General features: G+C 47.3%; 2 protein-coding genes across 2 annotated transcripts; both read right to left on the bottom strand.

Moving 5' to 3' along the window:
- Positions 1 to 14,500: 14,500 nt before the first annotated feature.
- Positions 14,501 to 31,913, bottom strand: LOC125941323 (uncharacterized). Its single transcript, XM_049658345.1, has 3 exons — positions 31,849 to 31,913; positions 18,353 to 18,626; positions 14,501 to 14,950 (listed from the first exon to the last, which is right to left on the bottom strand). Exons 1-3 carry the CDS (start codon positions 31,911 to 31,913, stop codon positions 14,501 to 14,503), a joined length of 789 nt encoding a protein of 262 aa, XP_049514302.1.
- Positions 31,914 to 33,650: 1,737 nt separating this feature from the next.
- LOC125941367 (uncharacterized) lies at positions 33,651 to 38,487 on the bottom strand. The gene is made up of 3 exons (XM_049658463.1): positions 38,379 to 38,487; positions 37,868 to 38,191; positions 33,651 to 33,784 (listed from the first exon to the last, which is right to left on the bottom strand). The coding sequence occupies exons 1-3, from the start codon at positions 38,428 to 38,430 to the stop codon at positions 33,681 to 33,683; spliced, it is 480 nt and encodes a 159-aa protein (XP_049514420.1). The 5' UTR covers positions 38,431 to 38,487; the 3' UTR covers positions 33,651 to 33,680.
- Positions 38,488 to 72,089: the final 33,602 nt, after the last annotated feature.

Raw genomic sequence — 72,089 nt, 5'->3', positions numbered from 1 at the left:
CGCAACTTCGCGTGTTATCTGCGACCTTCGGTAAATTCCTCGTTGGCGTTCCGTAATTCTCCGCACACGGGCGCGGTAGCGCTGAGTCACAGGTTGGTGCCTATGCGTGATAATATTTCTTTAATAGCTTTTATTTACAAGTTGCAATAACATTTCATCATTTCGTATTGTTGGCGCCTCCAGGACACCAAAGGGGCAACGGGAACACCAGAGCTAAAACCCGGGCTGGCCCTTGTGTTGGGGTGGGGCTCGCCAAAGCCTGCGCGTCCTACGTGAGACCTACGCTCCCGATCTATCGTCGCGACGAGAAAAGCACCCCGCGACTTCTGCAACATACCGTACACGTGCGAGGAGAATTATGGAGCGCCAACGAGGAATCTGCCTAACTATTGTCTGCCATGGAAGTGGAAGAAGAAATGGCTTTTATACTTCTACCTACTTGTTTTCTAGAAATGGACAATGAATAACGGAAGACGCGGACACCTCGGAAACGACGGTGGTGGGTACGCCTGGCTTTGCAAAAGCGCGAGAAGTCACGCCAAGGCTTCGTTGCCGCACCTCTGGTCGCGCGACGTTGAATACTATCGCGAGTATTGCAGACAGTACGTTTTAGTGCCACTCTTGTCGTAGAGCAAGGGCTGGTTCTTGATCACGTCGATCAGCATTACAGCCTACACTTTTGGTGTCATGTTCAATTTTACGACCGGTTGTTTACATGCTAGTGTAGCTTCCAGTGAAGCAGAACGACTTTCCGCCGCGTTTCCGCTTCGCCATGACGAAAAAATCGTCCCGAGACCGATTTGGCTCGCAGCCTGTTTTTCTGCCTGTTTTGCCGCCTAGGCGGGCGGATTTTTGCAAGATTTTGCCGCTTCCGACAGCTTCGAGACCAAGTGTGAACGTAGCCTAAGATCCTGCGCGAGCGCGGCCTAACCGGCACCTGAAGGGAAGCGGCGGAAATGTATACCGGAGATTTCGACCACCTGGGGTCTTTAACGTGCACCTAAATCTAAGTAAACGGGCCTCGAGCGTTTTCGCCATCATCTAAAATGCGGCGGCCGCATTTGTTGCGCATTTGTTGCTTCAGAATGCGGCCGCCACATTCTCGCCCAAAACTTCACACAGTGTCAAAGCCTTGACAAACACCGTGACAAGTTTTGCCATATGCAGACATAATTGGATGTAAACTACCAACCCAAACGGAAGCGCCCAGGAATGAAATTGTGATAGTAGCACCGGTTTTATGAATTATGTCAGCGCGAAGTGACGAAAAAAAAGGGTGGGTAAGTGGGGGGGGGGGGGGGGGGTGGGGAAAAAAATTCGGGGGTGGGGGGGGGACGGTCGCAATCCCGCGGACGGTCGCTTTTGCGCCTCAAAAGGGGAGGTCGGTTACCCCAAACATAAGGCGTGAGAAGCCAGCTTTGAACGCTGGTTGCATCCAAAGGTGCATTGCAGTGCAGAGCTCCCCGTTCTGGGCATCCTCGAGCAAGATGAGAAGGTGCACGTGAGCACTGCTTCGTAAGCTTCGCTGTGTACAGGCTGTTTCCTTTTAGCTGCACCAAATTTTTAAAAGCTGCCTGGGGCAGATAGCACAATTGTAATTCCTTGATCTAAACTACTGGATGAGGCGGCCATTACTTCCATGAAAAAGGAAAGCGACTAATTGAATAATTACCGTAATTACGCTAATAAATTTTAATTATCTAACAGCACATCATTGAATCTACGAATTATAGCCGCTGAGTTCGCAAGGCGCATCCACTTGGAACGAATTCCCAGGACTGAACCAGTCTCGAGATAATAATTGTCAAAGTGTCCGACGAAACGCATTGGTGTTCCACTTTCGTGCTTCGATGCATAAAACAGCGTTTTCTGAAGAAAGTTAACTGGAACGCCCATGCACTTCGTCGGACTTGCCTAGTAGCTCGCAGGTACTGGTAACGTAGACGTGCCCTGTGTTTTGTACGCCATGTGTTAGTTGTAAAAATCTCTACCTACCTGATAGCATGATTTGCAGCGAAACATCCCCCCCCCCCCAGGATACGGTGACATTACCTCTACTTGTATATTTGGGGAGTAGCATCCAATAGCAATGTACACTGTGCCAACAGACATGCAGAGCTTTACCAACCTCCTTAGTCTTTATGTCGAAGAAGCAGAATTGCAAATTGTCCAGGGCATCTGTCCTGTGGCCTTGGAATCGAAGCCCCATATAGGACTCGATCGTTGCCTTGGCCACTTCGACGGCGAAGGTGCCGAGGCGCACCGGCTGAGGCGCGGTCAGGTGGTACATAGGCGGCACCAAAATGGACGGCTTGAGGGCGTAGTCAAACCGGTCATGCCTAGTGTACGAGTGGTAGAGGTCGTTCGCACGCAACCACGGCGGGGGCATCCCGCCGATGTCTTCGGTGTCCGTCTGACGCTTGGCCTTAATCGCGTCGCGCAGGTTCTTCACGAAGCTGGTCTCCATGTCCAGGTATTTGGAGAACCTGCGCCGAGTAAGAGAGCGCTCAAATTTCAACAAGACGGAATTTTGAAACTAGAGCACCCAGTTTCTTTTAGCACCCAAGACCCCGCGCCCTGCAGTGCTTGCGTACTTTATACTACTTTAAGAACGCAAAAGGAGTACGAATGCGTTCAAAGAAAACAAAGAGAAAAAAAAAAGAGTACATCTCTCGGTGGTTGCGCCTTAAGGGTGCGCAAAAAACAAAAACTACCAACTGTCTTTGCAGATGCACTTTTTATTACTTATGTCATCATTATGGCGTAGCGCTCTACGAGCTGCCAAGATTACTTAGTAGCTGAAGCGTTCTGCCGCTGAGCGCGAGGTCGAGGGTTGGACTATAGAGTGGCTGCGGCTAGGCCGTTGGTTACAAATTGGCGAAAAATATAACGGTTCAGCCCCGGTTTTGGTTTACCGGCCATTGGGTTCGACACCCTGGTACCGACTACTCATACGTGCTGGCTTGCGTCTTTTGCAGACACATACCGCCATTATTTGTGAGGAGCGGCAATTAGGCGATTATAGGATTAGCGAGCGTGCGTTTAGTCCGGGGTCAACCTATTACCGTATCAGAGGTGGTCATAGGGCTAGAAGACACGGACAAGAACGAGAGAACAGGACGAGCGCTAACTTTCAACTCAGTGTTTATTTCGAGAAACAACCGTATTTGTAGGCCCTCATACAGAAAAGGCCCAATCATCGCACATGAAAAGCGGCCGCATCCAGGAACGCAAATTCATTTGTAGTCCGATCAACTGAAGGGGAGCTGATGCAGCTATCACCGGCCCTCGCGATCAGAGTGGCTTCAGCAACCTCTAGCGTGAACTTTATCTACATTTCTATACAAAACAGAACACTTCTTGAACAAGGGCTTGCACCCACAATCACTGCAATGCACACAAACATGACCATCTCGGTATCGGTTCAATTTTTGTTTGTGTTCTCTGAACCTGTCATTCAGGCACCTCCCAGGCTGCCCAATGTAAACTTTCGCGCACGATAACGGAAGGCGATACACAACATTCTTTACGCTCGACAGAGGAGGAGGCTAACGATTCTTTTTACAACCTGCGCGTTTCTTGGCAAACGGATCTGTGGCACTGCATAGGCTAAGCAATTTCTGCGGAGCGGAAAAATCTACTTTAACCTTTCGTCCAAGCTTCTTTAGAGCGTGCGACACGTTATGCAAATACGGCACTACAACCTTTTTTATGTTGTCACTACTGCTCATGTGCGTGCCATTCTGTTTCTTTAACTTCTTTAACGCACTTTCTGCTACTGATACAAGTACATGGTCAGGGTATCCTGCGTCCGATGGACGTTCTTTTTGTATGACAAAGCTTCTAGACATTTTATGGGGGCATGATTTGCGGAACGCGTTGTCAAAACACAGATTAGCGATTGCTCGTTTCATCAGCTTAGAATGTGATGAATCATGCATGCGGAAGCAGCATCTTATTGTCACGAGGATGATATTTCCAACAAATATGATTATCGAACAGAAAAATCTTCAGTCTAAAAACTGGAAGAAATTATTGACCGGTAGTTTATATGAGGTTGTTGAAGCCACTCTGATAGCGAGGGCCGGTAATAGCTGCATCAGCTCCGCTTCAGTTGCTCTGACTGCAAATGAATTTGCGATCCTGGATGCGGCCGCTTTTCATGTGCGATGATTGGGCCTTTTCTGTATGAGGGCCTACAAATACTGTTGTTTCTTGAAATAAACACTCAGTTGAAAGTTAGCGCTCGTCCTGTTCTCTCGTTCTTGTCCATGTCTTCTAGCGCTATGACCAATTCTGATGCATCTAACCAACTAGCCCAAAAAGCCATCCTTGTAAACCTATTACCGTAACTTAATATGCAAAGTATAAAAGCTTTTATTTAACATTCATTTTACTATACGGCGTGCATGCACACGGTTCCGAACCTCGCCTCGATGTCATCCACTCGGGCTATTTCCATGTACTTGAAGACCACGTCGAGTTCGTCCCACGGGTAAGTGCCGTGCTCGAGCTTCTGGTACACGGTACGGCGCACTTCGCTCGCGATGCGCCGCACGTCGGTGCGCACCGGTTCGGTGTAGACCCGCTCCAGGAACGGCAGGAACAGGGCGGTTCCCATGAGAAACCCGGTGGAGGAGAAGCACATCCTCCGATGGAAGTCCTCAGCTCCCGCTAGAGTGTTGTGGTAGTTGGCTATGAGCTGCCGGTTGGCGAACCGTGAGGTGTACTGGACGGCCATCCAGCCTAAGACGAGCTCGACGATGGGCTCTTTCGTCGTGATTAGCTCGACCAACACTTTGAAGTACTCCTCGTGGGTGGTGGAGATCTCGATCTGGGCGCGCGCGTGCAGGGCGCGTAAGCGTGAGCTGCAATCTTGCCTCGCTAGTATAACCGACGTTGAAAGACAACAAATATATTGGGTAGACACAACCGGTAACCTTGTAGTTTTTACCCCTAGGTATACACAATTGAAGTCGTTCAAATAACGTCTGAAGAAGGTACTGTTGTGTTTGTTGTACTTGTTGGAATAATGCACTTTTTTACAAGTTTTGGATTGCCTGTGGAATATACATGGTCTCAAGGGTGCACACAGCTTACGACCTCTACATTACGGCTCTAGAGCCACGGCTTGCAGGCAGTACATCAGGAGGCGTAGATGATCTCGTAAACATTGAGCCGGCGCTAATGAAGTGTTCTTGGAACGTGGTGGAAAATCGAGATGTATGGAGTGCTGTGTGCAAAAGTATGAGCCTTTGCTCTAGTAGAGAGCTCGAGGAATATTAGCAATGGTGGTTCTTGTTACATATCTCTCCGAGTAGGCAGTAAGAATGGGCGATAGCCTCTGTACCGAATGAATTTTTGTGATTCCTGTGGCAGAAACAAACGATATATAAACTTCAGAATGACAGAAGAGGAAAAAAATATGACAAGATTTTTTTCCACCTACTCTGTAACAAAGTGGCAATCTGCCTCTAGGTATTTAAGTCCACAAGTAACGTGACCAACTCGCCACACTCATCATATTTCTTTGACCTCCTATTTTACTCGTACTAACATACTGACACGTGTACTTATTTGTCCTCTTCTCGGGCACCGTACTTCACCCACTAAAAATTAATGTTATCGCTCAGCACAAGACGCGCCTGCATGATTGGAATCCACGGCAATGTTGTCGATGGTTCTATCCATTGTTTGTGTCACCAAAGCTTGTGTAATCTGATTGTATACACGACGCGAATTGTGGAGTACTTTCTAGAAGACACGCAGGCACCAGCTAATACTCTGAAAACTTCGATGACTTATGTTTAAAAGCCGACGCGTTTGACCGGCAGATAAGATTTGGGACGATCGTCGGCTGCGTTCGCCGCTATCGTTGTGATTTGTGCGTAGCCTGTTTTTCTGGGCACAAGTTCGCCCAACAAAAAGTTAGTTTCGTCATTCACAGTTTAGCTACTTTGTTCTACAGTATTAAGGAAGATTCGTGAACAAATGAAGAACCACAATGGCCGCCCCAGTTTCACCCCATCATACTTCAACAACCCAGGGAGCCCCCTACCTTCCGAGGAACTTCGTCGGCGGATCGGGAAAGCTGGCTTGAGACTTTCGAAAGGATCTGAGCCTTCCAGAACTGAAACGCTGAGGATAAGCTACGCCATGTGTACTTCTCTTTAGAGGATGCCGCGAGGACGTGGTTCGAGAACCAGGCATTCACCCTGACAACGTGGAACCTGTTCCGCAGTAACTTCCTCAGGACCTTCACGAGCGTTGTCCGAAAAGAAAGGACCCAAGTTATATTGTAAGCCGGAGTGCAGCTGCCAAACGAAAGCGTAGCAATGTAAACGTATATGGAAGGAATGGTCCGTTTGTTCTGCCGACAACCCGTATATGTCCGAGGAGAAGAACGTTCGTTTCCTCAAGTGAGGAAGGAAAACCCGTTGGCCGGACTAATTCGGAACCCCCCACATATTGTGGCAGAATTTCATCGGAAGCCACTTCCGCCCAAGAGACCCTAGAAATGCGCGACCGACAAGAGAACCGTCAAGCGCTTTCGCCGAAAATAGAAATCCAACACTAGGCTCCGACGAGCTCCGAGAGACGATCAGTGCCATTGTATGGGAAGAACTGCACCGGATGTTCTCTTCCATGCAAACTCAATTAACTTCTATTGCTTACATTGTCCGAGAGGAGATCTAGCACTAACTCGGAGTTCCTGAGGTGCAGCCGGAATCAGCCGAAGCCCCAGCCGGAAGCAATGACCTATGCTGCCGTCGCCCGCCGTCAAAGTACTCCTCCGAACCTGCGCCAGGACCCAGTAACACCGCAATTCCGTCGTCCGTCGTCCGCTTCCGCCTTCGCCAGCTTGCCCATCCGTCGCTCAGCGCAACTAGCCAAGGAACACAGACGTATGGTGCGCTCCAGACCACCACCCGCTCTGCTATCACTGCACGAGAAGCCGGTTACGTCTAACGGCGGTGCCCATACCACGACTTGGGACAACGAGGGCCGTGAACGCGTCGCACCCACAGCTAGGGGAATGCTCTCGTGAAATCACCGACCAGCTTGCCGCCACTCAGTGGAGCCCTCGATGGCCGTTCCGTTGGCTGTCACCTGGGCACTACGTGTCACCGCAGCGCCGACTATACACTGGCTCAGCCCGGAGCCGGTCCGTCAGCCTATATACGGAAAACTAAAAGCAGTAACCGATGGAGGTGCGGATGCTGTTCGTCGAAATAACTAAGATCCTCCGCCTTTGCCGAAAAGGCCACAGAGACTTCTTCGACGATATAACGACACGAAGCCATCCCAACGAACCTGGAAGCAATAAATGTACCCACCAAAAACCAGACAACGCGACTCACCAGCCACACGTCAACGCGATGCAGCTGTGATCTCACGCCAAGACATAAGTGCAACGCAAGACAATGAGCCAGTGACCTCGACGTGTTGCTCGACGGCCACTCAGTCGCCGTGTTAATAAACAGGAGCCGACTACTGCATCATGAGGGGAACAATCGCCACGCCATTGAGAAACGTTAAGACTGAGTGGGAAGGCCCCCTGATTCGGACCGCTGGAGGACACCTAATAATGCCGACTGGAATCAGCACGAGAAGAATTACTGTTCATCACCGGACCTACCCTGATACCTTCGTTATCCTCCAACAGGATCCACGAGACGTCATTCTCGGTATGGATTTCCAGAACCCACAGCGCGATATCATCAACTTGAAGTCGAAGTCGATAAAGCTATCCGAAGATCAAGCGATACCGCCGGCGAGCGCTCGTAGTCTCGATTCCTTGAGATCAGGTCAGCATCCCGCCTCGCTCCAGCATTGCATTTCCGTCGGCACTGAAACACCCGCAGAAATAGAAGATATCACCGAGGGCGACCAACGTCTAATGTTCGACCGTGAAATTTGCGTCGAACAATAGATTACTTGACTACACGGAGGACAAACGAAAGTGATGCTGATAACTTCGGCTAGGAGTTCAACACATGAACAAGGCTACGACGATCGCATAGATCGAGGAAATTGTGGAAACCAGCAATGCGCTTGTCTTCGCGTAATCTGCCGTATCTTCCTCAACGACAATAGTTACCGATCCAGATTTCGACATAAATCCGAGTCTTCCATGACTAAGCAGCAACAGCTCAAAAGTATTCTCCGACAATACAAAGGCTGCTTTTCGGCGTCATCGACGATTCGACAAACACCAGTTGCATATCGCATAATAACCGAAGAGTGCAAAGAGGGCCTTTACCGAGGTTCGACGCGAGAACGTGAAGCTTTAGGGCAATGAATCGACGATATGCTGCGCGACGGAATACAGCCGTCGAAAAGCCCGTGGGCATCTCCTGCAGCATTTGTGAAGAAAAAAGGACGGAACGCTACGTTTCTGCATCTATTATCGCCGACTGAACAAGATCACAAAAAGGACGTATAGCCCTCCCACGAATAGACGACGCACGCATCGGCTCTGCAACGTTAAATACTTATTGTCGATAGATCTCAAGACTGGCTACTGGCGAATCGAAGTCGACGAGAAAGATCGCGACAAGGCCGCCTTCATTAAGCCAGACGGCCTCTATGAGTTCAAAGTCATGCTATTCGGACTGTGCTCGGCGCCTGGAACGTTCCAACACGTGATGGGCACGGTGTTACCATGGTAGAAGACGCATACCTGCCTGGTCTACTTAGATGACGTCATCGTCTTTGCTGGTAATTTCCACCATCACCTCAGGCGACGTGGGGCCGTACAAGAGGCCATCAAGTCACCAGAGCTCACTCTAAAGCCACAAAAGTGCCCCTTCGCTTACGACGAGCTTCGGTTCTTAGGTGACGTCATCAGGAAATCTGGAGTCCGTCCTGATCTGCAGAAGACATCTGCCATTGCTAACTTCCCAGAGCCCACCGACAAGAAGGTAGTGCGCAGATTCCTTGGCATGTGTGCCTATTGCAGGTGCTTCGTCAAGCACTTTTCCCGCATCGCCGAGCCATTAACCTCTCTTACTAAATCAGATGCCAATTTAGTTGGCATGCGCCGCAAGCCGGAGCCTTCCGAGAACTTTAAACGCTACTTTCAGTCACCACTAGTGATCGCCCACTTCGACGAAGACGCCGACACCGATATCCACACCGACGCAAGTAACCTATAGGCCTCGGCGCCGTCCTACCCCAAAGGAAAGACGGAATTGAAAGGGTCATTGCTTACGCTAGTCGGTCGCAGTTTAAAGCGGAAGGCAATTATTCTACGGCGTAAAAGGAATGCCTCGGCATTATTTGGGCTACCACGAAATTCCGCCCTTACCTTTATGGTTGGCGCTTTAAAGTCGTAAGGGACCACCATGCCTTGTGTTGGTGGCTAATTTAAAGGACCCTTCAGGACGCAATCCACGATGGAGTCTCAGACTTCAAGCAGTCGACATAACCGTCGTTTGCAAATCCGGACAGAAGCACTCTGATGCCGACTGCCTGTCATGCGCCCCAACTCACCCGCCACCGCAGGATGACGAGGCTGACGCCTTCCTAGGAACAATAAGCGCGGAAGACTTCGCTTTGCAGCAACGAGAATATCAGGAGGTAGAAGCCTTGCGAGGAGACGCCATAACATGTACCGAAGAGGCCTAAGCACAGCCAAACGGTGTGCTGTGGATGAATGTGGCACTGATGCATAATTCCCGCTTAAAAGGGAAGCTGATTCGGCTACTGATTGATTGATACGACTGATTCCTTCTAAATGAAAAAGAAAAACGCGTCGAACGAATCGATACCAGCAAGATGAAATGTGGAACAGTACGAGTGGTGCAAGAAAGGTTTTTTCTCAGATGTCCTCAGAAATGCGGTTCAATGTGAAAAAAATGATAATTTGCCAAATGTATAGGTTTCATCATCGTTTTAGTCGTTGCTGATGTTTTGTCACGAGCGTGATCACACAGTGTCACAAAAGAGCGCCTAATCTAAGCGTGCCCTGCGCATCACTCAAGCCCGCAAGGAAAAAAGACGGCCCCGCGGCAACTTCGACAGAGGGGGAGAGCGCATACGCCACTGGAAGAGGTATCCAGAATACGTGGCGCACATCTCACATCGGAAGCGCGTTGATTATATATGGTGATTATGAAGGAGGAAAGAGACGCTTAGATTCTGCAGCCCATCAGGGAACACGGCGCAGTGTCATAGGGGGGAGAGAGAGTAGGAGGTAAAGAGGAAAGAGGCGCCTCGTCTGAATCGCATCTCGTCGTCTGCGCCTGCGCACGCTGCGTTGGCGCCACCATACCAACTAGATGGCGCCACCATACTGGCGGAGGCTCGGGTCGTCCAACGGCGGCGGCGGCCACGGCGGACAACGACGCGAACCGAAACGGCTATTGGAATGAGCCCATAACAGCTTACGCTGTAAAAAGGCTTGACGGGGTCTGTACCCGATAATTGCACTTTGACAGGGGCAACAGGAAACCTTTGTATGCGACAAGCTTACAGTGACAAAACTATACATGTGAAATATAAAACTAAAAGCTTTGAAATTAACATTCAAAAGGAAATACTTTACTTTTGTGCACGACATCAAAATTTATGAAAATTTGGAGAAACTTTCCAGTACAAGATCTAACAGCAGCAGCACTAGTACAAACAATGCTGGTTGTTTAAAAGAGTAGGCAAGATATATGCGATCATTTATCGGCCATAGTTAGTACGGGTCCGTGGCGAAAATCAAAATGATTCCGCGCGTCTCATAAAGATGCTCTCTTTCAGTCAATCTTGCAAGTACTTTCAAGTGCAGATTGTTTTAATGTCTTGTTTGTAGCGGGTCATTAGTATAGAATCGTACAAGTCGACAACAGGTATTACGTTTAGGTTTTTACGGCTGGGCGTCTGTTTGCGTTATACGAAGCATTGACAATCAAGCGGACAGCCCTTTTCTGTAATCTAGAAAGCCTCAGAATATTGGAAATTGTGGTGGTTCCGCAGACAACGTAGCAATAGCACAGTTTTGAAAGGAACAGTGAATTATACAACATGCAGTTTTACTTTTTCAGGCAAAAGAAAACGTGTGCGTGATAATATACCAACCGTGCGAGAAAGGCTCGAACAAACAGAATCAGATAGCAAATCCCAGGACGTGTTTTCTTTAAAGAGTATACCAAGACATTTCACAGCAGGAACCACCTCAACTTTTGATGACTTTCTTGTTTTTAGCTCTAAATAAAACCGCGTTTGTTTTTGTCGTATTTATAGTTGGCAAGTTCCTCAAACCCTAGGTATGCAGTTTCGCAAGTATGTTATTTGCTCTGGCTTGAATTTCCAATAAATCTGATACTAAAAAAACTACTATCGTCAGCATAACCAATAAATTGGGTATTTTATCTATTCTTACAACGTCATTATTACATATATTAAAACGTAGAGGCCCCAGGATGCTTCCCTGTGGTACTCCGCTGTTTAGGGATCAAAAGCTTCATTTATAGTTATTCAGTTGTACCTGCTGCTGGAGATGACTCAAGTAGCTTTCCGTAAGTCTGAAAAATACTCTACTTAATCGCATAATGCTCTAGCTTTTTAAAAAAAATTGTATGATTATCCAATGAAGGGCGTTCGAATAGTCGATAAATATTCCAACTGTGTAAATTTGACGCTCAGCACCGTCTGCTATGATTTCTTTTTGAAGAAGAAACGCGGATTCCGTGGAACGGTTTTTACTAAAACCAAATTGAAACGGCGTTATAATGTTATGGCGGCTCAAAAAACTGTTCATTCTTATGTGTGTAAACTTTTCAATAGCTTTAGGAAAATTGGGCAGGATGGAAATAGGCCTGTAGTTTGATACACTATTTTTGTCAAGGCCTTTGAAAATAACGGTAACGTTAGCAAGTTGTGGCTCTCTCGGGAAATCGCCAGGAGAAAATATTAGATTGATCACATGCGTTAGGGCTCGGGCAATAATATCAAGCACGTACTTGACGGGTCGAACTTGTAGATCATCAGGGTCGGCGCCGTAGCTATTTTTGAGAGATAAGAACACGGCTACAACTTCTGACTGGAGACGGGAAAGAAATTCGTAGATTCACGTGTTCTCGAAGGCATAAATTTCATGCAGGGAGTATTATGCACACTGCTTGCGACAGAGGCAAAAAAATATTTTTTTTTCTAAAAAGGTCAGCTAGCTTACGGCCAGTGAAAGTAACATTGTCTAATTTGATCTCAGTGGGACCAGTGTTTTCTTTAAAATAACCTAAGAAAGAATTCGGCCTTTTGCAGACAAGTTCCGGTTTTCAGGATAGTTCGTGATTAAATAAGTTATAAAGGTATCGTTCTTTTTGCCTGCGCTAAAAAGGCTATTTGTTTTATTACGACGTTTCTTAAACGCTTGTAAATCGGAGGCGATTTTTGTCCGAAGCAACCTTTGAATTGTGCATTTTTATATATGATAGCTTTCAAGCATTCCGAAGTAAGGCACGGCTTTATTGCCAAACAGGGGCGGGTCTTCTTGATGTAAAGAAAAAATACGGTGAAGGCTGTTTTAATTTTGTCCATTAGTAGTTTATACGTGGGAGTAGCGTTAAGACTGCCATAGATGGAGCGCCAGTCTGTAGCTAATAAAATTGAACGAAAACGCTGCAATGTCTCCTGGTTTACGTTACTGTATGTGACAGAAGTTTCATGTTTGTATTTGAGTTTGGCTTGTGAAAGCTTTGTATTATGTATATCGGCAAATGGTCACTAATATGTGATCCGAGAACTCCTGAGTCAATTGTCTGATTTTGACAGTTTTCTATAAAAGCATCAATACATGTTGATGTGCTTAACTGTATACGAGTCGGTTGTTTTATCACATTTCCGTAAGTTGAGCCTGGGGCACAGAGTTGCTCAAAAATCAATGTTAAGATCACCTCCCAAAATTTGTAATTATTGTCATTATTCCGAGCAAGTAATGCCCCTAAGAAAGATGAAAATGAAGGTATTGTCCCGCCAGGTGGGTGATACATAACCGTTAAGATACCATGGCCGGTATTTTGTAGCGATGCCTTTAAAGTAATAATGCCTTTTCGCGCTTATCGCGCTTTGTCAGTGGTCGGAGCGACGGTCCGCTCGCGTTATCAACGGGATCATAAGACTAGAGTAGAATAAGTCATAACGCCTCGCTTCAAAATCGCGGCCCATATGCGCACTTTACCGTCACAATTTCATAATCATCTGTAATTCGAGAATAATTCGAGAGCAGTTCGCCTTTAAATATGTCTTGAACTATTAACGTAAGAGCACCCCCTTTATTACCGCGACAGTTTAGAAAGGACGTATAACCAGGCCATTTCAGTACCTCCAGTTCACTTGTATACCAAGTTTCGTGAAAACTTGGTATAACTACAAAAACAAAATTTGAAACTTTCAATAAAAGTTGTGATGAAGTCTTCTTTGTTCCGGGCCGACTGGGCGTTAATATACCATTCATTACTTGTACCATTCAAAATACCATTACCACAATAGCATTCATTACCATTAATAGACCCTTCATTCACGTGCTTTAGTCTCTTGCGCTCGTGTTTGTAGCATCGGGTCGATCTGATTGTATACGCGACGTGAATTGTGTAGTACATTCTAGAAGACACGCCGGCATGAGTCATTACTCTGGAAGCTTCGATGACTCATGTATAAAAACTGACGTGCTTGACAGGCAGGTCAGATTTACGACTATCGCCGATTGTGTTCGCCACGATCGTTGTGCTTTGAGTGTAGCCTGTTTCTCCGGGGCAGAGTTTCGCTCATTAAAGAGTTAGTTTCGCCATTCATAGTTGTACTACTGTAATGTTGACCGTCTTTACCACGTCACAATATTTAAATACAAATTTTTTTCTGCCCACCATTCATGACTCGAATCGCTTGAATTTGTGACAATTCGCACTTTCGTACTTTTTCTGCTTATATGTTTTCTTCATTGGTTTTTTTAGTTTAGCCCTCCCTTCATAGACATCGTGTCGCCAGTACGTATTAAATGAATAATTTAAAATCAAAATAGACGTGTAGTCGGCGGGTTCGCTTTTGACGTTGTCGCATAGTTATGGTGTACCTTTGCACGATCTAAAACTAAAAACTTCGACTTTTTCACTGAAACCTCATTAATGCTTGTCCGTTCCTGCCGCGTATTACTAGGTTAGTGAAGAATTCGCTAATAGAGTAGTCAAATGTTCGCTTTCAATGAATGTAGAGTCCAAATGCGATTGTAATACGCTTGCTAATAGGACTTGCGGACTTTAATGACGATTAATTTCAATGGTGACCGAAAGGCGATCTGCGACTACAGTGTAAAGCAGTGTCGATGGCAGCACCGGTTTTTTGTAATCACTTTCGTCAAATAACTTTTGCGTACTACCTTGGCCATTGTCGTCCCATCACGAGTAAGAGCCAAATTACGGGTAGACGATGCCAGGCATTGCGAACTGGCTGGTGCCAGAGCATGCGAACTCTGAACTGGTGCAGCAATTCAGGGTATTCAAGGTATTCCAAATCATTGAGAAGAATCTTGTATTGAGTGCAGGCAGTAGAAGAGCAGAGAAACGTGTATACCTCCGTGTACTCGGACTACAGCTTCAAACATTGTCAGCAACCGCAAACGGAGTAGAGACGGCGCAGCAGGGTGTGGACTTACACGCTCGTTTCCGGACAAATCGTAAAACTCCTCGATGACGCTGGTCCATCGCTCCCGGATTCCTGACGTATCCGAGTGGTTCCTTTCAAACATGTACCTCCTGGGTGGTGTGTAGTACGCTCTTAGCAGCGGCTGCATGATCTCGTACTCGTAATTCAGCATCTCTTCGAATGTGACGCCATCCACGACGCCGCCACCGTAGTGGGCGTACAGCGTCTGGAAGTAGGACCGGTGCGCTGGAGACCCAAAGCCAAGAGTGAAAACTTGGCTCTGTGACTCATCAATGCCTCCGGTTGGACGAAAGACAACCTGCACATTGATGAATGACTTGAAGGACCGCTAAAAGTAAGAGTAAATCAGTTTGTTAAAACGGTAAAGCATTATTGTGATGACAATCATGCGGACGCTGGAAGCGCAAACCCGCCGTCGACACGGCAACCACAATGCGTGTTGTCCAAATCCATGATGATGATGATGATTTATCAGCATCTGCTTTGAAAGTGGGCAGTGACAAGCAGTGACCCAGCCTGCTTCATTTATTCAGGTATACTGTAAATGCTTTTCATTCTAGCATTTGTCTATACATCTCCATAATTCAGAAGTACTGCAGATTTGGCAAGTTGGTGCATCGTAATCTTGTCTTGCTTTAGCGCAACTCTGTTTGAGTAAGAAGGGAAAAAAGGGGACAAGTGACAGGCTGAGCGCTAACTTCCAACTGGTTTTATTTCATGACCCTAATGCGCATTATATAGCCCGCTCAATTAAAGCGCACGTGACATAACAACCAAAAAATAAAAATAAAAACTAAGAAGCATGCGAGTGCAGTTCACTGAAACTGTGTTGACAATCTAAGAAATTCACGTTCCTTGCTTGATAAAGCTAAGGAGGGTGTGCTTACGCACAGCTTCTCACCAGCATGGAGGCGTTATGTGGCGGATGATAGACGGTGCTGTGATCGCAATATGGCGGCGCACTCGATGAAACGGTCTATACCGCTTCGCTTTATAATTCTCATAAAGCCCCACGCGAAAACTCCGGCCACACGGAGTAAGAACTATAATCCGATCACACAGTGTTAATAAACTACCAACCAGGGTTCCGGACGATTATACTCTCAGCTGGAAGTTATTTCCCGTTGCAGTGGAATGATTCATTGCTGCGCCAACTACGCGAAACCTGCTACATCCTACTAAAATTGGGCAACTGTCACACCACGTCACATGAACTCACCCACCATGTTAGCTTGGCTGGTGAGGTGTCGTGCTGCTGGCTCGAGGACGTGGGTTTGATTCCCGGCCACGGCGGCCGCATTTCGATCAAGGCGAAACGCAGAACACCCAGTGTACTTAGATTTAGGTGTACGTTAAACAACCCGAGGGGGCCAAAATCAATTCAGGAGTCCCCCACAGCGTCATGCCTCCCAATCATATCGTGGTTTTGGCACGTAAAACCCCAGCAATTATTAGAGAGTTGTAGAATAGGGGCCTCTAACGTTTTGAGGCCTCAAAGAAATAGCGTCGAAGCCACTGGGCATGCGCAAGACGCAAACTGTGCTTTGATTTTGCGTCGGGCACGCTATTTCATTGATTTAAGCGGGACCTCAAAAGCTGCCCCAGAAGCTTTCGTCAACAAACATGGCGGCGTCCATCGAAGCGACGGCTCTAACCTAGCATCAAACTGGGCTCGATTCGTGGTAACGCGTGAAGTTCTTAAGTTAGGAGAAGTGATTGCGGTTATCGCTTTCTCTCAACATATGTAATAAATATTGATTCATTGGAAGCCGGTGATTCCGAATTCAATTGTCGATTTCATGGCTCGTATACACGGATTGACTTAGCTCGGTGAAGGTACGTAAAGTTGGTTACTCAAAACTAAGCGCAACAAATTGCTTGCTGCTAATAGAATAAGTTCTAAATTGTAATTAAACGAAAATCTAAATTACTCTTCTTATCATTAAATGGTAAATTTTATTTTATTATTTATGCCCCAACGCTAACACCCGCAAAGCTCTTTGGGGCCCCAAACTTTAGGGGCCCCTATTCTAAAACTTTATTAGCACATAAACATGGTTTGCTTTTTCACAGTAACCGTTTTTCACAGAATAACCGCTGTTATCAATTTGTCGCTTAACTTTACTATATATTTGTGCGCCGTCGCGGCTTTTACCATTTCGAGCGAGTTTCGTTCGGGACGTGCTCGTCGCCGAAAACGACTGCGCGCTTCTCACATTGGTGTGCCGTTTTGCGCAGTAATCTTTTCAAGCTTCGCTTACACCGATACAGACAGCGAGTGCCATCTGTTGTCTGACACTTTATTTTAACGCATGTTCTTGCCGTGCTAGACACCTAAGATGGCGGCCAGGTTGATGTATATGGACAGTATATAGAGCATTTTACCAGCTAACCAGGACCAAGCTAATTGACAAAAAAAAACAAAAAAAAGGGAAAACAAGATAGGACGATGACACAAAAAACACGAGATATCATAGCGCGAAGACTTGTTTTAGCTTATAAAAAAGAAGCCGTGAGCACGTCTCAGATCGCTGGACAGATTAACTTCTACGCCGTATACGCAGAGATGATGCTAAACATTATTTTGCGTTCATGACAGCAAAAAAGCAGAGTCCGTAGTTAATATTACTTTAAATAAATAAAAATAACTTAGTACTGTCTGTCATAAAATAAGAGCACTGATTTCGCCCTCTGCAGCAATTCGCTGGAACTAGTGTTATATGCAAGCATGTTGTTGATGTCAAGGGCCGTTCATCGCGGCGGCAAGGACATTTTGTTACCATGGGTCGTGCAAAACAGGATTGCCGCAGTTGAATGCGGAAATGTGTACACAAATAAAACTGCCAAATAAAAATGGCTACATTTGGCTATGAAATTTCTTGCACTTTTTTCGTGTTTGGCTACATTTGGGCTACAACTTCTCTAGCTTTTGGTTACGCCGTCTGGTCGGACCTGGCAACACTGCCTGCGCCAAGACCTCGTTCTTGCAGTCTTTCGAAGAAAGAGAAGGCGCTATGCGCTTGAAATCTGCCACTTGGTCTCCCACGACTGTATTGCCATTTTGGGAACAGACAAGCGAGTGTCCTTACCTTGGAAAAATCTTTCAATGCCTTAACTATGCTTACTAGAGAAATGAGGGTATTGGATTAACCTTATGTTTTATATATATATATCGGGCGCATAAGTGCTACGCTCTAAAAGAAATGCCTCGAAAATTTGCGCTGTGTGCGCTTCCATTATTGAAGCTTCTGCTTCAGTTTGCTTCTTGTGTCACAGATGTGCAAAGTCTCCTTGAATGATGTACTAAAGTAATAACATTTCATGAGTAGCATCAGTATACAACTAGGGGATAGACGTTGCCTATTTGCTGCCTATAATATCGCGATTATGGCGATGACGCCAAGTCTTGCAGTTGGACAATAAATATAGAATCAAATTAATATATCTGACAAGTGTTTCAACGAGCACTAAACATTCCAACTAGGATATCTTTGTGCCTGCGAGCAGGGCTGAGTGGAGTTTCCACAACTTCTAAAATATACTGATTGGTTTAACATAACACGTCAGTACATAGATCCGCAATATTTACAACACACGACGTTTATTAGGTCGTCCCCCCTATTGGGAGATGCGGCAAGCTTTAATGTCTGCTCTCAACTGGTACCCTTATTCTGAAGCACGCGACCATGGTGTTTCATACCTCGAACCTTGTCTCGCTGATGTAGTCGGTTCTGAAATCGAGCAGGCAGGGCCACCCCCACTTTTCGTTGATTTCAAGTATGCTGCGAAACACGTCCACCGACTCGATGTCACGTGTATCGGGATGCTGCGGCCAGTGCAGGTTGGCGTCGCGCAGGTATCCGCGGATGCGCGGCACGTAGTCCGTGTCCTGCGTCACGATGTCGTTGCACGTCTTGAAGAGACGAGCCGCCCTCTGCGCTGCTGTCTGGCCCTCGGCTGGGACGTCCTGGCGTCTGCGGAAGGGAGCGGCGCGCGCGGTTAGCACTCTCTTTTTTAAGAGGCTTAGTTGTCACAGCACACTAAGTCTGGGTTAGTTTCAATTCTGGCCAGCATTGCAGGTAGTCTACGTTGGCAGCTAAGAAGACAGCTTCAAGAAATCGAAAGCATGCAGAACCGTTTCGAAGACGTGTCTGCGGCACGACGCTATCTCGCGAACTTTCCCTAGAGTTTCTTAGTTTTCTGCTCAGACGCCGTCTTCTTTGCACAGCGCAGTAGCCTACCTGCTTTTTTATTATTATTACGGTGATGTCATTGCGAAGGTGCCCGTATTGCCGGTTCCATCACAGTTGGAACCAGATTTAAATTAGCCACTACCCGCTTTGTGGTCTGTTTCGCCGTCTACGGTGGGTATTAGAACACACGCTTTAATGAGCACCGGTATTCCCCTACATGGCTCCCGACCACAGGAACCCTATTGGATGTTTTTATTTATACGTGCCGTCATTCCCCGAGCCCTGCCACGTGAGGCTTCAAATGTTGAGCGAACCAGTCAATTGAAAAGGCCGGAGCACCGCATGCTTACATATATGATGATAATACCATGGGGATTTTCCCTTCGTAGAGGGCAGACGTAAAGCTTACGTCTTAGAAATCATAAAATTAAGATCATAGGAAAGTAGAACAAAACTGAGCACAGTCACACTGACTTATAACCGCGACTGAGTCGCCTGTCGCTCATCGCCAACAGTTTCTAATTTCAAGACCATCGCAATACAAAGAATAACTAGCAACACTGTGCAAAGTGTTAGCAATAATAAATATAAACACTTGCTACATAAAAGAACTAATTAGTAAACACTTATTTGCACAACCATGGCCTCCGAAATTGCGCGCGCTGGCACGTTTTGCTCCGGCCGGCCCGTTCGGCGCGCTCCCCAACAAATACGTTCCTCGCGGCACCTACGCCCAACCGTCCCTAGAAGGCACTGTTGGCCGAAGACCCGGCCCCCGCTCACGGGAACCTTTCGGCGGTGACGAGGCGGAAAATCGTCGAGTTGTCTTTGTTAGGGATTCCACATGCGTAAAGTATAGTACCTGTGGTAACAGTAAGTGCAGGCGAACGCCTCCAGGTTAGCGCGCTTCCGATTAGGTGATAGCGAAAGCCGAGGAACGCATCTGGATGGATGGTTGGATGGAGGGATGGATGGATGGATGGATGGATGATGGATGGATGGATAGACGGATGGACGGAACGGATTAATCGATGAGTGACCGGACGGACGGACGGACGGACGGACGGACGGACGGACGGACGGACGGACGGACGGACGGACGGATTAATGGATGGTGGGACGGATGGGTGATTGGATGGATGCTATGAGCGTCACCTTTGAAACGGGCCACCAAGCTCTTGTTATTATTTTGCGTATTGTCCTACCTATATTTTGGAGAAAACGCACATATGCCGAGAATTCCAAGCATCAAACTTTTTGAACCATTATTAAGAACTAGTTTTTGTACGCCTCAATTTGTGGTCTCCCTACTTTTCTGTCACCAAACCTCCAGTCGCCTCTTACGAATCTCTATAGAGGACATGTTTGCTTTCGCCCTGCTATCCCGGAATCCAAGGGCTTCAAGGAGCCTAGGCTGGTAGCTGGGTAGATATCTTCGCATAGTCCAATAAAATATGTTCCATCGTTTCCCTAGCTTTACCGCAGCAACACATGCGTCTTTTCCTTGGTATACGTCGCTTTATAACTACACCTTCTAAGGCATCCTGATCTCGCTTCGAAAAGTAAGGAGCTTCCCTTTGAGGTATCATGAATTAAGTTCTTTCCCGATTTCGTTTTTTTCTACGCCTTAGTCATAGCAGTTTTCTTCTCCACTGCCACCACCCGATAAGATTGTGTCAGCCTCTCTCACTTGTCGTTTGACGTTCTTTGTTTCCGTGTTGCTGACCATAGCCGGTCGCATACTTGCTGGCAAGCTTCCTAAACCTCTAAACCTTTCCCTCCACTGTGAGTCAATGTTTTGCCTGTACAAATACCTGAACACCCTCTCGCACCCCATCTACTTTCTTCCATATTCCTCAGTCCCAATATTGTGACTGTGGGACACAATAGAGGAGAGGCACCTATGGGTGATAATGGGCAGAGTGATTGACGTACTGGACGGACGAGGGGCAGGGATCGCGAAGCAAATAGCCAAAAATGTCACCGACCTGCGTAATGTTCAAAAAGCAGTGTGCATGGTGCCATAGGTTCAAATGCCGAGCTATGCAGTTGAAAGGGCAGTGCTTGCAGTGAACAGGGAAATTTGAACGCTTGCTAAAACGATGAATTTTATGGTCATTGACATCCACCGAGAAGTGCACCGAGCAGACCGCGAAGGTGCTATTGTGCGAGACGGGATACCTTTTAGCTAAAGTGCTGCAACATTGCTTGGATGTCGGTTCACGGCGCGGGCTGTACCTTTTTTTAGGCGGGCCCCAGTCAATCGGGAAGCAATGAATGAATGAAGTATTGAATGTAGCGACACACCACTAAAGGGCAGAATTAAACCCCAAGGACCTAGAAAATGACACACAAAGGATGAGAATATACAAGGTAAAATTTGTTACTACATAAACATGTAATGTGGTCGCTAGCAGAAAGAATGGCTGGAAATCAAATGCAGCTGAATGACGAAGTGATTAGCGTGTACGGCTTGTCCAAAGCGCATCTACGAGATTTCGAGCAGTCGCCTGTTATTGACAATTTTGTGTTGAAGGGTGCAACAGAATGACCCGGTCAAGGCATAAGGAGGAGGCGTAGGCGTACTAATTAGGCGAAGTCTGAATTGGCAAACGGCAAAATAGACCTGTATGGAGCATTTATTGATTAGCGGCACATGGCAACGGCAAAAAGACGTGGCTGGGAGTAGCTTGCCTATGGACAGGTAGTGATAGCAGCGAAAAAAATAACGGATCGGTTGATTGCATTAGAAGTGAAATCGGGTAAAGTGATATCAGTGGGAGATATGAACGCGCTCATGGACAATTTAGATGAAAATGCTGATTACAACAGTTCTCTAGTGCTTGATCTGTGGGATGAACAGAACGTTATAGTAGTTAACAGAGAAAATAAGTGTCATGGAAAGGTAAGGTACCAATGCGGTAGCACCCAGTCATGTATCATCAACGCCTTAGTCTGGCAATGGTCTACGAACAACTAGGCCAAAAGATTATACAAGAAAATGTAAAAAAAAATAGGCTGAGTAGGGATCATAGGCGTTGAAACGCGTGAGACGCTATGTACACATTTCTATACGCCAAGGTTGTGCATCAACAGCAAAGGCATTGGTGTAAATAATGACATTTAAAAAGTGTCATATGTATCTTAAAACACTGCTGACTCCAATTATACACCAAGTTCGAATAACATGCGCAAAATTTTTTAATAAGCCAAGTGGGAATGTCGACGCTTGGATATTTGTACTCGGTATGAGCATGTCGTTGTATGCCGCGGGTTCACTTCTTTGTGTTTCACAATTCGTTGCAGCAGGCAAAATTTTTAAGTGGCTGGATTGCGGCTTTTAAAGCCTGCTCGATATAAAATAGTTTATGTTCTCATATCTGATGTGCCTGTATGATTATTCGCATGGAGTCCACATTCTCAAAGTACAACAAAACACACTAAAGGATTGAAACTTGTTAATGTATTTTGCAGCTGTATACTTTTTATGATTCTAAAAATGTAGAAATTGCTGTTGACGTGAGTTCTAAATCAACAGAATCAGTTAGCGCCTCAAATGAACATTAAAGTTTGGGAGAGACAACGCAAAACACGAACCAATAGCATCAGAATTTCTAAAGAAGAATGAAGAGCAAATAATAGAGATCGCAAAAAAAACAGAAGGAAAATTGAGGCTTTTCCGACAGCAGTCTGGGAACATAAGAAACTGGTAGACGTTATCCAGCAGGAAACAAGACAGCCAAGGAAAAAAAATACATTTTTGATTGGAAGGAGGAAAAGTGGTGGAACAAGGAAAAAAAAGTAAACTATAGAAGAGCGTTAGCAGGCGTCTACGGATCATCGATAAGCCAAAAAGTTGGGAATAGGCGAAGAAGAGGAGATCGTTAGATACAACAAATACCTAGAAAAGTGTGGCGAGTGAGTTATTGCAAGTGAAATATAAATGCGCAAGTGAACGTAGAGCAACACTAAAACAAGGTGAGAGCAGGAGCCTGCTCTCACCTTGTTCGCGTGTTGCTCATCGTCTTCAGTTTCCATCTCCCACATTCCCCGTGTTTTCCAAGTGAACGTAGGGTGTATAACAATCGCAAAAGAGACAAAGGCACCCCAAAATGATTGTGGAGCCATACAAGAGCACTCGGAGCTCCAACTAAATATTCGGAAACGGCGGTAAGCGTTGAAGACGGTAACATTTGCGAAGGACACTGTGCGCTGCGGTACATCAGAGAATCCGATGTTATTAGGTATAACTTCAGCACGAAAGAAACCGTAGTTCAGATGACAGATACAGCCATAACAGGGAAGACTGAGAGGTCAAAATTTAGCATAGGAAGATTTTATCGGAAAAACGCAGCACAAAGTGTATTTAATAACCTAGCAGCAGGACCGATGAAATCCCAATACAGTTTATCAAAAACCTCATTCCAAAGATGGAAGGCACGGCTGAATAGTCCGAATGTGCAAGTGATAATTTATTCAGTTAGACACATACCTCGCAGGCTCCAACTGGACCAGCCGGGGTGGCTCGGTCAGCTAAGGCGTTGCGCTGCTGAGCACGAGGTAGCGGGATCGAATCCCGGCCGCGGCGGCCGAATTTCGATGGAGGCGAAATGCAAAAACGCCCGTGTGCTTGCGTTGTAGTGCACGTTAAACAACCCCAGGTGGTCAAAATTAATCCGGAGCCCTCCACTACGGCGTGCCTCAAAATCAGAACTGGTTTTGGCACGTAAAACCCCAGAAAGAAGAAGAAGAAGGCTCCAACTGGAGTATTGCGTGAGGGGTGTAAGAGAAACAAGATTTAGCGAAAATAGGAGAGCATAGCTAGCAACAAATCAAACTAATGAAAAAAGACTCCGTTTAACATCAAGGAAACTAAGAACAGCAGCAACAATCTGGAGGATCAGAAACGCACATGGCTCATCAAACTCCTGGCAAAGATCTGCAAACGCATGCATACCTATAAGCTGGTTGCAATACGCGAGAATGACGACAGTTAAGTCACATGGTACAAATGAAACACTGTGTGCGCATGACTACGGAATGATTTTTATAATGTTTCTCTAAATGATTCGAGATTATTAATTTCAACAATGTGGCTTGGAAGTTCGTTCCAAGGTGCTATTGCCACGAGGTAATGCAGATTTATTAAATGCATTTGTGTCGCCAAACACACGCGATGAAACTGTGTGCGTTGTATAAGCGGCGAGATGTGCGAAATGGTCCGGAAAGGTGTAATGTAGTTGCGTGTTTTTCTGTGAGTGATTTTGGGCAGTAATCAAAGCAGACCTATCGTACTTCTCGATTCAACAGATGGGAGTGATAGTGATTTCTTTATAGACTGATGCTAGAATGCCTACTGTAATATTTCGCGCTGAAACAAGGCGGCATGGTTTTCATCAGATTCGAGAGAATTTATTAAATATTATTGATGTGGCGACCAGATGGCGGAAGCGAATTCGAGCTGAGAACGAACAATGGTTCTGTACGCCATTTCACGAGTGGTTGAAGGGGTTTCATGTAGGCTTCGTTTTACGTACCCAAGTGTGCTAGGTGCTTTTGCTGTGAGATGTTTTATGTGCGCCTTCCATGATAAGTTGTAATATGGATATCTAGATATTTGTACAAGGGGGTGAGAGTGACAGCACTGTTATCAAGCGAGTAAGTGTAAAGAGAGAGTTTTATTTCGGCTGATGATCATTAATTAGCATTTTATTGCGATAACAATTATCATCATCATCATCATCAGCCTATATTTATGTCCACTGCAGGACGAAGGCCTCTCCCTGCGATCTCCAATTACCCCTGTCTTGCGCTAGCGTATTCCAACTTGCGCCTGCGAATTTCCTAACCTCATCATCCCACCTGACTTTCTGCCGTCCTCGACTGCGCTTCCCTTCTCTTGGTATCCATTCTGTAACCCTAATGGTCCACCGGGTATCCATCCTACGCATTACATGGCCTGCCCAGCTCCATTTCTTCCGCTTAATGTCAACTAGAATATCGTCTACCCCCGTTTGTTCTCTGATACACACCGCTCTCTTCCTGTCTCTTAACGTTACTCCTAAGATTTTTCGTTCCATTGCTCTTTGTGCGGTCCTTAACTTGTTCTCGAGCTTCTTTGTTAACCTCCAAGTTTCTGCCCCGTATGTTAGCACCGGTAGAATACAATGATTGTACACTTTTCTTTTCAACGACAGTGGTAAGCTCCCAGTCAGGATTTGGCAATGCCTGCCGTATGCACTCCAACCTAGTTTTATTCTTCTGTAAATTTCTTTCTCATGATCAGGGTCCCCTGTGAGTAATTGACCTAGATAAACATATTCCTTTACAGATTCTAGAGGCTGACTGGCGATCCTGAATTCTTGTTCCCTTGCCAGGCTATTGAACATTATTTTTGTCTTCTGCATATTCATCTTCAACCCAATTCTTGCACTTTCTCGATGAAGGTCCTCAATCATTTGTTGTAATTCCTCTCCATTGTTGCTCAATAGGACAATGTCATCTGCAAACCGAAGATTGCTGAGATATTCGCCATCGATCCTCACTCCAAATCCTTCCCAGTCTAAGAGCTTGAATACTTCTTCTAAGCATGCAGTGAATAGCATTGGAGAAATTGTGTCTCCTTGCCTGACCCCTTTCTTGATAGGTATCTTTCTACTTTTCTTGTGGAGAACCAAGGTAGCTGTGGAATCATTGTAGATATTTGCCAAGATATTCACGTATGCCTCCTCCACTCCTTGATTACGCAATGCCTCTATGACTGCTGATATCTCTACTGAATCAAATGCCTTTTCATAATCTATGAAAGCCATATAGAGAGGTTGATTGTACTCCGCAGATTTCTCGATTACCTGATTGATGGCATGGATATGGTCCATCGTAGAATATCCCTTCCTGAAGCCAGCCTGTTCTCTTGGTTGACTGAAGTCAAGTATTTTCCTGATTCTATTGGAAATTATCTTGGTGAATATTTTATACAATACTGAAAGCAAGCGAATGGGTCTGTAATTCTTCAGTTCTTTAACGTCTCCCTTCTTATGGATAAGTATAATGTTGGCGTTCTTCCAGCTCTCTGGTACACTTGAAGTTGTGAGGCATTGCGTATAAAGGGCCGCAAGCTTTTCAAGCATGATATCTCCTCCATCTTTGATTAAATCTACTGTTATTCCATCTTCTCCAGGCGATTTTCCCCTGGTCATGTCTTTCAAGGCCCTTCTAACTTCATCGCTAGTTATAGAAGGAGCTTCTGTATCCGGTTCATCACTATTTCGAATGGAAGAAGCTTGGCTGTTTTGGCTACTGTACAGGTCACTATAGAATTCTTCTGCTGCTTTTACTATGTCATCGAAATTGCTGATGATATTACCATGCTTATCTTTCAGTGCATACATCTTGCCTTGTCCTATGTCTAGTTTTCTTCTTACTGATTTCATGCTGCGTCCATATTTTACGGCTTCCTCAATTTTTCCCACGTTATAATTTCGAATATCCCTTACTTTCTTCTTGTTGATCAGTTTTGAAAGTTCAGCGAATTCTATCTGATCTATTGAGTTGGACACTTTCATGTTTTGTCGTTTCTTTATTATGTCCTTTGTTTCTTGGGAGAGCTTCCCTACAGGTTGCTTTGGTGCCTTACCTCCCACTTCAATTGCTGCTTCTGAGATCAGCCTAGTTACGGTTTCATTCATTAGCTCTATGTTATCTTCATCTTCCTGTTCTAAAGCTGCATATTTGTTTGCGAGCACCAGCCTGAATTGGTCTGCTTTTACCCTTACTGCCTCTAGGTTGGCCTGTTTCCTCTTCACTAATTTCACTCTCTCTCTCTTCAAATTGAGAGAAATCCTAGACCTCACTAACCTATGGTCACTGCACTTCACCTTACCTAACACTTCTACATCCTGCACTATGCTTGGATCGGCAGAGAGTATGAAATCTATTTCATTCCTTGTTTCTCCATTAGGGCTTTTCCAGGTCCACTTCCTGTTGCTGCGCTTCCTGAAGAAGGTATTCATTATTCGGAGCCTATTCCTTTCCGCGAATTCTACTAACATCTCTCCTCTTGCATTCCTAGAATCGATGCCGTAGTTGCCAATGGCTTGCTCACCAACCTGCTTTTTCCCCACTTTTGCATTGAAGTCCCCCATGACTAAAGTATACTGAGTTTGCACCTTTCTCATTGCTAGTTCAACATCTTCATAAAACTGTTCTATTTCTTCATCATCGTGACTAGAGGTTGGGGCATAGGCATGTACTACCTTCATTTTGTACCTCCTATTCAGCTTTATTACGACGACTGCTACCCTTTCATTAATGCTGTAGAATTCATCAATGTTGCCCGCTACGTTGTTATGCACTAGAAATCCTACCCCGGATTCTTTCTTATCTGGAAGACCTCTGTAGCAGAGGACGTGGCCGTTAGTCAGTACTGCGTAAGCCTCACCAGTTCTTCTAACCTCACTAAGGCCAATAATATCCCAGGAAATGCCTGATAATTCTTCAAGTAGTCCTGCTAAGCTAGCCTCACTCGAGAGGGTGCGCGTGTTGAACGTTGCCAGGTTCAGTTTCCAATGGCGGCCTGCCTTGACCCAGAGATTCTTAGCACCCTCTGCCGCGTAGCAGGTCTGACCGCCGCCTTGGTCAGGTGCTCCGCAGCCACTGGGAACTGAGGGCCATGGGTTAATTGTCGGAGTCATGAGGGAGGTAGTGGCCGAATACTGCACCAGGGAGGCCAATTCCTGTTCTGGTGAGGGAGTGACTTTGATGAAGCTTAGTGGGCCTGCCTAGTTTGGTTGCACCTGAACTAGTATAGCCCCACTAGCTCTCGGCAATATGTATTTTTTTTCTTTGCCGGTGTCAGGCACCACTCCATGCCTGAAAATGTAGGGGAATGGAGCAGGATTCGAAGTTACGACCTTCAGATTTGAAGTGGGGTGTTCTACCTCTACTCCACGCCACCTTGTTATATATATGGACACTCAAAAGCAGATTGCTGCTGTCGGCGTCGCCGTCGCCGTCGCCGTGAGGTTCCGTATGACGTCAATGGAGATGAAATCATCGCCGCGCGCCGAACGCTGTATGTGAGAGTGAAAGGGCGCGAGGGAAGCGCTCTTTCACGGGGAGTGAACGCACGGCGGAGAACAAATGCGCGTTCTGCGCTGTGCTCCCTTAAGGGCTGCAGAAGTAGTCGTCTCTTTCCTCCTCTACAATCACCATATATGTAGAGCAAACGTGCCTTCTTCCGACGCGCGACAGGCCGTGGGGGAGGGGGGGGAGGGAAGGGAGGCGACGTTTAGCTCTGGCACGAGGTGCTTATTTATATCAGAGGCTCCGGCAACAGTCACCAACGCCGCACGCATTTTGAGCGAACGCGGGCAAAACGCCGACGGCGTCGACAACAGTTCTGCGTGTTGCCGGTGCTGCTGCATGTCCAAGTTTATACAGCTGATAAAGCTGCTATCATTACTCCGTATAGCTCTCTTCAAATTTGCTATCGCAATTCATGCTTTGCCTTTCAGGTGAAACTGCGACAACTTTTTAATGCATTTAGTGACATTTGCCTTAGCGAACACTAGTTTGTAATTTTATCCAGATCTTTTTGAACAGCGATGTGGTCGTCGGGTGTCTTAATTTTGCGATAAACTACGCAATCGTCCGAAAATAACCTGATTTTTGATGTTATATTGGACGGCAAATCATTAATGTAGATGAGGAACAATAGCGGACCCAGCACGCTACATTGAGGTGCACTAGATGACACATTGGCCAAGGAAGACGAATGGTTGTCAGTAAACAAACTGTTTGCGGGATGTGAGGAAGTTCCTTATCCATGATATTTTAAGGCTGTTTAAATGTACTGATGTCAGTTTGGCTATCAATCTAGAGTGGGGAACGCGATCAAATGCTTTGGCGAAGTCTTTGATAAACCATCGTCTACGTATGTGAATGGCTCATTAGTGAATTCGATTAGTTGAGTCTCACAGGAAAGTCCTTTCCTGTTGCTTCTAACTGCTGCACAATGTTAGATGCTATGGCATGCTCTAGTAATTTACATGGAATGCTTGTTAATGCTATGTGTCGGCAATTATCATGCTTTTATCGCCAGACTTAAACATGGGAAATAGTTTCCCGACTTTCCTATCACATGGTAGTTTCCCTGTGGATAAGGACTTCTCAAAAAGGCGTGAAAGGATGGGGGCTTTATGTGTGGATGTATAGTTTATAATTGTATTATGCATACCATCAACGCCGGCTGAGATAGAGGCCTTTAGTTTCTTAATTATAGATGAGATGCCGGAGGCATCAATCTTTGTTGGTGCCATATACCTGTAGTTTACGTCTGCGATTGCGAGAATGGTTGAATGAAAGCAAACGCAACCGTCGCGCGAAAGGCCGTGGGGGTATGGGAGGGAGGGAGGCGGGGCGACGCTGTGGTGCTTCACCTAATGCTTATCTTGCAAACGGGCGCAAGGGGAACTGGCCACTCAATCTCCCACGCGAAAGCAAGGAAGCGGGAAGGCAAGGCGCGAGGGAGGGAGGGGGGGCAGCTTCTCTTCTGCCAACAACTTCTCCTCTGCACAACTCCTTTGCACTGTGCCCGGCGCTGGCGGTCGCCCGCACCGTCTCTTATCTCCACACGGCTCTGACCTTTGTACGCGCTGTGCATTCGCCGCTCAGTTTCCGTTGAATCGAATGACCGCGTGAACAATTCGCCCGCTGCGGTGGCTGCGCTTGTTGCCAGCGTTTTGACAGTCGTTGTCTGCGGTCATTCGGTGTGATCTATTCTTGTTTGCTTGTGCGCGCTGACACAACGCTTGTTAATTCAGTTAGTCCAAATGTGTCCAAGTTTATGCAGCCGATAAAACTAGTATCCCTACTCCGAATAGCTGTCTACTAATTTGCTGTCGCAATTGATGCTTCGGCTTTCGGGCGAAACGGCGACAGTTTTTCTCGTATATTCATATTACAGTCCGACGCTCACGCCTTTAGGTTGTGCGTAAGTCGTACTTCACGATTTTTCTGACGGATTTAATTGAGCAATTCAATTTTTGTTCACTAACACCTTACGCACGTGGGTGGCCTGTGTGGTCGGGGTGATTCGGGATGATGTGGTTCGGCATTTTTATTTCCGCCAGACGCTGACGCTGAAGCCAGTGCCGGATTTTATGCGACACGAGACCCTTAACACTGTCGAGTTAAAAGCTTGGACGACGCTCAAGCTTCGCCTTCAACAGTGGAACGCAAAATCAACCAAATATCCTTGACTACTACTTAAGCTTCCCGGCTACTGCAGCTTATGTAACCGTAATGTTTAACTGCAAACGCTGGCGGAGAACGCTATGCACGAAGGTGAGCTTTCTGGTTCTTTTTAACAGCGAATCTCGGGCGCTATAGCGTAAAATAATTCCAAACTGTTTTTAGTCCAAACTCCTGACGTGAAATTTCCGTAACCATTGACGCAAGCATGACCCGCAGCGTTGTCTGAACAACCCAATCAAACACTCTCCTCATTTATAGGAGGTCATCTTTGTCCACTTTCAAAAACAATAACATTGTCTACACTCGGCGGTTTTTGTTATCTATTTGGGTTCCAAGAGGCGAGGAGCACGCTCTAGTGGAGAGGGTTTCGATTGGGCCGAGCTGGCACAGCGAAAATGGACAACCGCTTGAAGAGGGTGGTGCCGGCTTCTCCGATTGGTCCGCTTCGCCTTACTTAGCTTGCGGTGGCTGGCCGAAAATCTCGGCGGTGTGCAGCGGAAGGATAAGAATGCTGCTAAAACGGATCCTCAGCAAGGAAGAGTTGGCAGAGCGATGTCGTATGCATACCGAAAGGGCTCTATAACGTTTTACTGCCACGCAAAAAGGTTTATCATGCTGAAATAAATACATGCTCAACGGCAGGTGCGAATAGCGAGAGCCAGAGCGATCGGTGGGCAGCAATCTTCTATTTTTTCGGAACGGGCAGCCTCTGGCTATTCAGAAAAATTTTGTTTTGTTCCACTTATTTTTGAATTTTTTTTTTGCGCGTACACATCACTTTGACGTGTTGAGATTTCGCCCTTTTGTGAGGTCGCGTGACAGAGAGGCGAAGTGGGCGTAGCCAGAAAACATTCACCATTAGCAGAGGGCTAATGGTGAAGAGGCGTCGAATCAGGAATGATTATTTTTCTTTTGTGCGGTTTAATCATGCGTAATCAGTGTGTACACGTTATATCAGACTGGGGAGCTATAGCGGTTTTCGTGACGTCGCGTGACAGACAGGCGAAGTTGGGAGTGGCCCAAAAATGTTTTGACCAATCGTGGAGGCTGATTGCAGAAATTGGAATCAAAACAGCTTGGAATCATTTTACGTTATAGCGCCCCCGTTCTAAGTCGAGCCTTCACCGTCTGCCCGTCGGGCGGTGTCACGCAGGTCAAGTGACCAGGAGAGGAAGAGAGCCGCGCTTGGAGAGGGCAGGTCACGTTACCAGCAGGGCAGGAGAGGCGCGGGGAGAGCAGGCGCCCAATCAAAGGCCGCGCTGGGCGCGAGGAGAGAGGCGTGGGTATAAGAGAAGGTGATTCGGTGAAAAAAAAAAAACGCAAGCCGCGCGAAAATAAAAGTTGCTCGCCGGCTTGCGGATTCGAACCACCAAGCTCCAGGGTTGGACTACCACCACGCTAACCTATTCAGCCACTGTCGCTTCCCCGGGGGCTGGGGCCGCAAGCTTCAGCTTCCCTGGTTAATCACCTTCACTGGAGTGGAAGGGAAGACTAATTTTTTTTACTTTACCCCTCATGGGGCCATGAGGGAGGCGTGACACTCCCACTAAAGCAGATCTCAAACGGCAGAAGGAAAAGTGGTTTGTATTTGAGTTGCTGCGTAGGACAAATATGTTTTCTCGTATATTCAAATTACAATCCGACGCACGCTATCATGGGTGTAGGTTCTATGTAAGTCGTACTTAGCGAACTCTTTTATGCATTTTATTTTGTGAATTTCAATTAGGTCAGTAAAGTCTATGCACACGTAGAGGGCCTGCCGACGCCGGACGCAAGGCACCTACGCCGGATTTTCTGCGACACGGGGCCCATCGCGTTAAAATGACGCATTGCGAAAAGAGACGCGCTGCAGATATCATTAACGAATGCGGTCCACCATGGCGGACCTTGCAGATGAAGATTTATTCAACATTAACACGTGTTGAATCACACGAGACGACGTGTTCAACCTTGTATAAGTGCGCCCCACCACCACAGTGTACGATGGCAGACGTGCACCTAATTTCGATGACCAAAGCGACCCCTAGCTTCTATCTTCATCGTCAGCAAGAATATCCACGCGCATTTCACATCTCCTGGCTGACAATGAAGGTTATCGCTGTGCAACGAGGCTAAAGCGATTGCAGGGCTAATGCGTCCGGGGACTAGGGATGCAAAATTTCCGGAAATTTTGAGCGAGAGAACTTGCTTTAGTTTTTTTTTCAGGATATTTCGGAAATTCTGACGAAAATTGAAACTGCAGTGATAATAGCTTGTATTTATTATTGCAACAATAAAAATACATATCGTAAAACACAGGCGACTATTACTTAGTTAACGGGAAGACAATGGAATGAACCCTTTGGTGTTTTCAACGAAAGATTGTTAATCTGACACCGCAGTAAAATGTGACTCAGTGATTCAGTCACTCGCTGGATGCGCTCGCATTAGGATAGACTGTGGCTGATTTTATGCTACGTAGACCAGCTTTGAAACTCATTTACTTGTGAACTTTTCGCGAAGCTTATTGCGAGCTTTTCCAAACAAAAATCAGTTTCGTTGGCAACTGCCAGATGAAAGTATCTCCAGCAGCCTAGACGCTGGAGTCGTCAGCAGATTATTCGTGCAAAGGCGTTGCCAATAAACTCGCGGTTCCAATTGCTTTTTGTAGCATCGCGTTGTCCCAGACGAAAGTCTTGGATCGAAACCCAGAGAGTGTTCTGCATTAATTAATAAAGTTATCAGGTTTTACTTGCCAAAATAACAATCTCATTATGAGGCAGGCCTGAGTGGGGGACTCTATAATAATCTGGACCACCTGGGGTTTTTAATGTGCATCTAAATCTAAGTGCACGGGCGTTTTCGCATGTCGCCCTCATGGAAATGCGGCCGCTGTGTCCGGCATTTGATCCTGCGACCTCTAGCTTAGCAGCCCAACACCATAGCCGCTAAGCAACCCCGGCGGTTAGCGCTATGTCTTCTGATACATTTCAAGCTACGCTAGCGTTTTCAAACGAAACTGAAAGCCTATAATGGAGACACTTCAAAAAGATGCTTCCGTTTTCTTGTCGGCGTTGTCACATGTTGAATTGCATGCTGCGAAGCAGCGAACGGAAAGTATTACTGTCTCTGGAAATTTTGATAGTCTTTTTCCACTTTGTGGTAAAAAAAAACGAAAAGTGGTTTCTTCACCAATCTGTCCCGGATTGTTTTCCGGTCATTACATCTCTCAACGTGGCTTAACTGTTAGAGCATCGGATGAAAGTGCGGGGGGAACTGGGTATGAAAACTACGCAAGCACACACGCACACACGCAAACGCGCACACATTCACAACCGCAGCCTGTTTACCGCTGCTAGGCACGTGTCAAGGTCACCCCCAAGGTCACATATACGGCCAGAAACTGACATGCATCACAGTAGGGGAAAGAGCTAAAGAAAGCCATGGCTTAAAAAGAAGTCGCCTCTCAACTTGTATTACTCCAAGTTTTATAACTCAACAAATACCTCTTTGGGGGCTCTGTACGTGAACTATTAAATAGACATGAAGGAACTAGTTGCCCACCTGGCGATGTGGGCGACCGTTTCGACGAAGTGATTATTAATATGGCGGCGCACCGAGGACTTGTTCTTCAAGCGGCCACACACGAAGCGGTAGAAGTCTTGGCAGGGATCCACCGACCAGTCCATGGTTTCCTTGAACAGCTGCACACAGCCAACGGGTAGGGAGCAATGCGTCAAGGTTAAAAAAAAAAAACACTTAGCTAGCTGCTTAGTTCGTTGTGAACACACGGTGGGCTATTTGATCTACACTTTCGGCAATAGCGCAGGAGTTTTTATTTCCTCACAAAATAATATAAGCTAGAACCCATCTCATAATGAATGTCGACGTTGACGCAATTCGCATTGAAACAATGTAGGGACACACCATAGGCCCAACGCTGAAATGCGTATGCAGCCACTTTCCTCTCTCGGGCTTCACACTCCACAGCGCTGCGCCATCTTTCGCCGCCGCCGCGAAGTCCGCGTTGGTGCGGGTTCGTTTCTGTCGACCACTGGAGAAATTTTAAGGATCTTTTTCTTAGGCGCTGAAGAGCAGCACATACGTAGTAGTATATGCACAGTCGGCCAAGCTGGCGTCAATCAGGTTCACGTACGTAGGGGAACATACCGACTGACCGAAGTAGGTGTCTAAGAAGGCCGCAGAAGAGTGGCAAACACCAAGCGACATAGACAGAGTGCTGCAAGTTGCCGTCACTGAGGGTCATTGAACAGCAGCACATGCCCAGTGCGACCTACCAGTGACACAGATCTGCCCAATTATTGCTTTCGAACTCCTTTCCCTCAGCACAGCAGCTTGATGTGGTACACATTTGACCATCTACTGCCCAATGACCCAAGTTGGCCTGAATATGGTTGAAGCGACCGACCGTCCAACCGACAGACTGACCCCGGAAATGCGTCAAGTACCCTGAGAACGCTAAGCACATTGAAATTTTGAAGCGAAAGGCGAACCATTGATCACGATAGACCGGCTTGCGGTTGCGCTTGAACTGCTCGGACGCCGGGGTGACGTGTCGGCGCCACGCAGCACGCAAGGCAACACCTGCTGAGCAGCAGGAGCAGCACCCAGGCAACTAGCAGGCGTCAATGAAAAACTGGCATGACGAGCCCTGCCTGTGGCCTTGCAGGCGTCACACCTCGATGGAGCACTAGAGGAGAGCATCGGGAAACTGTCCGTGTTATTCAGCGTCGAGAGAAATATCGGATAATACCGAAGACAACCGACCAATTTAGTGACACTTCGAGCATGTCACTGAGTGTCATTTCGCTGAGCGGCGCTGAGTACCATTTATGCGGTGTGGTGCTATAAGCTAAACGAAGTGTCATTCGGGATTGATGACTATGACGATCTTTGAAGCCATACATGTTATGATTCTCGGCATTTTGAGTTTTAGAAACGGTAGCTGTTTTAATAGCAAAAGATGCTTATGTACAAGAACTCCCGCCGTGTAAAATAAAAATACTGTAAACCCATGAACACGTCTGCTTTGAGAGAATGTAAGTAAGGAATATGTCCAAAATCCCCATGATCATGATGGCCGAATTTGTCGAAAATTAATGTTTCAAGCTTTTTTTGGCTTCGCTGAGGTCAAAGGTGTACCTTCGGCTGACGACACCCTTGGCGTTTTCTGTGCACTCGAGCGGTACCTCACGTTCCTCTGGGTGCCACGAGTGCAGTGAAGCATGTTCAACTGGGGCGAACACGTCACGAGGGCACGCCATTAGGCGCGGTGCGATCCCGTCTTTCAGCGCGCGCCTGTAGACGACGAAGAGCAGGCTGTTCAGTTCAGGCAGTTGCTCTGGCTGTGTTGTTCAGGCAGAAGCCGTGGCTCTGCGTGTCCGGCACAAAGCTGCGTTTGCTGCTAGAATCCAGTACCTTATCGGTCAGCGAAAATGACGCAAATGTTTATCGTCGCAATCCAGGAGCCCCCGACGAGAGCAGGTGCCGAAGGTCTTAGATGTTGTGGCTCCTGCGATGTTAAGGAGGTATGAAGCTGCTTCATCAGGTTGAGCTTTTGATAGTGCAACTTTCGTAATTCCTTCGTTTCTGTTCAGTTTCCGAGGCAATTGAGGCTAAGCCGGAGAACATGCAAGGTGCGACCAAAGAAGTTCGCCAGCCTCATATTCGAGCACCCCAAGAATCATTCGCATGGCAAGAATCATTCGTCAATTCGCATTCCAAACATGTTTCATCAATAAAAAGCCTGACCTTGTGCGCTTTGCTGCGAATCACGGCGTGTGCAAGTGACAACTGGCCTCTGTTAAGCTGTAGCCTTCTGAACATCGAATTCGGCACGTCTTTCGCGGAGGGCGCTACTGTAGCAAAATTGCGTTGGGTGGTTCATACGTTGGTCTGGCACGTAGCGGAACGTGAAACGTAAACGTAAACGCGAGTCGTAACAGAACGTGAACCTGACAGGGTGGATCAACCGAAGCTACCAAAAGACTCTCTGAACATCTGAAATCACGAAAAAATGGTCTTCGAATTTAGTACCGACTCAGCTGTGAGAATTTATTTATTCTTGACGCATTGCTATCGAGGTTACACATTTAAACGCAGATAAGTGAGGTTCCTCAAACACACCCTCTGGCAAGTGCACTTCATAGAATGTGTCACTAAACATTCCCGTCTGACAGCCTGCGAGTGACTAACGGTGAAGCGCACTCGCTCGAAGTCTCCTTAAGTTTGGCCGTCTGACTGGGGTACGACGGTAGCTTGACGTTTACTGCTCTTGGTGACCAACTCTTGCACTATAATGATTAAAGTGTATATCCAGGTGCAACAATAATTACTGCCACTTATCATTCAGCATTCTCAAAAAGCATGCACCAGCTTTAGACTCTGCGTATGCAAACAGACATTTCGTTCCCGAATATTGTTGGTGATTCTGTCATGTGGAAAACTAATTAAACGAGCTTCATGACCCCACGGCGGCTATGAAGGATGCAGGGATCACGGTAATTTTGAAAGGACTGTAGGGCAACTATATAATTTGAAATGCCCTGGTCTTGTCTTTGTTTTGATTGTTTCATTTGTTGTGTTTGTTATTCTGATACTAACGAACATGAAGGGACACTAAAGGTTAGTGTAAATGTAGCTGTTCTAATAAATTACCTTCTAGATTACCGACACATCCGCTCTCACCAAGAGGGGACGTTTGATAAACCAAGTTTCGCAACAGCCAGCTGTGATGTCATGGATTTTGACAGCGTCTACTCGGGAATAGGTAAGTTACTGATGGTATAGATGCACTGCATTTTATTGTTAAATAGTTATAGACTAGTAAGCAATTTTCGAGGGCATTTTCTTTATCAAAAATCCCTTTCAAACCCTTGACGTCACACCATAGCCAAGGTGTTAGCATAAATTTCCAGAGTGGATTCGAGATATCAGTAATAGGCTAGCAACATTGTATCAGCCGGTGCTAACTTCACATGGAATTGGTAGCTGATATTTATTAGCATCAGTGACTACTTCGATTAGTCAGTAAAATGTAGTAACATGTACCCTTAGCACTAGAGTTACACCAAGATAGAGAAACCTGTGACAACTACATGGTAACTACGACGACCTTTAAGAGTGCAGGATACAGAGAAAGAAGCTTGGCAGGGGCATTGCGGTGAACGTCACATAGGCTCTCGGGGGTAAGCGTCGATTACGGGCGCTCGTTGACGTAATGGGAGATTGCCCCTGCGCCGCTAGGGTTGGCACGCCTCTCCAGACAACGTTCACAGAACACTTCCTTTTCCTGTATTTCCTGCTATTACTACATCCTTTAAATAATTACCGCAGCCAAGGCACTAGAACACTGCCTAACCACTTCCAACGTGCGACAAATGTTTGATGTGGCTCGGTCACACCACAATACAAGGCAGCGATTATGCCGTACACCGTAGCAGAAGATTTTAGAATACATTTTCGACCAGTACCGGGATTCTTTAATGCCCGTACAAAGGATGAGCTTACGTCAACCTTGTTGCACTCCACCTCTTATGGAAATAGACTGCCGCGGCCGGGCGCCATCGCCCTCAGCCTCAGTGCGTGCCATAGCCACTGAGCCATTATGACGGAGTTGCCCGTACTATGGTGAGACGCACGAGTCTGAAGGCTACAGAAGCACTCGTCGCCTCCACTGTCACCCATGATTCTCTCAGTGCGGAACCAGCAACCGCCGAAAACCTTGGTCACAAGTATTTCCGCAAATGGGATAATTGCACGCAAACCTTGGTGTATAGCATGCAGTCCTCGTCGCAGATGGGCTGTGTGACCTCCGGCCTCTGGGCCATAATCAGCGCCGCCACGCACACGCCGACGATTATCGCTACGGCGATGGCCGCATGCATCGTACCGCGCCACGGGAACTCCTCGGCCCAGTGGCGTAGCCCCTGAGGCACGAGAGCCGTGGCGGCCACACGCTTGCGTATCAGCTGGGGCCTGAGTCGCTGGCCAATCGGTTGCGAAGACGTTTCTTTGGGCCCCGCTCCCGATGAGCTCGAGGTTTTGGTCCTCTCCGTGTAAAAGTCCAGCGGCTGGGTTGGCCTCACCCGCTGCGTCGTGCAACAAAACCCGAGGCAATGCCAACCACTCTTAGTCATCATCATTGTCGGCGCATTACCGCAGTTGTAGCATTTTAAAGCGAAGCGTTTTTTGCAACACGTTCCAGACTATGCTGACGATTTCTGCATATGCTGTTGGCTTGTCGAAAAGCTCACATGTAGAAAGTAAAAGAATTACCTACGTGCCCGACGGCGGGATGAAACTTCGGCGTCGGGCACAACCGCCCCATGCATGCTCAAATTCCTGGGCCACTTTGGCAAACATGCGTCTCTCATGCAAAGCCAAGTGGCTCTTTCAGACTATTCGCGCGTGCCTTACTTCACGCTGCACGTGACCGAGGGCACGTGTATTACGCTTACCAACAGGCTGAAAAAAAGTTAGTGACGTTTCACTTCGTGAGAGCGGGTTACGAGCAAGCACATCGACGCCGCGAGCCGTCACATCGAGAACGGCGGCGTTAAAACACAAGGGGAAAGGCTCGAACGCGGTCGCGGACGCTACATTGATCTCGACGATGCAACGCCTGGTGTGCCACCGGGAAAGAGCATATGGCTGCACATGCGCAGAAGAGACGCCACGATTATGCACAGCGAGCACCGCGGCATCGAAACACAAACGGAAAGGACACGATCCGGTGAATATCTTCTGCACATCCAGGCGCCTTCCTCTTTCGGCGCTCAGTTTGCTCAGATTACTCAGTTTGCAAAGTCGCAAAGCCGATCGAAGTCACAATGCCGAAGTTAAGGCAAATTCATGCACCAAGTCATCATTTACAGGTGGGCTGAATGACCATGCTTGCAGCACAGAGTTTCTTGCAATCACGAGAGGGAACTGTGGCACTAATGTGTACGGAATCTGCAAGCAGGGCGGTTGAGCCAGCATGGGAATCATGGTTAGCACATGGATTTGCCTAAATTTTGTCCTATTAGCTTTAAACGGCTTCGTGACATTGCCAAGTGATCATATTCAAGAAATGAATGCGGTTTAAATACTTAAATATATATAATTAAACTTATCCGACGATAGGACACGAACATAGGACCTCCAGCACGGAAGCCCGATATTGAAGCTATTACGCCATGGATGCATGGACAAGCGCTACCACAGTAATTAGCGGTATTTACGCATGTTCGCAGTCTTGTCGCCTGCTGCAATGAAAAACGTATATGTATTGGCAAATGAAGACAGTTAAAGCGTAATAGATGGAGCCTCAAGACGTCTGAGGCCACATGCAAGGTTATCATACAAATACATTTACTAACCATTGTTCCTATGTTGGCTGAACAAGTGGAGCGCCCAAGTTCCCTCTAATAATTATTGAAAGAAACTCTATGGCTTCCCGTTCTCGTAGACACTAGTGCCACGGTTCTCTCTGGTAATTTTGGTTGTAAACTTTGTGTTAACGTTCCTTCCGAGGACAGGCGGCGCTCTGCCCCACCTCGGAGGTCATCGTAACAGCTGCCCGCGTTCCGTGCTGCCGCTTTCCCACGTCTTAACGTTGTAGCTCTCATTTTCCTTGCGATGCCAACTAGCCTCTCTTCTAAACTCAGAATAGCGGAATTGTGTACACCAAGCTATACCTTAGAAGCGAAATAATTTCTTTAAATAAGTTTCTGCCTTCAAAAAGCCAAGAACGGGAAGTGGGAGAATCGTTAACGGTACATTATAAGCTTAGACCAAGAAGATAGAAATTTTATTACTCATACCCTATGGCGAAAGCAAATATGTTAGTAGATCCGTTGAGTTCTTCAGCAACACCCGGTGTCCTTGTCCCGGTACTGCTGTCTGAGGAAATTTTCGGGCATGGCGGGCCGAAGAATCTTTCGATTGTTAGTGACGAGGGCATCTCAGCTAAACTACCGCACATCAAGGGCGGCGTTCGCTGTCGTGGTTGCTCTAAGATCTAAAATAAAGCATAGCGGAAACCACCCTCACCTGGGGCTTTGGCTTCTTCTTTTTGGTGACGAACTTGCGCAGACGTGGCAAGTAGTGCATGGCTCGCAGTTGGAAAAATGCTGGCACTGCGGAGCTGTAAAATGCGTGACCTGACGCGAGCATGGATTTTCTTCTTCTGGCACGTTCTTGCTGGCTCGAGCAGGTGATCACCACGAGCGGCATTCCTTTTCCTCTTCAAGCCATAAGGCCGATGGAACGTGCAGAGGCATGCTGTACTGGAGAGAAATCAATTTAATCTCTGTGTCCGTACTTCTCGAATAAGAACGGGGTCGACATTAAATGACCTGCATCTCCATCTTTGAGACTAAAAAAAAAAAGACAGTGTACTCATCCCTGCTTAGGTTCTGCCGAAATGTCACAAAGATCTCGTACTGTGGCCCTCATCTTTCAATATAGCAATTGGCACTGCTATCTGCCACAGTATGTTACGAAACAAATGTGAAGTTGCGTTGGTTTGCTCACCTCCTCATTATTAATGTCAGAAATGTGGCGGTTGTAACGTCACCTGGTCGATTTTGTGGTCTGCAGTTCGTAGCAAGTGAATCTCAAGATTGTCTTCTGTTTTGCTTCTGAGGGCTCCGATGTGGACAGCCCGAGAGGCTAAGAAGAAGGCAGGTTAAAGTTCGTTAAAGCAAATTTTTGTTGCCTCCACCATTGGCACTGCTGCGGCTGGCTGCGGAGTTCTTATAACTAACTAGAGCACTGGGTATAGGCCACCGAGTGTGTAAACAAGAAGGGACAACTTGGGTCGCTGGGTATGTGCCGATGGGCACCTGTCAATCGTTGGCCAATTTTCCTGAACGGATTTGTCCCACTCGGTTTGTGCCCAAATACCGAGCAACAAACTAGGGAAGAGAATAAGTCAGCAACAGAAGCATTCGAGTGGGGAAGGAGAAGTAAAGGGAGCGAAATCGCTAAGTCCATAGATAACCTGGGATTTATTCTTCATTGCAGAAATCCACCCATTTTTGGCCAATGCCTCATAGTGGGAAGAGCCGCATGCTTGGTAGGAAAGAAAAACAACAACCAGACCGTGCATTTAGCGAGGAACTTTGTGAATAATTGACCTATTTCTTTGCCAATCCCCTGTAGCTGGTATGAGCCACATTTTCGCTGTACAACAAGAACATCCACAGAGAAGTGAAGAAGTTGCTAACAGCCAGTCGCGTTGTCCATATATATGTGTACATGAGTAGATTTGTGTGGGCCCTGCCTAATAAATGACTGCTGCCTAATGGATGACCATCCTTTAGGTACTGAACTGTGCTTGCGGTGTTGGTGCCCGTAGAGAAGCTGTTATTGGGCCATTCGCATAGCCGTTTCAGCTCGCGATGGTGTCCACCGCCTCCGCCACCGTTGCCGGTCACCGTAACCGCTATCGCTGGGAATCGAACCCCAGAATCCATCAGAATCGGGGCTAAAGTAAAGTTAGAGAGTAATCGGAACCTGCTTAAGATGACCACTAAAATGAACACCATTGAGTCAGAAATTACTTTCAAAATTTAGAATGCAACACTTGAAATTGTCAGTCTAGCACTCCAGTTTCATAACTGCTCTACTCCATACAGCGCAGCAGCGATATTATCTAGCGCAGAAACAGTTGCACATTTGAGTATCGAAGAAATACGCTCGTTCTCTCTGCGTTTGTTCTTTCCGTGTGTCTCTTTTTGTGTTGTGTCCTTTTCCCCATTTTGCTCCTTTAGCAAGCACTCGGAATGAACCAACTAGCCCCTCAAAACATTCTAATTAAGTACACAAAGGATTTTCCAAATAATCTGCGCAGTGAAATGATGAAATGTTACTTTCAAATGTTGCTTAACACATCGTCTAGTAAAAAGTTTTATTAGTAATAATTGCGCTTTTATTTTCTTTGAAGTATGAAGGCGTTTGGTAATTCACTAAATATATATTCACAGATAAAGGAATTGAGTGGGGTAAGATGGTCGTGATTCATCTTCAAAGAATAAAATGCAACTGACAAACGTGTGATGATAGATAAATACTCGCGGATCATAATTCTGAAAAAAAGAAAGCAGGGAATGTTGTTATTGCCGAATTGAAGCCTGCCTATACCGGCAACACAGATTTTTTGTAGAAACATTATGGCCAAACACCATTTGCTTAGCACCATTCAAAATGCTCAGTAAGGTCATGAATCGAACCAATCTGAAGCAGGTAGAAGCCGTCAGCTTACAAGACCCCAGTCGCGGCAAGACATGCTTAAAAAATCGAAAAAAAAAAGGTTCTGAAAAAGCATTAGCGCAAAAAAAAAAAAAAAAACCGCAGCACACCTAACCGAGTAGTTCCCCCCTCCACGGACGATAGCAATGGTGGTTGCTTTGCCTCCCAAAATGAGGCTGGTCAGTGAGTAAGGGAGTTAGACGGGACGGGGTGGTGGTTGATGGGGAAACCTACCCGTCCGTCGGCCCAACTCGTCGACGAACCGCTGGGAGGAGAAAAGCTAGAAGGAGGCGGCAGGGTTTAAGTGAGTACGCCACGTGGTGGAGAATTTGGGAACTAGCCCCGCATGAGCCGTAATCCTGGCCTCCAGTACGTTGACACCTGGGCACTTCAGCTTTAAATTCATTCCTTCGTTACGCACGCAACAAAAAATATCCAGTGTTCTACGTCTGACCCCATGGTGCTTGGAGCGCTGACGAAGGGTGACGATCAAGAATTAGAAATGCCAGTGGCAATCGGCGCAGGAGACATTCTTCAGACGCTTCTGCCTCGCTCGTGCCGTGTTAGAAACCAGCGGCAACATCTCGCCTATGGGATCTTCTGCTTCCTACCGCAGCTAAACATGAAAGAGTTTTCTAAGGTGTTTCGTTTGCCAGAATTCGCCATCAGTGCACACCCAAAGCTATTGTGTGTTGTAACGAATGCAGTCTACTTGAACTTTATTCATTTTGCAGCTTTTCAGACTTTTGTTTCGGAAACGTACACAGATGTGCGCGTAATTTACGTTTAACTCGCCACTGTGTTGGCTGTGCAAAATTTTGTGGCGTAGTGTTTTCAAGTGTCTAGATTCATGCAAGCATGCTAGATGACGCCTTAAGGGAACAGAAGTGTCATGCAAACCCTGGCAAGTGGTTGCCCCAATCTTGAAGTATTAGGTGAGAATTTATATTGATACTATTATTCCTTTGCTGGCAGTTCCTCAAACAAATTTAATTTTTATCAGGAGCCCTTGTTCTGCACATTTGGGTTAACAGTGCATCCAAACAACAAACTACGTCAAATGCTGTCTAGTTTCTGGGTGTTAATCGCAAATTGTTGTTCAATACCCAATACCACTCTAAATACGCTACGTTCTACCCTTACGAAACACGTCACTCGTATTCGCTGTTGCTTATTCCGGGATCGCTTTAAGCCAGTGGATAAATGTAATGTTCAGTGTAGCAGTCATTCCAACATAGTGCAGGGACTTATTATTCCAGTCAGCTTCCTCATATTTCACTGACTCATTTTGCTACGTACATGAAATAACTACTCATTATCTAAGCGCAGAACTAATTATGGCAGTTTCAATAAATATTTTTCATTCGTTAAAATATGGAATTCCTCGCGTGCAGGTCTGAGACAGGGTTTCGTTGATTTATTTGAAAGAACTTTGCGACCATATTTGTTCAACACACAGTTCATTTTTCATTGTTATATTTGTTTGCAATGGTGGTTAGTCAGTTTTATATTTCCACAATAGATGGCGTAATTTCCAACCCTCTGTTTGCAATGCTGTATTGTATTCCCTGGAAGCCGTTCTATATATTTTATGATATTACCGGTTTTGAATAATCTGATACTGTTCCTTGTGTCCTATGTTTGTTTTTAGATGTACCTAACAACAAGAGGTCTCGAAATCAGTCTTTTGACTATGATACCGGCTTCTGTATTTGTCTTCTTTGATATGTACACGTCAAGCTTTCGAAATGAAATTAAAATTGAAGAAAATCTGCACAAGTACTGCAGACGCCATCATGAACGCAAGCACAAAAAAAAAATGGATCTACGGGCACCAAACACGGCAAGCACAGTCCACTACCTAAAGGACGGTTATCCATTAGGCAGGGCCCACGCAAGTCTATTCATGTACACATATATATGGACAACGCGACTGGCTGTTGGCGTCTTCTTCACTTCTATGTGGCTGTTCTTGTCGTTCAGCTAAAATGTGGCTCATACCAGCTACGGGGGGTCGGCAAAGAAATAGGTCAGTTATTCACAATTTCCTCGCTAAATGCCCACTCTGGTCCGTGTTATTGTTTCCTACCAAGCATGTGGCTCCTTCCCACTATGGGCCATTGGCGAAGAAATGGGTGCGTTAGTGCAATGTTTAAATGAAGAATAAGTTACAGATTATCTATGAATTTAGCGATGTAGAACGTGCCACCTTTGCTCACTTTACTTCTCCTTCCCCACTCGGATGCTTTTGTTGCTGATTTGTTCTCTTCCCTGCATTATTGCTTGTTATTTGGGCACATACTGAGTGGGACAAATCCTTTCAGGAAGGTTGGCCAAGGACTGACAGATGCCCATTGGCTATTACCCAGCGACCCAAGTTGTCCCTTCTTGTTTACACACTCGGTGGCCTATACCCAGAACTCTAGGTAGTTATAAGAACTCCACAGCTAGCTGCTGCAGTGCCAATGGCGGAGGCAACAAAAATTCGCTTTAACGAAGCGAAGTATATGTATTAATGTATATGTATATGAATTAACTGAATGTATTATATCAAGAAGCCCGATTACCCACACTCGTTATCAGATTCCGCACCCTTACAGTAAAAACCTGCTTAAACATTTACGCATCTTCATTGAGACGATCGCAGTATGTATTTATTACGGAAAGATATGCCTTCTTTGAAGAAACATGGTCCCGTCTATACAATCCGCGGGTTCTTTTTGTGCAAACTCAACTAGAACCATTAAAGGTTCAGATACGCGAGATCATTCCCCTCAAAAAACCCGTAAATGCTATCAGAATTGAATTTGATGACATATTTCCTTCCAATGCTGAACTCCTGCCAACTAACTATCCAAGCGGATTACTGCAAGATCAGTTAGCGCAAATGAAAATCAATACTGTAATAGCGACGGATGCATCAGTGTGTGACGAGAAAGCGGGTATAGGTATTTTTTCTGAGGCGCTATCCTGGTCTTATTCAATGCGACTGCCTGATTTCACACCTATATTTCAGGCAGAATTATTAGCAATTATATTAGCTTTTCGTAAACTTCCTGGAAATTCTTCGACCGGTGTAATAGTAACTGATTCGTTGTCAGTTTGCACAGCACTCACCTCATCCTCAGACAATACTGTTTTGAACGAACTAGAAAGATTAATCCCTTCGACCTTACGTCTGGTGCGTTTAATATGGGTACCAGGTCACCATGGTTTGTTCTTAAATGAAATGGCCGACGCCCTCGCACGTACATCCCTACAGGGACCAGTCATGCATGTTCTGCCGACTTCTGCTTATATCACCGCGGCTAGGTTTAGAAAACTATGTCTCTTAAATTACTCTGCAAAACATACATTCCAAATCACAGACTTAAAGCATTTGCTTTACCCTTGAGATAATCAATGGTGTCCCACACGTAAATTGGAAATCTCAATTACAAAATTACGATGCCGTATTGCACCCCCAAATTTTTATCTACACAGGTCTGGTCTGGCGATGTCCCCTCTATGTAATTTCTGCAATGAACCTGAAACCATTGATCATTATTTATTAAACTGCCGCCGATTCGTAATCCAGAGAAAGAAATACTTCGAAATTCCGTTCCGAAAATTAGGCATCGCTATAAACACTGAAAATATTCTATCTTTCGGGGCATATATACTGGGTTTTAGCCGCAGGAACGTATGCAGGGCCGTATGCGAGTTCCTCGGTGAAACACGGAGAATACCAAGTTAATTTACTGATATATTGTTTATTATTATTTTACAAAATTCAAATTTACGTTAATTTACTGATTGATTATTTATCAATTTCGAAAATTCCAATTAAACTGATTGAAATTTATTACCTTCTACCTTGATCTCCTTCCAAAAAGCACACTAATTCCCTATAACATAAAATAAAATACGGCACTAACATCAGTTAGTTTCATTGCATAACTCCAACCCATCTGTTTAACCGCCGGCTTCTTGGCAATCCCCCGTGGTGGGTATGCGCCATGGCATAGGAAGCAAGCAAGCAAGCAAGCTCCGCAGAGCCAGCGTTGTTCCAACTGCCAGCCATGCATTACTTGCCACGTCTGCGCAAATTCGTCTCCAAAAAGAAGAAGCAAAAGCGCCAGGTGAGCGTGGTTTCAGCTATGCGTTATTTTAGACTTTAGAGCAACCACGACATCGCCGCCCTTGATGTGTGGTAGTTTAGCCGAGATGCCCTCGTCACTAATATTCGAAAGATTCTGAGGCCTGCCGCGCCCGAAAACTTTCTCTGACAACAGTACCTGGACAAGGACACCAGGTGTTGCTGCAGAACTTAACGAACCTACAAACAAATTTCCTTTTGCAATAGGGTACGAGTAATAAAATTTGTATATTTTGGGTCAAAGCTTACAATGTACCGTTAACGACGCTCCCAGTATCCTTTTCTTGGCTTTTGTAAGGCAGAAATTTATTTAAAGAAATTATTTTGCTTCTAAGGTATAGCTTGGGTTACACAGTTCCGCTATTCTGAGTTTAGGAGAGAGGCTTTTCGGCATTGCAAGGTGCAGTGGAACGGAAAATGACAGCTACAACGTTTAGACGCGGGAAAGCGGCCGCACTGAACGCGGGCAGCTGTTACGATAACCTCCGAGATGGAGCAGAGCGCCGTCTGGTCTCGGAAGCCACGTTAACATAAAGTTTACAAACGAAATTGCTAGAGAGAACCGTGTCGCTAATGTCTACGGGAACGGGAAGCCATAGATTTTCTTATAATAATTATCAGAGGGAACTCAGACGCTCCACTTGTTCAGCCACCACGGAAACGATGGTACCCGTGGTGGATTTGATATTCTTGCATGTGGCCTCAGACGCACTTGAGACTTCATCTATTACGCTTTAGCTGCCTTTATTTGCCCAACAATTTGAAGCAATATATACTTTTTTTAAATGTAGCAGGCGATAAGACTGCGAACACGCATAAAGAACGCTACTTGCTGTGGTTCCGCTTGTCCATGCGTCCATGGCGTGATAGTTTCAATATCGCGCTTCTGTGCTGGAGGTCCTGTGTTCGTGTCCCGTCGTCGGAGAAGTTTAATGATACTTATTTAAGTATTTAAACCGCAGTGCTTTCTTGAATATGATCACTTTGCAAAGTCACGAAGCCGTCTAAAGCCAATAGGACGAAATTTAGGCAAATCCGTGTGCTCGCCATGATTCCCGTCCTGCTTGCAGTTCCCGCAGACACTAGTGTCACAGTTCCCTCTCGTAATTGTAAGAAAAGCCTACGCTGGCAAGCGTGGTGATTCAGCCCACATGGAAATGATGACTTGGTGCATGAATCTGCCTTAACGTCTTCATTATGTCTTCGATCGGCTTTGCGACTTTGCAAACAGAGTAACCTGAGCAGACTGAGCGCCGAAAGAGGAAGGAGCCTGGATGTCCAGAAGAGGTTCACGGAATCGCGCCCTTCCCGTTTGTGATTCGATGCCACGGTGCTCACTGTGCGCGTTCGTGGCGTCTATTCTGCGCATGTGCAGCAATATGCTCTTTCCCGGTGGCACACCAGGCGTTGCATCGTCGAGATAAGTGTAGCGTCTGCGACCGCGTTCGAGTCTTTCCCTTTGTGTTTTAACGCCGCCGTTCTCGACCTGCAGGCTCGTGGCGTCGATGCGCTTGTGCGTAGCCCTCTCTCATGAAGTGAAACGAAACTAACTTTTTTTAAGCTTGTTGGTAAGCGTCTCACATTTTACGGAATGGCGAAACACGGGACACGGAGGTGCGTCGTAGCGTTGATGGCCAACATCTTGCAACTTTTAGGGTGAAGGCATTGGCAGCTACGATTGCTGACGCGTAGCGGATTTATTATTTTCTCTTTTTTGGGGTGAGAATAAATGGAGCGACACAAAAACGATTTTAATGCATTGTGCTCGAAGAAAGCTTAGAGATAGCGATATAGGCAATGCTGTCACCGTCGATGGCTTCAGAGTTTCGTCAAGCCGTAGGTTGTAACACGATTTTATGATTAAGGTAAAACGCTGTAATCGGAGCGAAAGCCGAGATTCTGGCAGGTCTTGTAATGACATTGAAGACTGCGTAAAACATTGATGAGAATAATTATTGCACAGGTACCACACCACTAAAGTTTCCTTCTCCCCTCCTTAGTTTTGTTTTTAGCACAGAGTGCTCCAAGCTGGCGTGACCAGCTTACTTGGATGGGAAACTTCTCTTCTGCTGCCGCCGTAGTCGATTCTCCTCTTCCATCAGAGATGGGACGCCATAGACGTTTGCACTTGGAGATATGACTTTATGTACAAATATATACATTGACGGCTATTTACAGGGTGTCTGACGTAACACTCGACATAGCCGATAGTGCCTAACATCGCTCGTACGTCCAGACCCTTAGTTTACACTGGAACCGGCGCCTTAGCTCGGCAGAGCCGACAGTGCAGAGCACCTTTCCTGCGTCCGGAACCCTCGTGAGGGGTCGGGGCCCGGTTTTACCTCTTCGGTTGCTCCTCCCAAATCCCCTCACGGCAAATCACGACACCACAGTGACCTGATTGGGTCAACTGGGCTGTCACTCACTTGTCACCCCTTTTCTCACTCTCTCCCTGTGTTTTTCGGCACATTCAGAGAGAGAGGGAGAGATAGAAAACAACAAACAAGAAATAAACAAACAAGGCACCAACACTCCCACTCTGCGGCATGTTAAAACATCTCGGCGCTTCCCCCAGAACACTGTCGGTGAAAGAAGCGCTCCGTTCTCGTTCCTTAATTGGGAGTTACCCACGGCATGCCGTAAAGGGCACCGCGCCAAAGCGTGCCCTTGGATGCACAATGCCATCCCGCGCTTGGTCCGTCTCCGGCGGGGTCATAAAACGGTCTTCTCAAAGACGGCCCGCGCCTCTGATGCCAGCCCGTCGCTCCCGAGCCCGCGCGTCGGGTTACACGACCCCACCGGAAGTGGCTTCCTTACACCCGAGGCATGCCCATTGACACCCTAATGACGTCTTGCAGGTGGTCCGGCTTAGGCAGCGCGCGAGAGGGCACCCGTTCGCGCTTCCGTTTGGGCCTCGGGGCCAAACAGCTCCCAACGCCACCCCATCCCCTGCGTCTTCAGACCGCGTGTGCACCATTTTACGATGCACTGGGCTGGGGATGCGGGTTCTCTGCGGTCGAAGAGCGCCTCCTGACCCACTAACAAAGCCCCCCGCTGGCTTTGCATTCTGCGAGGCCCGAAACGGCGACCTTCCACGTTTCTGGGGCGAAATTACGTTTGAGGGCCTCCCGCGTTTGTCAACATCCTTTACAACACCCATGTTGGAAAGCGAAGCATTCGCCTGGGGGTTTAACTCTAAATGCTCTAAAATAAATGGCATGTAAGTGGCCTTTACTGTTATCCCATGTAATGTCTAATGTCATCAGTGTTTATGATTATACACAGGGAACGTCAAAACATTTATTGTCATGTGATGATTGTGCTTATGGAATACTGCGTTCACAAGCTACGCCGAAACGCAAACATTAGTTCACGTGAGTACATACTGAGACGTCAACGCAGTGGTATCACGTAGCGAAGGCGATGTTTGATGTTATTCAAGGATAGAATGGTGACAAGAGGTATTTGCCGAGAGACGAATGACGCGAAACACAGTGGTAACCTTATTATTATTCGACCGTTTCTTTATTGAAACTGTGGCCTATGGCGCGCATACTTTCCCGTGCATGTTCACTCGCACACACTGGCTCCCGATCACGTGCAACGTGAATTGAGGCACGCGCCAATTGTCTGAAAGAGCCACTTGGCTTTGACGCGAGAGAACCATGAAGCACAAGAGAAGCATGAGAAGCAGGGATTAGAGCATGGGTCGGTTGTGCCCGACGCCGAGGTTTCATCCCGACGTCGGACACGTCGGTAATTCTTTTACTTTCTACGTGTGAGCTTTTCGACAAGCCAACAGCATATGCAGAAATCGTCAGCAAAGTCCGGAACGGGTTGCAAAAAGCGCTTCGCTGTAAAATGGTACAACTGCGGTAATACGGCGACAATGATGATGACTGTGCGTGGTTGGTGTTGTGACGGGTTTTGTTACACGGCGCAGCGGGTGAGGCCATCCCAGCCACTGGACTTTCACACGGAGAGGAGCAAATCCTCGACCACATCGGCAGCGGTGCCCACAGATATGCCTTCTCGACCGACCAGCTAGCGACTCAGGCACCAGCTGATACGCGAGCGCGTGGCCGCTGCGGTTCCCCTGACCAAAGAGCTACGCCACTGGGCCGAGGAGTTCCCGTGGCGCGGTGCGATGCATGCGGCCATCGCCGCAACGATAATCGTCGGCGTATGCGTGGCGGCGCTCATCATGGCTCAGACGCCGGAGGTCACACAGCCCATCTGCGACGAGGACTGCATGGTATACACCAAGGTTCGTTTGCAATAATCCCCTTCGTGGAAATACTTGTGACCAAGGTTTTAGGCGGTCGTTGGTTCCGCACTGACAGAAGCACGGGTGACAGTGGAGGCGACAAGTTCTTCTGGAGCCTCCAGACTCGTGCGTCTCACCATAGTACGGCCAACTCCGTCATAATGGCTCAGTGGCTTTGGCACGCACTGAACCTGAGGGCGAGGTTGCCCGGCCGCGCCTGTCTATTTCCGTAAGAGGTGGAGTGAAACAAGATTGACGTAAGCCCATCCTTGGTAAGCACGTTAAAGAATCCCAGTGTTGACGGAAATGTATTCTAAAATCTTCTGTTACCGTGTACGGCACAGCCATTGCCTTGCACTGTGGGGTAACCGAGCCACATGAAAAATATTTGTGGAGAGCTGGAAGTTTTGAGGAGGTGTTCTAGTGCCTTGGTTGCGCTATTTATTTATAGGGTGTAGTAATAGCAGGAAATACAGGAAAAGGAAGTGTTCTGTGAACCATGCCTGGAGAGGCGTGCCAACCTTACCAGGGAAGAGCCAATCTCCCACTTCGTGATGATGATGATTGTTAGAGTTTTTTGGCGCAAGGGCCAGATGCGGCCAAAGAGCGCCAAGGCGATGATAATGACGTGTCAGTGGTACATGAATGGTGAATTAGAAGGTGTGGATAAAACAGATGTGGCATGGCTGTAAAGAGGCCTAAAATAGTCGCTGTAAAATGCGTAAAATCTATAGGTACTAAGAATATGGCAATGACTAATGAAGTGTGCTATGGATACGAGGGATGCATTGTGAAAGATTGATGATATACTAAGATATGTCAGAGGCTAAAAGTTTCAAAAACACTAATGCCTTAACAGAGCCCTTGAGATGTAAGGGCCTGGAGGCATGTGCTATACTGAGCTATTATCACAGTGGCATCCTCTTGAGAGAGGATGCATTACGTATTTCTTGGGCTGATAACATGCAAGACAACATCATTCAAAAAAGCGAGGACTGCTTTGGTAGTGAAAAGCGGTTCTTTGCCAAGAAACATAGCAGGATGAAGAGGGATAGAACAGCGGTATGCCAGAGGAAAATGTTTCTTCCTCTCTCTCTCGGCTTCCCTACATTCCAGGAGGACGTGAAGAACGGTGAGCCTCTCGCCACATCTACCACAGGTTGGAGGATCATTACCATTCAATAGAAAATTGTGGGTACCATATGTGTGTCCTATTCTGAGGCGACAGAATAGGACATCAGTTCGCCGTGTTTTTGATGCAGAGGGCCAGAAACCTAACTGTGGCTTAATCAAGTGAAGCTTATTATTTGTTTGCGCATCCCACAAGCGTTGCCAGTAGCTTCGCAGTTTCTTCCGCAAGAAAGGTTTCAAATCTGTTACAGGGACAGCAGCGGTAGGATTAATAGCGTGCGATGTTATTGATGTGGCCATTTGATCGGCAAGAACATTACCCTCGATGTCTCTATGCCCAGGCACCCAGCATATTATGATTTGTTGTTTAGATGCATAAACAGAGCAGATCAGTGAGTAGAGGTTCATAATTACAGGGTGTTTATGTTTTTGCGGCATCGTTAACGCTTTAACAACGCTTAAAGAGTCGGTAAATATTACAGCCTTTTGGAGTTTCAATCTATCAATGTGTTTCACCGCCGATAGTACTGCATAGGCCTCTGCCGTAAAGATGCTTGTGTGGGGATAAAGTACATCGGATTCCAAGAAGGACGGACCGACTGCCGCATAGGAAACGCCAGCATGTGACTTTGATGCGTCTGTGTAAAATTCAGGGCAAGAGTATTTTGACTTTAGTTCTAAAAAGTGCATTTGAATGTGTGCATCTGGCGCGTGTTTTGTGACTTCAATAAACGATGTGTCACATTCAACCAGCTGCCACTGCCACGGCGGTAGCAGCTTCGCTGGAGGCATTAGGCAATGTTCAAGTAGTGCAGCACCCATTTCTTCACTGAGCTTTCTCACGCGTAGCGAGAAGGGCTGCTTCGCTGTTGGTCGATTATTAAATAGTGTGGCAGATGTGGTATCGTTTATGGTAAAATAGGTAGGATGTGTACGGTTTGAATTTATTTTAAGGAAATATGTAAAGCTGGCATAAGTCCTCTGAAGGTGGAGCGACCACACGTTCGCTTCCACATAAAGGCTTTGTACGGGGCTTGTCCTGAAGGCCCCAGTCGCGAGGCGGATTCCTAAATGGTGAACAGGATCCAACATTTTTAAAGCGCTGGGTGCAGCAGACTGGTAAACTATCGCCCCGTAGTCAAGTCGTGAGCCGACAAGGCACCTGTACAAGTTCAAAATGCATTTCCTGTCACTGCCCCATGTTGTACGCGACAGCAGCTTCAATAAGTTCATTGTTTTCAGGCACTTAGCCTTCAAATATTTGATGTGCGGAACGAATGTGAGTTTTGAGTCCAATATGATGCCTAGAAACTTGTGCTCTTTGCTTACAGGTAATGTGGTACCAGACAGCTCAATAGCAGGGTCTGGTACTATTCCTCTCTTATTAGTGAAAAGGACGCATGTGCTTTTCTGTGGGCTCAACCTAAAACCGTTTTCATCAGCCCATTTAGCCACTTTATTTAAGCCATGCTGGACATGTCGTTCGCAGACAGCAAAGTTGCACGATTTAAAACCAATCTGGACATCATCTACATATACAGAGTAGAACATCGTTCGTGGAATAGCCGCGCGTAGAGAATTCATTTTCACAATAAACAGTGTACAGCTAAGCACACCGCCCTGCGGGACACCAGTTTCCTGGGTGAAAGACCTAGACAAGGCCTGGCCCACCCTTACACGAAAGGTACGGTTAGAAAGGTAGCTTTGCAGAGTACTCAACATGTTGCCGCGGACACCCATAGCGGAAAGGTCTCGGATAATACCGAAGCGCCATGTGGTGTCATATGCCTTCTCTAAATCAAGAAATACGGAGAGAAAAAACTGTTTGTGTATAAAGGCATCCCTTATGATTGCCTCGATGCGGACAAGGTGGTCTGTAGTCGACCTACCTTCCCGGAAGCCACATTGGTAAGGATCTAGTATTCCGTTGCTTTCTAGGACACAGATTAGGCGCCGGTTAATCATCTTTTCGAAGAGCTTGCACAGACAGCTTGTCAAAGCAATGGGTCTGTAGCTACTAGGTAAGGACGGGTCCTTGCCCTGTTTAAGTATGGGGATTACTATAGCCTCTTTCCAAGAAGATGGAATGGAACCAGCAGCCCACATGACATTAAAAAGAGAGAGAAGTGTCTTTTGTGTTTCAGGGTGTAGGTGCTTGATCATTTCATACATGATACGGTCAGCACCTGGTGCCGAACCGTTGCAACAAGCAAGAGAAGCTTTAAGTTCAGCTAAACTGAACGGGCAGTTGTAATGTTCATTTCGGGCACATTTCCGATCGAGGGGCTGTCGCTCTGCGCGTTCTTTGAACCTCAGGAATGTTTGTGTATAATGAGATGCACTGGAGACATATTCAAAGTGTTCGCCCAGACAGTTTGCCTGATTCTCCAGGCCATCTCCTTGGGTACTCACTAAGGGCAGCGGGTTCGTCTCACGGCCCTTTAATTTATTCACCCTGTTCCATACTTTTGCCTCGTCTGTGTAGGAATTTATTCCAGAAATGTACCTTTCCCAACTCTCTCTCTTTGCACGTCGACGTGTCCTTCTGCCTTGCGATTTAACCTGTTTGAAATTAATAAGATTTTCGGCAGTAGGAGAATCGCGAAGCAATCCCCAAGCTTTGTTTTGATTTTTGCGGGCTTTACGACATTCTTCGTTCCACCAAGGAATGCGGCGCTTCTGAGCCAGTCCACTAGTTTGTTTAATACATTTTGTAGCAGCGTCAATAATAAAACCAGTTAGATATGCTACGGCGTCGTCCACGTTAAGAGCAACAATGTCATCACGGCCTAAGTGTGTTAGCTCTCGGAACAGTTCCCAGTTCGCCGAGTCCATGTTCCATCGAGGAGGTGGTGACAAGCATCCATCTCGTTTCGTTGAGTTCAACATAATTGGGAAGTGGTCGCTTCCATAGGGGTTCTTGAGGACGGACCACTCCAGGTATGGCATTAGAGTGCTCGACACTATGCTTAAGTCTATGGACGAGTATGTGTTATGTGTAATACTGTAGTACGTAGGTTCTTTCTTGTTCAATACACATTCACCTGAAGAAAACAGAAAATTTTCTATAAGGCGCCCTCGCGCATCGCAACGAGAGTCGCCCCACAGGGGGCTATGAGCGTTAAGGTCACCAGCGACTATGTATGGCGGAGGAAGTTCATCGATGAAGCTCTGAAATTCTGTTCTGGAAAGCTGATGGGAAGGGGGAATGTAGATGGAGCTAATTGTGACTAGTTTACCAAACAACACTGCTCGGACAGCAACTGCCTCAAGGGACGTTCGGAGGCTTAATTGCTGACATGCAACGCCCTTATCGACCATTACGGCCACACCCCCTGACGAGGCGAGAGCGTCGTCGCGGTCTTTGCGGAAAGTGACATATTGCCTTAAAAAGTTCGTCTGTGTTAATTTTAGGTGTGTTTCTTGTACACACATCACCTTTGGACTGAATTTGCGGAGGAGTTCTTTAACATCGTCAAGGTTACGTAGAAGTCCTCTCACGTTCCATTGTAATACTTGGGTATCCATAATGGAAAAGAAGTTAGTGATGTGTGTACAGAAAGAAAGAAGTTAGTTCACGAGACCTTTCCAGGCCCCGTGATGCGTGGTTTTCCTTTCTTCCCGGTGCGCTCCAGGGAGCTGCACCGTTCTTTGGGCGTCTGAGACGCCGGTGGTCTGCTTGTGTCCATCACCTCGTCTGAGGCGGTGGACAGTGCCCGCTCAGCGGGGATGTTCGCGGGGGTTTCAGGCCGAACTGCACGGGCAGTGGCCCTGGGTCCAGCAGGCCCGCGGGTCTGCTGGCCCTCCTTGGCAGGGGGCGGAACAGCGCTGGCTGCTCCAGCCGGGGGGGCTGATGGCGTGACCGCCGTCACACTCCGTGTGACTTGGGCAGCCGCCGAAAGATGTGGCGCTGCCCCCCGGCGCGCCACATCGGAGTATGAAGGACTGGACTGGTTATGGAGATAGAAACGCCTACGTGCCTCTGGGAAAGATAGGTTCAGTTTGACTTTCAGTTCTATAATTTGTTTCTCTTTTTTCCACGAGGGGCACGATCGCGAGTAGGCGGGGTGATCTCCTTCACAGTTGGCACAGCGGGTTGCTGAAGTGCAGATGTCAGAAGCGTGTTCATTTGAACCACACTTAGCACAAGTAGCGCGCCCTCGGCAGTTTTGCGACCCATGCCCAAAACGCTGACACTTGAAGCATCGACGCGGATTTGGGATGTATGGCCTGACACGAAGCTTGCAGTAGCCGGTTTCAATTGATTCTGGTAGATTGCTAGTTCCGAAAGTAATGATAATGTGCTTGGTAGGTATTTGCTTGTCATCTCGCCTTAGTGTTATCCTCTGCACCTTGACTACGTTCTGGTCTTGCCATCCTTCAAGTAGTTCGCTTTCACTTAGTTCAAGGAGATCGTCCTCCGAGACGACACCGCGCACTGTGTTCATTGACCTGTGGGGGCCCACAGACACGGGGATGTCTCCAAACGCCACAAGTTTCGAAAGCTTGTCGTACTGTGGCTTGTCGCGAACTTCTAGAAGAAGATCGCCGCTTCCCATCTTCGTTACTTTATAACCTGGGCCTATTGCTTCAGTGAGACATTTGGCTACAACAAATGGCGAGATCATTCGGACTGTCCTAGTTTCATGCTGGCTGTGTATGACGTGATACTTCGGGAAAGACTGCTGTGGTTTCAAAAAGAAATTAAAACTTTCATCGGTGCGCCCCCTTTTCAGGGAGCGATCAGGTAGCGCGGGAAAAGCATTTGCCATGTAAAAATGGAAAATTCGGCGGCGATGGTAGCCACCCACCACCGAGCCCAACAAGGGGACGCTACAAGTTTAGAATACTTGCAGACGCCAGCCATGCATCGCCGCTATAACCTAATATAAAATACCCAAGGTTGGATAGCTACACCAGGTTAACCCTTGCCGCCTGGAAATTTGGAAGTGAGAAGAAGTGACTAGAAGACAGGACAGTTGGAAAAGTGGGAGAGAAAGACAAAAGATTGGAGAGGGGGACAGGAAAAGGCGACTACCGATTTCCCCCGGGTGGGTCAGTCCGGGGGTGCCGTCTACGCGAAGCGGAGGCCAAAGAGGTGTGTTGCCTCCACCGAGGGGCCGTAAAGGTCCAAACACCCGGCATCGGCTCAACCCCCAGGATCCCCTTTTCCCCGGACACGGCTAAGCCGCGCACGGTTAGACGCGGGAGGGTCCAACCCCCATGTGCTCGGGTCCGTGGTGGCGCAACACACCAAACGCCTGCTGACGCAGACGCCCCTGCGGGCATCCCACTTCGTCGACCAGCGCCCGTAATCAACTCTTACTCCCCGAGACCCTCTGTATCCTGCACTGCCTGCAATACTTAGGTGCAGCAGCCAGAGCTTAGTTTATTGTTTCAATTATTTCTATTTTTCAATTAGTGTTTAATGCCCAACACAATCTTTATGTATCCTGCACTCAGAAAAGTCGTTGTAGTTACTACATAGTTGTCACAGTATTCACCATCTTGGTGTAACTGTGGTTGGTAACGGTACAAATAGTAACGTTACTGACTAAAAAAAAGTCACTATTGCTAATTAAACCCACCTACCGATTCCAAGCGCAGTTAGCACCGCCGGATACAATGTTTCTAGCCTATTGTCCATACCTCGAATCCACTCTGGAAATTCTTGCTGAAACATCGGCATTGGTGTGACGTCTGGGGGTTTCAAAAGGATTTTCCGTCTCAGAAAATGTCCTCGAAATATTCTTTCTACAGTCTATAAATATTTAACAATAAAAGGCAGTGCATCTTTACCAACAGCAAACTAACTATGCCGGAGTAGGCGCTGTCAAAAATCCATGATGTCACAGTTGGCTGCTGCAGTAGTAGTAGTAGTAGTAAACGTTTATTCCATGAAGGGGATTGAAGGTTGAGTGGGTGGGGCCCTCAGTCCAGGGCTCCACTGGCCTTAGCGGCTCGCTGGGCTTGGTCGAGGAGAGCCAGTTGGCTCTCCCGTTCCGTGCTAGCAAGGCAGGTCTCCCACTGCCTGTTTCTGGGCTGCGGAAGTTGGTCAATCAAGCCTTCTCTCTCGACGAGAGCACATGCTTCGGTTAGCTACGAAGGTTTTATCATACCAGATACATTTACACTTCTGTTTAGTGTCCCTTCATGTACTTAGTCACAGAATAAAAAACACAACAAAAGAAACAAAACAAAGCCAAGATTACAGCATTTCCAATAATACAGTTACCCTACAGGGCATTAAAAATTACCGCGACCCATGCATCCTTCACGGCCACGGTGGCGTCATGAAGCTCGTTTAATTACTGTTGCTGCCGCATAACACAGCCACCAACAATGTTAGGGAACCAAATGTCTTGTTTGCATACGCAGAGCCTAATGCTAGTGCATGCTTTTTGAGACTAGGTAATTGCATGTGGAAGTAATTGTTGTTGCACCTGGATATCCGCTTTAATCAAAAAAATTATAGGGTTTTACGTGCCAAAACCAGTTCTGATTATGAGGCACGCCGTAGTGGGGGACTCCGGAAATTTGGACCACCTGGGGTTCTTTAACGTGCACCTAAATCTAAGTACACGGGTGTTTCGCATTTCGCCCCCATCGAAATGCGGCCGCCGTGGCCGGGATTCGATCATTATAGTGCAATAGTGTTCACCAAGAGCAGTAACCGTCAAGCTAACGCCGTACCCCAGTGAGACGGCCAACCTAATCACACTTCGAGCGAGTGCATTTCGCCGTTAGTGTCACTCGCAGGCTGTCAGATGGAAATGTTTAGTGACACTTCCTGTGGAGTGACTTGCCAGAGGGTGCGTTCGAGGAACTCACTTCGCTACGTCGAAGTGTGTAGCCTCGATACCAATGCGTCAAGAATGAATAACTGCTCACAGCTGAGTCGGCACTAAATTCAGAGACCACTTATTTTGTGATTACATAAGTTAGTCTTTTGGTACCTTCGGTATATCCACCCTGTCTGGTTCACGTTCTGTTACGACTCACGTTTACGTTTACGTTTACGTTTCACGTTCCGCTACGTGCCAGACAAACGTATGAACTAACCAACGCAATTTTGCTACAGTAGCGCCCTCTGCGAAAGACATACCGAATTCGAAATTGACCAGGTTTACAGATTTACATAGGCCAGTTGTAACTTGCACACAGCAACGCGCACAAGGTAAGGCTTTTTTATTGTGGACACATGTTTGGAATGCGAACTAACGATTCTTGCCATGCGAATGATTCTTGGGGTACTGGAATATGACGCTGCGGACTTCTCTGCAGCACCTTGCACGTTCTCCGACTGAGCCTCAAGTGCCTCCTCAAGTGCCTCGGAAACTGAAAAGAAACGACGGAATTACGAAAGTTGCACTATCAAAAGCTGAACTTGATGACGCAGCTTCATACCTCCTCAGAATCGTAGGATGTCACAACATGGATGACTTTCCCATGCCCTAGTCGGGGTTCCTGGATAACGGCGATAAACAATTGCGTCATCGTCATTGACCGAGAACGTACTGGAGTCTAGCAGCAAATTAAACTTTGTGCGAGACACACAGACACGCGGCTTTCATCGTAAATGCCTGCCACAAAATGGAGACTGAACCGAACAGCCTCCTCTTCGTCGTATACAGGCGCGCGCTGCAAGACGGGATCGCACCGCGCCTAATGGCGTGCGCTCGTGGCGTGTTAGCCGCAGTTGAACGTGCTTCACTGTACCCGTGGCACCCAGGTGAACGTGAGGTATCACGCGAGCGCAATGAAAAGGCCACAAGTGCTGTCAGCCGAAGGTACAATTTTTCATCTGAACGAAGCTAAAACAAGCTTGGACCGTTAATGCTTGACGGATTCGGCTATCATGATCCTGGGGAATTTGGACATATTCCTTGCTCGTATTGTCTCGAAGCAGACGTGTTCATGGGTTTACAGTATTTTTATTTTTGACGGCAGGGGTTCTTGTACATAAGCATCTTTTGCTATTAAAACAGCGACCGTTTCTAACACTAAAAATGCCGAGAATCGTGTCAACACGTATGGCTTCAAAGATCGTCATAGTCACCAATCCCGAATGACACTTCGTTTGGCTTATAGCACCACACCGCATAAATGTTACTCACCGAGGCTCAGCGAAATGACACTCAGTGACATGCTCGAAGAGTCACTAAATTGGTCGGTTGTCTTGGGTATTATCCGGTATTTCCCTCGACGCTGAATAGCACGGTCAGTTTCCCGATGCTCTCATCTAGTGCTCCATCAAGGTGTGACGCCTGGAAGGCCACAGGCAGGGCTCATCATGCCAGTTTTTCATAGACGCCTGCTATAGTTGCCTGGGTGCTGCTCCGGCTGCTCAGCAGGTGTTGCCTTGCGTGCTGCGTGGCGCCGAGACGTCACACCGGCGTCCGAGCAGTTTAAGCGCAACATTAAGCCGGTCTATTGTGATCAATGGTTCGCCTTTCGCTTCAAAATTTCAATGTGATTAGCGTTCTCAGAGTACTTGACGCATTTCCGGGTTCAGTCGATCGGTGGGACGGTCGGTCGCTTCAACCATTTTCAGGCCAACTTGGGTCATTGGGCAGTAGATGGTCAAATGCGTACCACATTAAGCTGCTGTGCTGAGGGAAAGGAGTTCGAAAGCAACAATTGGGCAGATCTGTGTCACTGGTACGTGGCACTGGGCAGGTGCTGCTGTTCAATGACCCTCAGTGATGGCAACTTGGAGCAGTGTGTCTATGTCGCTTGGTGTTTGCCACTCTTATGCGCCCCTCTTTCACACCTACTACGGTCAGTCGGTATGGTCCCCCATACGTACGTAGCCTCCTTACGTGAACCTGATTGACGCCAGCTTGGCCGACTGGACATATACTAAACACCAACGTATGTGCTGCTCTTCAGCGACTGAAAAAAAAGAAAAAGGTCCTTTAAGATTTCTCCAGTGGTCGCCAGAAACGAACCCGCGCCAGGCGCGGACTTCGCCGTGGCGGCGATAGATGGCGCAGCGTGTGGAGTGTGAAGCGAGAGAGGAAAGTGGCTGCATACGTGCTTCAGCGTTGGCCATATGGTGTGTCCCTACTTTGTTTCAATGCTAATTGCATCAACGTCGACATTCATTATGAGGTAGCTTCTACCTCGAATTATTTTGTGAGGACCATTTCCCAAAGGTCTCATCTAGTGCTCCATCGAGGTGCGCACGCGGAAATTTAGGTCAAATAGCCCACCATGTGTTGATAGTGAACGAAGGAGCTAGCCAAGTCTTTTTTGAAAACCTTGACGCATTGCTTCCGACCTGTTGGCTGTGTGCAGCTGTTCAACCAAACCACGGACTGGTCGGTGGATTCTTGCGAAGACTTCTACCGCTTCGTGTGTGGCCGCTCGAAGAACAAGTCCTCGGTTCGCCACAATATTAACAATCACTTCGTCGAAACGGTTGCCGACATAGCCAGGTGGGCAACTTGTTCTTTCATGTCTATATAATGGTTCCCGTACAGAGCCACCAAAGAGGTATTTCTTGAGTTTTAAAACTTGGAGTAATGGAAGTTGAGAGGCGAATTTTTGAACAGCGGAGCTGTTTACGCCGGTCGTAAGGCCCTGATGCATCGGAAAAAATGTGGGCCGATTCTGGCGGTAGTGCAGAAAGCGTCCAAGTGCAATGGCACATACCCCTGTGAACTAGTGAAGCTGAGCCTGGCTAAGTCTAGCAAAGCATGGTTGGGACTACTTAAGCTTAATCAGTCATCAATAGCCAATCTATAGCCAATCAATAGGTAATCGACAGTCAAAGATTAATTTCTGAAAATGCTGGGGATGACTTGGTAGTGCATAGCCTAGCCCAAATACGTGGTCAATACCTTCAAATTAAATTATGGTGTTTTACGTATGAAACCACGTTCTGGATTTGAGGCGCGCTATAGTGGGGGAGCCCAGAATAATTTGAAGCATCTGGGGTTCTTTAACGTGCACCTAAATCTAAGTACACGGGTGTTTTCGCATTTCGCCCCCATCGCAATGCGGCCGCCGTGGCCTGGATTTGATCCCGCTACCTCGTGCTCACCACCCCATCACCATAGCCACTGAGCAACCACGGCGGGTGACCAATACCTCACGATAGGCAATTGATAGCCAATCAATAGCAAATGAAATATCGAGAAGTAATCAATAAATTCCGGGAAATGCTGGGGATGACTTTGTAGTGCTCAACCTAGCCCAAATACGTGGCCAATACCTTGTGATAGCGAATCGATAGCCATTCAATAGCTAATCAATCGATCAAAAATCATTTGATTTCCGGTAAATGCTGGTGATGACTTGGTAGTGATTTGCCTAGTCGAAATTCCAGGACTAGCTAGGTGCCCACCAGCTCCGCTGTCTCTTTAGCATAGCGCCTACCGTGCAAGGTACGCCAATTTTGTTAGCTTCTTTATCACTTTTCCCCACTGGGATGTAAGTTATTTTCCGGCTGTTTATGCAACCTTGAGGGTGACCTTGACACGTGTCCAGCGGCGGTAAACAGACTGCGGTTAGAGATGCGTTTGCGTGTGTGCTTGCGTAGTTTTCATGCCCAGTTCCCCCAGCACTGTTATCCGATGCTTTTACAATTACGCCACGGCTACAGAACAATCCCCGACAGATTGGGAAAAATCACTTGTTTGGTTCTTTTACCACAAAATAGAAAAAAGTCTAATAAAATGTCCAGAGACAGTTATAGTTTCCATTCTCTGCTTCGCTGAATGCAATTCAACAAGTGGCGACGCCTACAGGACAAGGGAAGCATCTTTTTGAAGTGTTTTCATTATATGCATTCAGTTTCGTTTGAAAACACAGCGTAGCTTTCAAATGTATCAGAAGACATAGCGCTACCTGCCGGGGTTGCTTAGTGGCTGTGGTGTTGAGCTGCTATGCACGAGGTCGCGGGATCAAATCCCGGACACGGCGGCCGCATTTCCTTGGGGGCTACATGTGAAAACACACGTGTACTTAGATTTAGGTGCGCATTAAAGAACCCCAGGTGGTCCAAATTATTGCGCAGTCCCTCGTACAGGCGTGCCTCATAATCAGATCGTTGTTTTGGCACGTAAAACCCCATAGCTTAATTAATTAATGAAACACTATCTGGGTTTTCATCCAGGACTTTCGTGGGGGACAACGCGATGCTACAAAAAGCACGTGGAACCTCCAGTTTTTGGCAACGCCCTTGCCATAACTTGCCATAATCATCCGCTATGCCTCTAGCTTCTAGGCTGCGAGACATACTTTCATCATCTGGCAGTTGCGAACAAAATTTGTTTTTGTTTGGAAATGTTCGTAATAGGCTTCGGAAAATACTCGCAAGTAAATGAGTTTGAAGGCTCGTCCACACACAGTGAAATAGGAATGTGTAATCAGGCAGAGTCTATTCTAATGCGAGCGCATCCAGCGAGATTGACTGCGTCGCCGAGTCAGGTTTTACTGAGTATCAGATTAGCAATCTTTCGTTGAAGAGACCAGGGGGTTCATGCGATTGTCTTCACTTTCTTGAATTATCGCGTGTGTTGAAGTATATGCATTTTTTATTACTGGAATAATAAATGCAAGCTCTTCTCACTGGAGTTTCAATTTTGCTCAAAATTTCCAAAATATCCTGAAAAAAGAAAACAGTAAAAAAAGTCCTCTCGCTCAAAATTTTGGGAAATTTTGCATCCCTAGTCACGGACGCATTAGATCTCCAAGCGTTAGGCCACGAAAAAAAAAAAGCTCGTTTGACGCCTTTAGCCTCGTTGCACAGCGATAACCTTCATTGTCAGCCAGGAGATGTGAAATGCGCGTGGATATTCTGGCTGACGGTGAAGATAGAAGCTAGGGGTCGCTTTTGTTATCGAAATTAGGTGCACGTCTGCCATCGTACACTGTGGGGGTGGAGCGCACTTATACAAGGTTGAACACGTCGTCTCGTGTGATTCAACACGTATTAATGCTTAATAAACCTTCATCTGCAAGGTCCGCCATGGTGGACTGCATTCGTTAATGATATCTGCAGCGCGTCTCTTTTCGTAATGCGTCATTTTAACGCGATGGGCCCCGTGTCGCAGAAAATCCGGTGTCGGTGCCCGCGTCCGGTGTCGGCGGCGTTGTCCGTTTGAGAAAAATCGTCCCGAACTACGCAGGCCCTCAACGTTTGCATAGGCGTTACTGAACTAATTGAAATTCACAAAATAAAATACAATAAAAGAGTTCGCAAAGTACGACTTACATAGAACCTACACGCATGATAGCGTCGGATTGTAATTTGAATATACGAGAAAACATATTTGTCCTACGCAGCAACTCAAATACAAACCCCTTTTGCTTCTGCCGTTTGAGATCTGCTTTAGTGGGAGTGTCACGCCTCCCCCACGCCCCATGAGGGGTAAAGAAAAAAAATTAGTCCGCCCTTCCACTCCGTGAAGGTGGTTAACCAACGAAGCTGAAACGTGCGGCCCCAGCCCCTGGGGAAGTGACAGTGGCTGAATCGGTTAGCGTGGTGGTAGTCCAACCGGGAGCTTGGTGGTTCGAATCCGCAGCCCGGCGAGCAACCTTTATTTTCGCGCGGCTTGCGTTTCTTTTTTTACCGAATCACCTTCTCTTATACCCACGCCTCCCCTCCTCGCGCCCAGCGCGGCCTTTCATTGGGCGCCTCCTCTCCCCGCGCCTCTCCACCCCTGCTGGTAACGTGACCTGCCCTCTCCAGGCGCGGCCCTCTTCCTCTCCTGGGGTGCTATGCAGGATGCGCCGAGTTTGGCGAAACTCGGGATCTTCACGAGCTCTGGCGACGCCCCAAGATGAAAGAACTAATGATAACAAGACAAAGTTTGTCCGTCGGCACGCCTCCAGTTTCATTGGTTTATCTAGATTCACTCTGGGTGGCTATCAACCCTTGGGCGTTGCCATATGGGTGGTCGACAAACTGGGGCCCACGTGATCATACAGTCGGTGCATGGTTGTGCCTTTTTTCACTTGTTTGTCGTTCCACCGAGGGCATTACAGGCACAAGCAAGTTGAACGCGATAGCGTTAAAGGCTCCGTGTCGCATAAAATCCGGCGTCGGTGTCGGCGTGGATGTCGGCGTCCGTGGTGGAAAAAATCATCCTCAACCACGCCGACCGCGCAAGCCCTCCGCGTGGCGCAAGGTGTTAGAGAAGAAGAAAATCATCCGAACCACAGCGACCACGTGGTGCCCTACACGTGGTACAGGGTTCTGGTGAATAAAAATCTAATTTCTGACAGTGAAATCCGTTAGAAAAATGGTGAAGTACGACTTAACTACAACCTACAGACATAGTGGCGTCGAACTGTTATTTGAATGTGCAAGAAAACATAATTCTGTGGCGAGGAAACTCAAACACAAACCCCTTTTCCAGCACTTCTACCATCCCAACCTGGTGCGCTTGGGTAATATACTTGCGAAAGCGCTATCCAGATAGCGCTCGCATCCTCGGCAGGTGAAATTGGGTCTTTTCCTGTCTAATACGTTTTGGACACGCGTGCGTGTCTGGGCAATAGCAAACAATTAATAAAATAATAAAGAAGGTGCTAGGGCCTTCACATTTTGATATAAGACGACTTGTAATGCGTCTGCAAAAACGTCTTCCCAGCAATGCATTTCTGTTTTAAAGTGAAGCCGACTTTAAGGGGATCGGTGTAAGCTTGGTCTTTGTAAGCTGGCTTTCCCACGTTGAGTGCTGAGGTGAAGCACACTGAAACAAAAATGCGATGCCAACGGGGCCCGATATTGTTATCGCGTTCCAATCTTAAAGGCGAAGCTTAAGCGTCCTCCAACTTTTTCATTCAATTATAAATGCATTAGTGTGGGCAGTCGTCGTGAGATGGGTGCCGCCGAATTGTTTCACTGACAAAGAAACAAAATTGACGCCGGTTTTAAGCGGAACCAAACCAACGTCACAAATATGCAGACGTGCCATATGCGTGCTTAGTGGCGGTGCCGCTAGATGGCAGTGAGTGTCAAAGAAGTGCGATATATATATATATATATATATATATATATATATATATATATATGTATAGGAACCAGGCTGCATACAAGCATCGCACATGACATGTTTCGTTGTTTGTACTGTATACGGTGTGCCGCTAAACTTCGCTCGTAAAGTGCTGACCATGTGACCATTGCGATTTTCTTTGTCATCAACATCAGCCTCAACCGCTGCGCTGGCCTAGTAGCTATGGTGCTGCGATGTGAAGCACGATGTGGCCGTGGCGGTTGCATTCCTATGGGAGGCGAAGTGCAAAATTGCCCGTGTACCGGGCATTGGATGCGAGCTAAAGAAACCCATGTGGAGAGAATTAACTCGGAGTCCCCCCATGCGGAGTGCCTCAACATCATATGGTGGTTTGGGCACGTATAAACCTCAGAATGTGTGTGTGTGTATGTATAGATATGCTGGGGTTTCTACCTGTCAAAACCACCCTATGATTTTGAGGCACGCCATAGTGACTCCAGGTGAATTTTCGCCGAGTTATGTTATCTCTATCTATCTATCTATCTATCTATCTATCTATCTATCTATCTATCTATCTATCTATCTATCTATCTATCTATCTATCTATCTATCTATCTATCTATCTATATTGTAATGAAGAAGAACGCCTGGATTTAGGCAGCAGGATTGCCAACAGCATCGCGTGCAGCCGAAGCTCGAGCTTAGAGATTGTGCTCGGTGGAACGCTCGAACCGTCATCGGCCTTTCGTCCAATAAACCTCCTTTATAATTGGTGGACGTGCTGGGTACCCCTTATCTCTACCATCCTGGAACTCCGCACTCGGACGAGCATGTCACCAAGGGTGCGATTAAAGCGTTCCATGGTACCATTGGTTTGGGGATGATAGGCGGTGCATGTGCGATGAACAATAGCGCATTCAGCAAGCAATTTCTCGACAACTTCAGACAGGAAGGCGCGGCCTCGATAGCTTAGGAGTTCACGAGGGCCTCCATGACGAAGCACAAAACGGCGCAGTATAAAAGTGGCGATTTCCTGCGCAGTAGCAGCTGGGAGGGCAGCAGTTCCTGCATAGCGTGTCAAATGGTCAACGGCAACTATAATCCACCGGTTGCCGGCGGACGCAGTCAAGGGAAGAGGCCCATATAGATCGACACCAAAGCAATCAAAATGTTGAGAAGGACATGGCAGGGGTTGGAGTTCACCGGCTGAGAGGTGCGGCGGAGATTTGCGTTGCTGACATTCACGGCAAGAACGGACGAAGTTTCGAACGAAGGTGTACATACCCCACAAGTAGTAGCGGTGCCGAAGTCGTTTGTACGTCTTGAAAACGCCGACGTGGCCACACTGGGGGTCCGAGTGCAAAGAGGAACAGATCTCTGATCTCAAGGCTCTCAGGATGACTAGCAGCCACGTACGTCCCTCATGGGCATAGTTGCGCCGGAGATGAGCTGATCATGGATCGCAAAATGCGGGACCTGGCGCCGAAGTTCTCTAGAACCCGGAGCTGTTGACGTATCCGAAAGAAGGTCTAAAAGTGATGCAGTCCAGGGGTCATTGTGTTGTTCGGCAGCAATAGTGTCGAAGTCAAGAGATGACAACGTGCGCTCACAGGGGGACTCACGAGTGACCTCTGGCGAAAACGGTGAGCGGGAAAGAGCGTCTGCGTCGGAATGCTTCAGCCCGGAGCGATACACTACGCGTATGTCATAGTCCTGGATTCGCAGAGCCCAGCGAGCGAGGCAGCCAGATGGGTCTTTTAAATTCGAAAGCCAACACAGCGCATGGTGGTCGGTCACTACGTCAAAAGAGCGGCCATATAAATAAGGACGAAACTTGCCAAGTGCCCACACGATGGCCAAGCACTCCTTTTCCTTGACGCTGTAATTGCTCTCCGCCTTGGTGAGCGTGCGGCTCGCATAAGCCACGACGTATTCTGCGTGGCCAGGATGACGCTGTGCAAGCACAGCACCACGGCCTACACCACTTGCGTCGGTATCAACTTCAGTAGGGGCTTGAGGGTCAAAATGGCGAAGAATAGGTGGCGTCGTGAGAAAACGGCGCAAGGTGGAGAACGCATGGTCGCACGCAGGGGACCACGATGAGAGGTCTTTGGCACCACGAAGCAGTTCCGTGAGGGGTGATAGGATAGCTGCCAAGTTTTGAACGAAGCGCCGGAAATAAGAGCATAAGCCGATGAAACTGCGAAGTTCTTTCATTGTAGTGGGCTTAGGAAACGCAGAGATGGCCCGTAATTTCTCGGGATCTGGAAGAATGCCATCCTTAGACACAACGTGGCCGCGGATCGTCAACTTGCGTGCGGCAAAGCGACATTTCTTCAGAGTACGCTGCAGACCGGCGTTGGTCAAGGAACTGAGTACGTGCTGAAGGCGGCGCAGGTGTGTTGCGAAATGAGGGGCGAACACTACGATGTCGTCGAGGTAACATAGGCAGATCTTCCATTTAAGTCCGCGCAAAACATTATCCATCATCCTTTCGAATGTAGCCGGAGCGTTGCAAAGTCTGAAAGGCATGACGGTGAACTCATATAGGCCATCTGGCGTAACGAAGGCAGCTTTTGGGCGATCGGCCTCCGCCATCGGGACCTGCCAGTAGCCTGACCGCAAGTTCAAGGAGGAGAAGAACTCGGCGCCTTGTAAGCAGTCCAGAGGATCATCAATGCATGGCAGTGGGTAAACATCTTTCAGCGTGATCTTGTTTAAGCGCTGAAAATCTACACAGAAGCGTATGTAACCGTCTTTCATTGTGACAAGTACCACCGGAGAAGCCCGCGGGCTCTGTGAAGGCTGAAGCACACCTCGACGGAGCATGTCGTCGACCTGGTCTGCAATGACGCGGCGTTCCGTAGCGGATACACGATATGGACGTTGCCGCAGCGGTCTTTTACCTTGGCCCCCACCATTTGCTTCTAAATGGGCCCAAATAAAATGAAATGAAATGAATGAGTGGGAGCCGGTGTCGATGTGGTGCTCGACTGTTGATGTTGCGGCCTAATAATTCTTGGGCGAAGTCGAAAGAACTTCGGAAATGCTGCAGAAGGGCAAGAAGCTGGGATCGCTGCGAAGGTGTGAGAGCCTCGTCGATGAATGGGGTGAAGACATCCGTAGAAGTGTCAGTAGCAGAAAGGGCGCTCAGGTCAAGAACAGTCGTAGAGGACGCCCCCTTCTATCTTCTTTATGGCCGTCATCCTTCCCATACAATTGATACCATTCTGCCCTACCACCCAGACGCATCCGAATACCGGCCAATCTTGGATGCCGCAAGACAAGCTGAAGAATGTCGTCAGTTGGCCCGCCGCTTCACTTCGGACGATCAGAGTCGCCAAAGGTGAAAACACGATGCCCGCAACTCGACCTCAACTTTTCAACCGGGAGACCTCGTTTGGCTGTCCCTACCGAACCGCACGCCAGGACTTGCTTCAAAACTTCTTCCGAGATACGATGGACCACACCGCATTTGGTAGCAAACTTCTCCCGTCAACTACCTGATCGAGCCACTGACACCGCCTTCTGACATGCGTCGTCGCAACCGCGAAGTCGTCCACGTCAAGCGGCTCAAGCCGTATCATGATTCTGTGGCCTCATCTTCAGACTGAGTCGCCAGGATAGCTCCTTTTTCCGATCGGGCAATTGTAATGAAGAAGAACGCCTGGAGCTAGGCAGCAGGATTGCCAACAGCATCGCGTGCAGCAGAAGCTCGAGCTTAGAGATTGTGCTCGGTGGGACGCTCGACCCGTCATCGGCCTTTCGTCCAATAAACCTCCTTTATAATATATATATATATATATATATATATATATATATATATATATATATTCGCGAGACTGCATTCTGCCGGATCCAGCCAAGCTCAGCGCAGTCGCCGACTGTCCCAAGCCATAGACACTAAAGGAGCTTCGAAGTTTCGTTGGTTTGTGCTCATGTTTCTAACGTTTCATTCGAAATTTCGCATCCATAAGTGCACCCCTGACAGAACCTTTAAGCGGCGACAAAACTTTCAGCTTGGTCGCCCGCCTGCGATGACGCCTTCACGAAATTACGTCGCCGGCTATCCTTATCCTCCGTCACTTCGACCCTGCAGCGCCCACCGAGGTCCACACCGATGCCAGCGGCGTCGGACTAGGCACCGTACTCCCGCAACGGAAAGCGGGGTTCGATGAATATTGACACGTATACACGTTTATCTTTCACCGGTAGCCGCTTTTCACCAGCTAACAAATGTTAAACGTTATCGCTCGGTGCAGGACGCGCCTGCATTGGAAGCTTATCGAACGTCACCGACGCTTGTGCAATCTGATTGTATGAGCGACGCGAATTGTGTAGAACTTTCTGGAAGACACGCGGGCACCAGGGAATAATCTGGAACCTTCGATGACTCACGTATAAAAGCCGACGCGTTTCGCCGCTGATCAGATTTTCGACAATCGCCGACTGTGTTCGCCGCTATCGTTTACCTTCGAGTGCAGCTTGGTTTTGTGGGCACAGGTTCGCCCAATAAAGTCCGTTTCGTCATTCACAGTTTTGAGGCTGTTTTCTTCCCCGTCACTACTACGTGACAATATGTCATCGCCTACGCGAGCCGCACTCTGACAAAAGCCGAGGCTAATTACTCGGTTACAGAGAAAGACTGTTTAGCCATTATTTGGGCCCTTGGGAAATTTCGCCGTTTTTTGTATGGTCACACTTTCGACGTCCTCACTGAACACCATGCCCTATGTTGACTGTCCACCCTTAAGGACCCGGGTCTGCTGGCTGACTTGCTCGCTGGGCCCTTAAGCTACAGGAGTACCACACCCATGTTCTTTACCGTTCCGGCCGTAAACACACTGACGATGACGCCCTTTCTCGCTCACCGGTCTCTCGCTCACCGGTATCAGCTGACAGCGTTTGCTTATCTGACCTTGAGCCCACACTTACATCCCATGCACTGCGTAACATGCCGTCCGAGCAGCGTACGGATACCTAGATCAGTGCTCTCATGAGCATCCTTTCTGATTCATCCACCTCTTCACCTTCTCGCGCTCTTCGCGGCCAGGCTACCCATTTCTTCATTCGCAATGGCCCCCTTTATCGTCGTAACTACCTTTCTGACGGTCGCAAGTGGCCCCTTGTGATAACCCACCATCTCCGTGGCTTTAACTGCGGCGCTTTCCACGCAGACCCACAGTGTGCGCATGCCGGCCTCTTCAAGACCTACGCTCGACTACGCCTCCGATTTTATTGGCGAAAATTCTGCGAAAGTACATTCGCTCCTGTGCTCAGTACCAACGCGAAAAGTACCTCCCGGTCAAGTCTACCTTTCCCAACCCCTTCCCTGCCCATGTAGAGAGCCTTTGATCGTGTTGTTATTGACATATACGGACCGCTACCATCCACTCCAGCAGGGAACCACTGGATTATTGTTACAGTGGATCACATGACCCGTTATGCTAAAACAGCCGCTCTGCCGACTGCCACCGCCCGCGACGTTTTATCGTTTGTTACGCCATTTCGGCCTGCGCTACGGTGCCCGTTGCGAACTTCTGAGCGACAGAGGTCCAGACTTTCTTTCCGATGCTTTGAAGGCACTACTCGACGAATTGCGAATCGTTCACCGCACAAGTACAGTGTAGTGCACGTTAAAGAACCCCAGGTGGTCAAAATTAATCTGGAGCCCTCTACTACGGCGTGCCTCATAATCAGAACTGGTTTTGGCACGTAAAAACCCAGAAAGAAGAAGACAGCGTACCATCCGCCAACTAATTGCAAAACAGAGCGCTTCAACCGTTCTCTTGGTAATATGCTCTCAATGTGCGTCGCCTCTTATCATTCAAATTGGGACCAAGTTCTCCCTTTAATGACGTATACCTACAATACTGCGGCCCCAAGCAATTACTGGATTTCCCCGTACTTTCTCCTATATTAGACGAGAACCATCTAATACGTTCGATACAATTCTTTCATATAAACTTCACGCGTCCGAAAGTACTCCGCTGTCTGATGCAGCTCGACATGCCGAGGAATGCCCCACCAGCATGCCCGCTATTTTTTCACCGAGGACCAGTGGCAGCAGCAATCCCGTCGACCTGTTGAGCGTTCTCCACCAACATTTTCCCCTGGCTCTCTGGTCTGCCTTCGGGTACCCGCTACGACACCCGGACCCTTCCGCGTTCTGGAGCAAACATCCTCCGTCGATTACCTCGTGGAGCCCCTCACGCCATTGACACACCTGCACCATCGCGGCCGCG

This window comes from Dermacentor silvarum, chromosome 11, assembly GCF_013339745.2.
Source record: "Dermacentor silvarum isolate Dsil-2018 chromosome 11, BIME_Dsil_1.4, whole genome shotgun sequence".
In the NCBI taxonomy this organism is placed as follows: domain Eukaryota; kingdom Metazoa; phylum Arthropoda; class Arachnida; order Ixodida; family Ixodidae; genus Dermacentor; species Dermacentor silvarum.
The sequence above is the reverse complement of the archived record's forward strand: the minus strand, read 5'-3'. Positions and strand labels throughout refer to the sequence as shown.

Excerpts from the sequence above, each read along its gene's own strand:
- LOC125941367 (XM_049658463.1), bottom strand. The coding sequence starts at position 38,430 with ATGGGGCGGTTGTGCCCGACGCCGAAGTTTCATCCCGCCGTCGGGCAC. Across the intron at positions 38,192-38,378 it reads TCCCGCCGTCGGGCACGTAG|CGGGTGAGGCCAACCCAGCC; the intron begins GTAATTCTTTTA and ends TGCACGACGCAG. Across the intron at positions 33,785-37,867 it reads ACTGCATGCTATACACCAAG|CTGTTCAAGGAAACCATGGA; the intron begins GTTTGCGTGCAA and ends GGCTGTGTGCAG.
- LOC125941323 (XM_049658345.1), bottom strand. The coding sequence starts at position 31,913 with ATGGGCCCCGTGTCGCAGAAAATCCGGCGTAGGTGCCTTGCGTCCGGC. Across the intron at positions 18,627-31,848 it reads GGCGTCGGCAGGCCCTCTAC|ACGCCAGGACGTCCCAGCCG; the intron begins GTGTGCATAGAC and ends TCCCTTCCGCAG. Across the intron at positions 14,951-18,352 it reads TCAGCGAGACAAGGTTCGAG|GTTGTCTTTCGTCCAACCGG; the intron begins GTATGAAACACC and ends ATCAATGTGCAG.